The 72089-nt window shown below is 40.6% G+C and overlaps 1 protein-coding gene and 1 long non-coding RNA gene across 2 annotated transcripts; one reads left to right on the top strand and one right to left on the bottom strand.

Moving 5' to 3' along the window:
- Positions 1-11689: 11689 nt before the first annotated feature.
- Positions 11690-53655, bottom strand: LRRN1 (leucine rich repeat neuronal 1). The gene is made up of 2 exons (XM_004483106.4): positions 53182-53655; positions 11690-15486 (listed from the first exon to the last, which is right to left on the bottom strand). Exon 2 carries the CDS (start codon positions 15201-15203, stop codon positions 13053-13055), a length of 2151 nt encoding a protein of 716 aa, XP_004483163.1. The 5' UTR covers positions 15204-15486; positions 53182-53655; the 3' UTR covers positions 11690-13052.
- LOC131276093 (uncharacterized) lies at positions 52117-66182 on the top strand. The gene is made up of 3 exons (XR_009183577.2): positions 52117-52499; positions 64998-65164; positions 65861-66182. It is a non-coding gene; the product is annotated as an uncharacterized lncRNA (long non-coding RNA).
- The last annotated feature ends 5907 nt before the right edge of the window (positions 66183-72089 follow it).

Raw genomic sequence — 72089 nt, 5'->3', positions numbered from 1 at the left:
GAAAAAACAATGAAACCCATCTCTTGGGGTTGTTTGTAGATGAAATGAAATTATGCCTGTAAAGGGCTCACCGTTGTGCCTAGCACAATTGTGAAGGCTGAATAAAAGATGGCTGTTGTTTTTGCCAGCTCTCTCTCATGATCAAACAACTGAACTGTTGCAAATACTACTGTAACCTCCCTAATTTACATTTTCTCTCACACTCTTTCAGATCATGCTCTTCCTCACTCTTTTCCCCACTTTTCAAAGTTCAAATGCCCCCCATCCTTAAAGGCCCTGTGGTAGCATGAATTAGTTTTCAATTGCTGCCCTAACAAAGTACTGTAATCTGGGTGACTTCAAACCACAGAAATTTATTCTCTCGTAGTTCTGGAAGCCACAAGTCTTAAATCATGGTGTCAGCAAGGCCATGGCCTCTCCAAAGGCCAAAGGGGAGAACACTTCCTTGCCTCTTCCAGCGTCTGATGGCCCCAGGCTTTCCTTGGCTTGTAAGAGCACAGCTCCCTATGGCCACCTTCCCTTGGTGTGCCTCCATCTTCACGTGGCTTTCTCTCTGTGCCTGGGTGTCTGCATCTCTTCTCCTTATCTTTTTGGAACACAACTCATGTGTTCCACCCTAATTCAGTATGATCTTATCTCAACGTGATTATACCTGCAAAGACCCTCTTTCCAAACAAGGTCACATTTATAGGTCTGGGGGTTAAGACTTCAACATAGATTTTTGGGGAACCCATTTCAATCCATAACACAGTTATCTCCTCTATTAATCCTTCCAAAAAAAGGAATTCCTCCTTTGTTGTTCTCCCCCTCGCATAGTGCTAAGCAACCTCTTCTTTCTCCAAATTCCTTTGGCAATTTTTCTGAAGTGAAGGGGGCAGCCATTTGAATCAAGTGGTTTCTTCTGGACTCCTCTGAAGTAGCTGGGATCTGGAAGATGTTTATTCCTTTCCCATGAGCCCTTGGGATGAGGCAACATCAACCCCCTCTGTCATGCTTCTTGGCCCTAATGAAGACCACATCCAGCATGTAGTTAATGCTAAATAAATGGTCACTCAGTAAAAGGATCTTTGCTGAGTGAAAGGACCTTCCTGTGTTTGCCATGTATATCACCCCATCAGAAGATCTAGTTTCATTCTAAACTGAAATTCTTCTGGAAGTTTCTGTAGTGAGATTCCAGGAGCCTTTGAGCACTGGGCCTGGGGAGGATTTGGAGACGTGTGAGATACATTATTTGATTCATGAATTTGAATTGGTTGTGGGATTCTATATGTGATAACTGAATCTTTATGGATGAACAGCTCTTTCTCCATGACAGTTATCATTTTCACTTGTGGCAGAGCTTAAAAATGGTTGCGTGGGAAGGAGAGTTCTTTGGTATTTGAAAGATTATGGTGAATTATTTCTGTCTTGCCATGTTCTTCCTTCACAAGATGGCAGAAAAATAATGAAGACTGCTATATTTTGAAAAAAAGAATGTCTCTTTTAAAGAAGAATAGAAATGGATTTGGGAGGTGCTTTCCGTGGTTTTGCTCAGCACAATTGATCTAGACAGGTGTTGGGGTGGAAACAGAAAGGAGCCTCTCACACATCAAAAGGGGCTGAAAACGAGGCTTTCATAACCAGAACTATAAACGACTATAGACTATTCTGCCTGACAGTCTAATTAAATAAGACTTAGGCAATTTCCTGATGACATAGAGTAGGCAAATTGAGGTGGGAAATCTTAAATTTTCCCATTTCTGGAATTTAGGAGATCTTAATTCTAGTTTTGGCTTCTCCATGTGTTTGTAAAATCTTGGTTAAGTCATTATCTTTGCTGAGGCCTCAGTTTCTTTACCTGCAAAAGAAGGGTCTTGAAGTAAATGATCTCTAAGTTTCCTCTGTGCACTTAATGAGATATCATTGGGTTGGAGGCACTCATGGTTGAGAGCTTGCTTTGTGTATAACTGTGAAAAGTGTGCCTTCCCTGTAGTTCACAATGACAGCCAGCTGCTTGTATGTATTCACCCCAAGCAAGGATTCTCTGTGCACTATTAGGAAAAGAAAAAATTCTAATAGCCACCTTCTATGAGGAAGGGAGTATTATAGAAAAAAATTGAGGTAAGATGAGATATTTTGCAGGGTTATGCTAAAACTTTGTTTCCAATGTGGCCAGTCCTTGGGGCAGAAGTTGGCCAGACATTCATTATTTGGGGAAAAAAGAAAAGAAAAAAAAATACAAAAAAAAAAAAAAAAAAAGAATTAAGCAGTTACCCTGGGTCAGGTGCTGTCTCAGGTCTGAATGCAGGAGTGAATATGGCAAATATGATCCCTCCCCCTATATCTCCTCATAGTGGATAATGTTATCAACCATGACAATTGCTAAGGAGAGAACCAGCTGATGAGAGAAGGTATAACAGGCTGAACTGAATTAATCTGAGGGGGATTTAGGGAAGTTTTGTCCAAGGAAACTCTGAGAAATGAGTAAGAATTAAGTAGGGGAGGGGAGAGATGTTCTAGGGAGGTATGAAGGTGGAAGGTATGTTCCAAGATCTGAAAAGAAGTTTAGTATGACTACAATGCAGAAAGCAAGGAGCAGGGATGTGCAAATTAAAGCCACTCAATGAGAAAAGATAAGCAGCATAATATTTTTTTTTGTGGGGGAAGAGACCAAGACTAGTATGGGATTGAACCATCCAAACCATTTGGTTGGGACTGCTGACCATTCTAAACCCTATCAACTGTGGAGCAAGTTGCTACACAGTGCATCATGGGAACACAGGTCAGCAAATAACTGCTTTATTACTTACACAGCTCAAAGGGTCCAAAAGAGCTGCAGAAGAGATCCCACCATGACTGGTTGCCCAGGGAAGCCAGCTGCTTGTGTCAGGGTCAGTGGATGGCAGCTCCACACACCCCACTTTGCTTTGGAGAGGAGAGACAAATCTGTTTGAGTAACAAGTATTTACCCCTCCCCTGCCACTGAGAGTTCCTGCTCTGATAAGCATCTTGGGCTGCATGTTCCTAGTTTCTAGGTAAAAGGTATGGTTAGGCCTTTTCATTAGACCTAACATCTCTTTCTGCTGGGCTGTGTAACGGAAACAGACTGAAACATCTGTGCACCACAGAAAAGGAGGCAGCGAGTAGAAGAGGGCTGGGAGATGACCCCTGAGCACGTGTCTGTGACTTCCCCAGCATCAACCATTCTCTGGTCTACAAGATGAATAACCAAGGTATGTTGAAACCCAACCATGTGTGATTTTTTAAAAGTCATGGACTGAGGATCCACTCTGAATTTCTCTTTCCATATTCCCTGGGAAACTGACCAAGACAACTTAAAAACAAACAAACACCTATAGACTAGGACCCTCTCAAGCCAAGGCCCTGCCTCTTCTCTTCTAGGTCCCATTTTAAGTTTGCTTCACTTTCCAGAATTGGCATTGCCTACACAGAAGAAGAGAACCCAAAAGAAAGAGACATTGCAGTAATTGTAGAAATGTCAGATGGCTTTGCTTTGAGAAAGCGAGATGAGGAAAGGAAGGATGGACTGATCTACAAAAGATCAGTTTGAAAGGCTCTTCTTTCAGCAACCAGATTTAGAATTTCTCCACTCCTACCAGGGTCACATGTTCTAGAACTCTTTAAGGAAGGAGGTCGGTGCCTGCCACTCTGTTCCTAAGCAGTGGTTTATGTCTGCACCATACCTACTGTTTGGCCTTTCTACAGTGACTAGAAATTTCTACCCTGGGGTCAATACTCTTCCCCAAATCCCTCTGCCACCTAACCATCAGTAATCCTGGAATGGGAAGGAGATTGTGAGGGAATTCATGGTAGTCATCTTCAAAATGTAATCATTCCTGGGGCAGCGTGGAGAAGGATGGTTGTAGAATTTGGAGAATTGTGAAAGGGTACCTCATTGACATACAAAGAATAGGTAGTTATCTCCATGGGAGTATCTGTAGTTACCAAATCACTGACAGTAGCTATGGGCCCAGAAAATATAAGTTTTAAGGTGTGTTCAGGGGCTGAACACAAATCCAAGCAATCCCCAACCACCATTAGTGTCTCTGCCAAAGTTGATGTTCAGGGTTGTATGATTTCCATAAACTTGGAATGAAGTGAAGGCAGAATTTCCCAGGCCTCAATACTAAGGAAAAAAAATTAAGAAATGCAGCCTGTTCCCCAAATCAACCAAATGCTAGCTTGCTCTCTATAGCAGTCCACCTATCTATTATCAGATGGAACAAAATCTAACTAGGAAGATGAATCTACTTCCAGCAAATAATTTATTATTCACTCCAATTTCAGCAGTGAATGATTTCATTCATTCAACAACCCTTTATTGACTTGGATTGTCCAATGTTTTTCATTGTCTATGAAACTGCTTGTCTCAATTTATATAGCTAATGGAAAACTAACTATAATTTACACTGCCTGTCTGTGGAAATGGATTGGAATTAATATATCTGTAGAAGAGCCATTTGAATCTTTCTCTAGATAGAGACCAGTAATTCAGAGGTTATATTGATAGAATCTGAAAACAGGTTTGGACTAATCTTCCAATGAAAAGACATCATTAAGTATTATGTCTACCAATATATTGTTAAGAGCAGAATTAGGGAAACGAAGCTTTTCTGTCAATCCTTTCCTGCTACGACAAATTTCTGTTCTCAGGAATTAATCCAATTAAGAATCCAAAGGAAATTCTCTAGGAATAGAGCCTAGAGTCAGACATATTCTGCGTTGGGTTGTGCTAAAATGTCTTTGAACTGTTTTACTTTTGGAAACAAAGAGGGTGCAATATGTGAGATGGGGGTTGGATGTATCAAAGAATGAGTTGTTCTTTTCCACTACTCCCAAACCAAGGTCTTGGTTGTTATAGCACTAAAACACTTAGAATTCTGTCTAAGTAAGTAAATCAGAATATTTGTATTTAGTGGGCAAGAGGCAAGTTGAACAGAATATTAATTTGTCTTTAAAACTCCACAGAATCAGTTTCAGTTTTCCAAAGACACCCTTCCTATTTCCTTGTCACCACATACACCAGAAGACATAGGCATTGACTGCAGTCTCTGACTGAAGAAGACCTAAGCAATTAGGGAACTCGCACATCTATCCAATGCTTGTGGCTAACTTCTTGACACAGCTGAAATTCCATGATGAGGCCACAGGACTTGGGAGAGTTTATCAAGCTGCTCTTGCAGCTTACCCTTATCTCATCAGGAAGGCACTCCTCATAGCGATTCCAAGAAACCACTAACAAAAAGTGGGTGCAAAGCTTAGTCTGAGACCCCAGGCTCCTTAAATGACATGACCTCATCTCTTCACAAGAACTTCTATAATGTCCTTCCTACCTCAGCTTCCTGTTTAGTTGCTCTATCATTTTAGTAGGTCCTTTATGGTGATCAGAATGCCTCCAGAATTCCCAACTCCTCTGGGAAGCCTTCTTCCTTGGCCTTGGGGAACTGTGGTCAGCGCGACTTGTCCCCTCTAAGACGTGCTCCTTCTGGGTATTTGCATGTTGAAATCTTATTTCATTTTAAAATTCTGAGCTGGTATTTGAAGTTTGAACTCCCTGAGCAGATTGGGTTCTTCCTCTCCGCACTTTCCTGCACCATCTCATCCTCCTTGTGATAGTTTTCACATCGGATGGTCATTTGTACATATGCCCGTTTTCCTCAGTGACTCCCCTCGGGGTAGAATGGGCAGGGTAGGGTCATCTTTATGTCCCTAGTGCCTGACACGAAGGAGGTAAAAATGTCTAAATGAAGGAATTGTTCAATTACTGCTTATCCATATGATAGATGATTATATAGTCTTTAAAATCATGCATTCCAAGATAATTTCATAATATGGGAAGATGCTTAATTTTTAAGTGAAAGAAAAGTATACAAAGACATGATTATAATTCAATAGTTTTAACAGTGTATATTTTTATAATTATATGTTTCAATACAGATATACAAATAGACATATAGAGGAAGAAATGACTAGGAAGAAGACACCAAAATGTCACTGGGTTATTTTGGAAGCATAGGATTATATGCTATTTTTCCTTAATATACATTTTTCTCCAGATCACCTACAGTGAATATTTATTGCTATTAAAATCAGAAGGAAAAAAAAATCACTTTTAATTAATGGCAGATAGGTACCTTCTTATGATAAAGAGTTTGGGCACTGGGCACACTGAAGCCAGTTAAAAAATAGAATTTGATGAAGTCAAGCATTGTTTAATAAGAGTGAGTGCTGTTCTAACAAGAGAAAAAATAGAGCATTTATTTAGCTCATATTCATAGTGCCCGTCTTTGCATATTTTCATCAATAGAACAGGAGATATTTAAACCACTTGTGTCTTAGGCAGGAAATAATATATTTTTTAAATTAAGGGCTAATGAGATCTTAATGATACCAGACTAGTCATAAAACTTTATACAACAGTTCCCCAAAAGATTTTTTTCAAGTTAAGATTAGATTGTATAAAGCATCATCAAAACAAGTCTTTACTCTGGATTATATGGTATAGCTTTAAAAAATGTATCAGAGAAAAGATTAAAATGTGAGACTAACTTTAAAGGTTAAAAAATAAAGAGCAAGGCAGCATTTTTCCTTACCTAAACCTGTGACATTAATCCCATATTAACAGAGCTTGTTTCCTACCTAAGAATGGGAAGGTCTGTGAGAAAACCTTGAAAGATCCTGAAACCTACCTTTTTCCTTGCTCCCTGCTCTCAGGAAGGAAATAAATCAAACAAATGAAATGACCAGCCCTGTACTCTGGGGGCCTCTTTGGCTAGAAAGCAATTTAGTGGTTAGCCTTGGGTCTTGGAGTCCAACAACCAGGGTTGAAATCTTGACTTCACTGTTTACAGCAGATGAACAGAGCCTGTGTCTACCTGGGAAAAAATGGGGATATGAATACCTACTTGTGAGAAGGTAAAGGTTACAGGAGATAATCCAGTCAATGCTCAATAAATAGTATCTACTCTTCCTTATCCCTTTTAAAATTATTTATTTACTATCATTTCTCCTTCTGTAGCTACAGTGTCTTCCTCTTGCTTGTATGGAGTTGTCACAAATTTGCATAGTTGTTCTCCTTTTACTTTTTCTCCTTCTTGCCTGGTTATTATTTCCTGCCTGGTTATTATTTCTATATACAGCTATCAGGTTTGAGTTTTCTTTCTTTCTTTATTTTTTTAAAAAGATTTATTTATTTCTCTCCCCTCTCCCCCCACCCTGGTTGTCTGTTCTCTGTGTCTATTTGCTGCGTCTTCTTTGTCTGCTTCTGTTGTTGTCAGCGGCACGGGAATCTGTGTTTCTTTTTGTTGCACCATCTTGTTATGTCAGCTCTCCGTGTGTGCGGCACCATTCCTGGGCAGGCTGCACTTTCTTTCACGCTGGGTGGCTCTCCTTATGGGGTGCACTCCTTGAGCTTGGGGCTCCCCTACGCAGAGGACACCCCTACGTGGCAGGGCACTCCTTGCGCGCATCAGCACTGCGCATGGGCAAGCTCCACATGGGTCAAGGAGGCCCAGGGTTTGAACCGTGGACTTCCCATGTGGTAGACAGATGCCCTAAGCACTGGGCCAAGTCTGCCACCTAGATTTGAGTTTTAAATTAGACTCTGTACTGAGTCCTCAATGGTGAGCTTGTCTTCCTTTGCTCCATATTTCCCTCTCTTTCAAGCACCAAATGTGCTTTTGGCCTCTGCATTCTACACTCCGGATCTGGACTTAGCTTATGGATCATTACCGAGTTGAAAAATGGTAAGTTTTAGGCCTCCAGACCTGAGTTTGGGTCCCACTTCTGCCCCTTAGCAGCTGCGAGATTTCAGACCAGTTGCTTGCCTCCCTGAGGCTGAGAGCTCACTACAGTCTGGCTCACTGTAGGGCCCACCGTGGTTCTTACTGCCAAGGCTACCGAGAACCGAGAGGATGAAATGAAAACGACCTACGGGATGTACCTAGCAAAGAGCTAGATGCACAGTAACATCCTCAGCCCTTCTCCCTTCATGTCTGTTGGAAAGTGTAGTCCTGCCTGCTATGGTAATGGGGCTTATTTTCCTAACACCCCGCCATGTCGTTGTCTATCGTAGTGAGGCATGCTGATATGCAGACAGATGCATTAAAACGCCACTTCATTAATGCAGAACTGTCCCTCATGAGGACTGCATGACCATTCTGTCCGGGTCCAGGCTGAACGTTATCTTGTCGGACGAATCTCTTTATAGGAGGACGTGAGAGGCCAGGCTGGAAGAGGGAGGCCTTTGTATCTGGTTGCTCCATTTGTTTCTGAGGATGTCAGGCGCCACCCTTGCAGCTGCCCAATTATACGAACTTTTCCTTTCTCCATTTATGCTTTCGAAGTAAACATTGAGTTTGTCGCCAATTTCATATTACGCCCCCCTTGGTTGCTTACTAAGGAAAGAATAAGCTGGGAATCTCCTCCATAACATTTTCAAAAATTTTAAGAGCCTGTAACAGAGTACAAGGGGAGCTGAAGGATAGATGAAGATTTAGCCTGCTGTGGACATAGTCTGATGTGTATCTTACTAATCCCTAGCACCTAAGATTTCCTAAGGGGAAAGAGAGAACTGCATTGAAAGGTGCAGCATCTTCCCTGCTTTCCATTGGCTCTCCTTTCCATGTTTTACTCAGCCTTTTCTGTGTGTCCAGTGATCACCACCATCTGACCCTGCCTGGGATGGGTACTCCTCTCTTCACCCTAGGGGGGCCTTGTGAGGAGGGAGAAGACCCTGGAGTGGGAGACCTGCCTCACACTCACCCACTTACAGAGGTCTATGATCAGCAAATAACTCCTATGGGCCTTGGTTTTCTTATCTGTAAATCATGAAGAACATACCCAATACACTGCGCTGTTTTGGGGATTAAATGCTTGATTTCTTGGGTTCTAGAGTACAGAATAGTACCTAAGATACACCCATGGTCAGATGACTATAGCAGATAGCATATACTTATATTAGTTAAGTCTCTGAGGTGTTCTGCAATACTAGAAACCGATTTAGTTCCATGAACAACCAGTGCTGGGCAATGCTGAATCCACAAGTATGAAAGGAATTTAGTTCTGTCCCCCATCTCCTTATTCTTTTTTTTTAAGATTTATTTATTTCTCCCCCCCCCCCCCCCCCCCCCGGTTGTCTGTTCTCTGTGTCTATTTGCTGCTGTCTTCTTTGTCCGCTTCTGTTGTCGTCAGCGGCACAGGAATCTTTTCTTTTTGTTGCGTCATCTTGTTGTGTCAGCTCTCCGTGTGTGCGGCACCATTCCTGGGCAGGCAGTACTTTCTTTCGTGCTGGGTGGCTCTCCTTAGGGGGTGCACTTCTTGCACGTGGGGCTCCCGTACGCGGGGGACACCCCTGCATGGCAGGGCACTCCTTGCGCACATCAGCACTGCGCATGGGCCAGCTCCACGCGGGTCAAGGATGCCCGGGGTTTGAACCGCGGACCTCCCATGTGGTAGACGGATGCCCTAACCACTGGGCCAAGTCCGCCGCCCTCCTTATTCTTACTATGTACGACTGACTTAAAGCCAGAGAAGGAGCTGCATGTGGAGAATTTGGGAGAGCAAGGGATCTGTGCCGACGCTAAATCAGATCAGGTCCTGCAGAGCCTCTAGGCCCAAATCATTCTAGAGTTCCAGATGGTGATTCTAAAACTCATCTTTAAAGAAACATTTTCCTCCTTCCACCTAATCCCTTTTGAATTAAAAATTCTATTTGCAAGCAGGGTGAGAGTGAAAGAATTGAGGTGAAGAAAGCATTTTCAGTGGTACTTAAAATGCATCAGAAGTTGTTCCATTCTCCTTTTCAGTGAACACAAAGGCAGAAAAGTATGGTTTTTCTGGCAAAGTGTTGCAGATGTGAATTTTTTTTTTCCAATGGTAAAACAGTAGTAAAGAAAAGAAAATGGCTTGGAAGATGAATAAGAGATAAAAAGTAAACACCAAGTAAAGGATTTACTGTGGTGTCCTTAGCCAATAAATAAGATAACCACTTGAGAGAAAACGTGGATTCTGGTATTGTTTGTTTGCAAAGAATGGAGGTGATTCTTTTGCCGATCACACAGTCAGGTAATCAAACATTGTACTTGTTTTTATATTCATGTCATCAGTATAATTTGTCATTAATTAAGTGGTCAGATTAGGGGTTGCCTGTTTTAAGAAACTGCTCCAAAAATAACCTTGTAAAAACAGGTTAGAGTTACACTATATACCCTGAGGACAGCAGGAAGCAGAAGGGAAAATATGAAATTAGAAAGTGACCTATAACAGTCACTTTACTAGTGAAGGTGCTATAACCTCCATTTTCATTCAGGACCTAGTTTGACATCTAATTGCACTAAATTGATGTCTAACCTATCAATTTAAACTAAGAGCAAATGAGGAGATACTAGGCTAGGGAAGAAAGGACTCTGCATCTTGCTTTCTATCAACTGAAAACCAATCCATTTAACACAGGGCAAGAAGGAACTGCAGTATTTTGCTAGAGGAGGAAAAAAAGATATGGCAAAAGATACTGCTGATGAAAACACCTGGGTTCTCTGGTATGTGCTTTATAGTCAGAATGGCAAACTGGTTGTTTTCGCTCATTGCCACCAACCAATATCTGAGTGCCCACTGCATGCCAGGTTCTAAGCATTGCACAATGGGATAAATGAAGTCTCCTTCCTGCAGCTGCAACCTAATCTGGGCCTAATGCTCCAGTGCCACCCTTCCCCCAAGACAGCCCCTGGATTGAGCAGGGCAATCGTTAGGTGGTCCGCTTCTCTCCGCAGATATCTGAAGACAAGAATCCCTCCCAACAGAAAACCCTCCAAGATTGCATCCAAAGCATTGCTGTTTCTCACATGCACTTGGCAATAACAATAATGTATTAATAGAAACTTTCCAACTCTCTGGTCTGCCCTCGTGCTAAAAATTTATCCTGAGTAAAATGAAATTTCAAGATATACTGCCACTCTGGATGGAGGAGCATCAGAAATTCTTGAGAACGGTCAAAGATAAGCTCTGCTAGAGAATCTGGACAGCTGCTGGACTATGTCATCTGATGAAATGCAGAGTTGTGAGTGAGCAGTGGAGCCTGACCTGGGCAAGTCACAAGCCCTCCCTGGGCCTGGGTTTCCCTGGCCAGCAAATGAAGCCTGCGGGAAAAGATGCTTCCAGCTCAGATAGTCTTTGTGTTGGGGCTCCCAGAGCACATATGTCAGCATTTGTTTTGTTTTGTTTTTCTTTCTTATAAATGGGAAGGTGATGGTCCTTTTTTTCTCGTCAAGTGATTCATGAAACAAGAACTTTTATGAAGAAATAAAGCTTTTAGCTTTCCTCCCTGGACTTTGTTTCTGCTCCCCTTTTTCCTTGCTTTTGCTCATCTGGTACCTGCTTCCTCTTAGGTCCTTTTTGCATCCTCATCGATCATGGGGTGAGAGTTTTTCTATTTGGCAGCAGCTGCCATTTGGAACAGCCTTTCTTTATTTCTCTGCCTTATCAATGCACATTTACAAATGTGTCCCTTTTCCCTCCACCTGTACATTTACATTCTGTCTCCCCAGAACTGGCCTCCAATCTCAACCTAGCTTCTACTGTTCTAAACTTTTATACACACACATTTCCCATGTAATGTGGAAACACTTAGTTCTGCAAACTGTCCAATATATATTATTTGGAATGAAAAATGTGAAACATACAAAAGTTGTTCTGTTTTCTATTAATCATTTACTCATCTCTGCAGATATCTCCACACTGCTATGACTAATATGAGTTTAAGCAAGCACATAGATGGTTTAAAAAGGAATAACATGTAACACATTTTGTAATACTACATAGTTCTATGATTTATACTTTGATAGGGAACATGGATACTACTAAAAAAATCAGGATTTAACAAAAACCCTTACAGAAAAGGAATGTGATATATCCAATGTATTCATATATATATATATTTTAAAAAGTGTATAGTTATGCATGGGATACAGTGATATACCATTTTTTTTCCACATGAACTTCTTCCCCCATCCCCCATTAGGTCTGGTCAGTAATTTTTAAAATATAGAAATCCTGTTCATTAAAATCTATTCATTAAAATAGATATTTCTTTCCCTAGAAAAAGAATTCAAAACTTTTTAGGGCCTAACATTAAAAAACAACATTCTATAGCTTATTTACTTGGGCTGCGGTTTTTATGGATGTGAAAAATATTACCACTGCAACTAGCAAGAACTATAAATGATACATTATTGCAAGTGTTCTAAAAAATCAGAACAAAACTAATTTATTATAGTTCTGTCTTCATTATACACCACGTGTTGGTGAGTTAAACACAACAAAATTATTGTCTTTTCTTTTAAAAGTGTCTACTAAAGATAATAAAAAGAATAAGGTAACAACATGTAGGTTTGTTACATTAAAAAATCTGATATACATATGTCTATTGCCTGTTAGCTTGATCTAAGCCACTTTAACTATTACAAAAGAAAGAAAAGTCATTGTTTAAAGGCAGAACATTCAATTCGGTTGATACAACATTACAGTACAGTCAACTAATCATTCAACAAAAGTAAAACAAGTCTAGCCAGAGCTCCTTGAGTTAAAAGTCTATAGACCAGATTGCTACAAAAGATTGAATGCTGCTTCAAACCGTATGTTAGTGATTCGTAGGACGTGGTACTTTCTACCAATGGCTTCAGAAGAAGGGGTCATGCTACTGGTAAGAGCACGGGGAGACTCCAACCCATCATTAATCATTTTATTGAGCAACGTAGTTAGAACAGCATTAATGAGTTTAGCACAACAACTAAAATAAAATAATAATATAATAATAATATAATCATAATAATGATAAGAATAAAAACCAAACACAAACTGGAAGCCTTGAGAAGCCGCCAGCTGTGTCAAACCCTTGCGATACGCTATACTAAAATAATTTGAAATATCCACCCGTCCTCTCCACTCTGCCACAAACTAGCAAAGTCAAAAATACAAAAGTCTTCATCTTGTTACTTTTGCAGAATAAAGCAAAAATGTCTTTGTGCTCCTTACTACCAGAAGCAGAATATCCAGAGTTACCACATGTAATAGCTTCTCGATGTGTCAACCTGGGTTGGCTTGCTGTCGGCAGAACCATCTTTGTCTTTGTCGCTGTCACCTTCCCAGAGGTTAATGAGTGGTGGATACAGCTCATTTAGTGGGATCGAAGAAGTTTTTTGCATATACTTTTTCAATGAATGGTGGTAGTTTTTTCTCTTAAATCTTTTGGCAATGTATACAGCAATGGACGCCAGGCTAATGACTGCAAACATGGACCCCATGACTGCAGCCAGGGCTGTGCTCGTCTCCTGATCAGAGATGTCTAGTGCGAAAGCAGCATTTTTGGTCGTGACGTTAACACATGATTTTTGAGTCTGCTGATGAATGTTGGACACTGTGAGACACACTTCATAATCGGTGGAAGGCTGCAGGTGTGTCAAGTTGTATTCGTGAACATCAACAGGGACCCTGGCAGTGTACGTTATGTGGGGGTTGTCGATCTTCATGGTGGCAGAGGACCACTTTAAATTGGATGTCATGACATTGGAGTTAACTTTCCACGACACTAAAATGGAATGAGATTCTGCCTGCTTGACATATATTTTCAGCACCTGGGTACCTTCCTGAAGCGTCCCATTGACCTTAATTGTTGCCACTCGAGTGTCTGCCCCCTGCACATTTTGGGCGACACAGGTGTATCTTCCTGAGTCTTCAATGTGTATGTTACATATTTCCAAGGTCCCTTCACTACTTAGCTTGTATTTATCTGAAAGCGTTTCCACAGTTATCTTACTTCCGAGGGGAGTGACCCAGTAAATTTCAGGCTCTGGCTCAGCCATGGCCCGACAGTCGAGGAAAACAGTGGTGCCGATATCCAAGTTTAAATGATTTGGGAATATGTCGTGTGATATCATTGGAAGGCACTGCTCGTTTGAATCCTGGATTAAAACTTCCTTCACCTGCTGCCCTCGATATTCGGGTGGCATGGCACAGAACATGGATAAGGGCTCCATGAAGCGAATGTTTGTCTTGTTGGAGTTAATCCAGTGGATGACACAATCACACCTCAGGGGATTACTGTGGATACTGATCTCCCGCAGATTGGGAAGGGATTCTACTGTCTTTTGGTAAACGGCATTCAAGGCATTGTTGTTTAACATCAAGCTTTCTAGGGCAGGAACGCTTCGAAAAGCCAAGCGGTGAATGTAAGATAGTTTGGGGTTATTGGTGGCTTCCAGCTTTGTGAGTTCAGGCAAGTTATCCAGGGCATAGCGATCCACTGAAATGAGCTCCCCCATATTGTTGATTCCCAGTTCTTTTAGCCGAAGCATGTTTTTGAAATCCCCTTCTTGGATTTTATGGATGGGGTTTTTGTTGAGGTCTAAGAATTTCAAATTTGGAACTTTTTGCAGGGCAAGTTGAGGGACTTTGACCAATTTGTTGTCATAAAAAGACAAGCTCTCGAGGCTATCCAAGCCCACCAAGGCATTTCCAGGGATTTCCGTGAGATACATTCCTGCCAGAACCAAGCTTCTCAGGTTTGAGAGTGGTCTGAAGTTCATATCCAGGATTCCAATCACAGGGTTTTCCCCAATCATGAGAATTTCCAGGTTGGGTGTAGAATCAAACCAGCGGCTGTCAATAACTTTCAATTTGTTGGAATTCAGGTGCAGCCTTAAAAGATTTTTTAAGCCTGAAAAAGCATTAGCAGAAATTGTGCTAATCTGGTTATGGTTGATGTAGAGTTCTTGAAGGTTGCTGAGGTCTTGCAGACAGTAATCAGTCATCTCTGCAATCTGATTTTCCTCCAAATGTAGAGTCGTGAGCTGGGTCAGGTTGGCCAGCCCTACCTCCTTAATATTTGTAAAGTTGTTTTGAGAGAAGTCTAGTTCTGTCAAGTTGAAAAGCTGCTGAAGCTCATCCACAGTCTTTGCAATGTTATTGCTCTGCAACAGAAGCACTTGGGTGTCACTGGAAAGGTTGCTGGGGATCCTTGTCAGGCGCAGGTCATTGCAATCAACCGTGGTGGCTTCTCTGTATGTGGATTGTGGGGTAAACCAGGGCCGAATTTCACAAACACAAAGTTGTGGACACTCACTATTCTGCATGGAAGACTCTGTTACTGAAGCCATCAGCAATCCCAGCAGCATTCGGCAAGCTGTTAGAGAAAATCGAACCTGAGCCATGCTGGCTTGCCAAGCAAGTTCAACCTCTGATGCTCGTAGGTTTTAACCAAAAATGAATGCTATAGAGTGATATGTAGGACAGCAAGCAGGAAATGTAAATGCTCATTCAAGCAAAGTCTAGGTTGAACTGTGCAGAATTCCGGAGACTGAAGGAGTGGTTGTCCAGAGTCTCCAAAAGGCAGGAAGCAATTTGGAGTCTTTTAACCGTGTCCCTTGATTCCAGCATGTGCACAGAACTCTGCGGCATGAGCTACTTCAGCCAAATCGCTGTCTGGAGATGTGCCTGAAAATTAGATTAGGACAGATGTTACGTTTATTCCACATCCTTCCCACATTATAGCCTTTCTTTCTTTCTTAAAAGGCATAATCAAATCCAAATCTAATAAAAGAATGTTCAAAGTCCATTCAGAATAACTAAACAAGCTTCTAAATTGCAGGACACACTTACTCTAACCCAGTTAGTACACCAAGACTTGTTTTAGAGTTCCTTCATTTCTACAGTTACATCGAGATTGCTTGTACTACTGGAAAAGGCATTTCTCTCTCTCTCTCTCATTAGGAACACTCAGAAAAGCCTGTAGTTGCTGTTTTCTTTAAAAGCAAAGATGATTTTAGAAACCCCATACATTAAATATTCTTTTATGGCTCAAAAAAACCTCAAAAGGCCACATTCCTGATAAAAAGCAAAACATGAAATTCTATTTTTTTACACATGTATAATGCATTTTTGTGTGACATATATATGATTCACACACATGATTCCATTAATCTAATGGGACTGCCCCTAGCCACTTACTAGCTATGGACCACATACACATTATTTAACCTCTTGGGGCCTTAGTTTCTTTAACTATAAAATAGAGTTGGTCATCATAGTACTTCCCCCATAGGATGACTGAGAGTGTTAAGAAAATCTGTGTGAGACATCCAGAAACTAAGCAGGGCAGAGAGCTCAGGAATTCAGCACCCTGCCAGTGGTTCTTACTTTGGAATTTATACTCCTCCATATAACAGAGTTATTTGCATTTATAGTTTCTCTACACATGGCTCTTCTGCCCCTTTTATTTGAACCTATAATTAGCACTATACTTGATAAATATGGCCCAGAAACTTAAATCTTTGGTCCATCCATGTGCCAATTGAGCCCTGAATCTCAGCAGAGTTGCAGCACCTACTCCCCAGTTCATTGGGCACACCGAAGACAACTAGCAAGGAGATGATGATGGAAAACACCCATCCCAAGGATCAGAGAGTATCTGCAACTGCAAGCAAGATAGCTTCATCCATCTGCCCCATGGGAGCTAAGCCCCTTCTCAATTAGAATCAGAGTGGACATCACTATCCCCAAATCCTCAAGACTGGGGAATGAACAATGGACTAAAGTGACTTATTATTATTCTACTATAGATTTATTATTATTCTAGTAATGGAAGAAATCTTACCATATATATAAAGGCAGTGGGCACCAGAGGTTCTCAGGATGGGAGAGGTAAGATTAGGTTTAATATGGGGGCATTTTTGGGACATTGGATTTGTCCTGCATGACACTGCAGTGACAGATACAGGCCATTGTATATTTTATTATAACCTACAAAAGTGTGCAGGACAGAGTGTAACCTATAATGTAAACTATAACCCATAGTTTGTAGCAATGCTTCAATATGTGTTCATCAATTTTAACAAATGTACCACATGAATGTGTGGGAGGAGGAGGATGGAAGGTATATGGGAATCCTATATTTTTTATGTAACACTTATGTAATCTAAAGCTTCTTTAAAAATTTTTTAAAAATTAAAAAAAAAAGCAAAAAGGAAAATCTATGTAAAGCTCTTAGGTGTAACAACTGGCACATACTACATGCTCATAAATTATGAAATAGTTATCATAATTTTAGTTTTTATGAAATACTAGTTGAGGGCAAAAAGGAATGCTGAGGAAATTTGATTTTATTTAGCTATCATTTGTTGGTTTTAATAAGGTCCTCCGAGGTCCGATAGCTACAGCTTGTAAATAATGTATATATTAGTGGTAAATGGTTCTAGTTTTCTGGCTGCTGCATTTCAATCATGTGTAAAGAATCATTATGGATCCAGTGTTTGTCTTACTCTCTCAAGACCGGGCCAGCCACTTGCTAAGGAATTACAAGTAGAGTTACATGTGTTCTTACATTGGTCTTGCTATGATGCACTTCAGCTTTGAGTATTAAAGGAACTTCAGTGACTAGTGTTTTCTTAACCCTTCATAGGATTATTTCAAGGATTCAAAACAAGAGAGCATTAACGTGCTTAAGCCTAGGGCTTGACTCATAGTGAGCGCTCAATTCGGGTTGGCTCCTGTTAGTATCCTTTCTCACTTTTTAAAACATAGCCATACTTGTACCAGGCCAAGGCACGTAACAGCACAAACGGCCAGTGCTAAAGGTTATGTATTTACAACATGTTAGTAGAAAGAAAGAAAAGCCCTACACATCTTTTTTTTTGTTTTACAAAGTATGACTATGGGTCTGACAAGGACTATGGGTCTGACAAGATGGAATTTTAAAAATCATCAAATCCAGATTCTGAGACGTCTGGGACAGATGGAAGTGAATGTGTTGCTAACCTTTGTGGGGAGGAAATGCACGTGCCATCTTCCCCCTCCTCCCCACCTGGTTACTTGACTAATTACTATGATTCACAACCCTTTTCAATATTACAAAACTACCCGATTCTGACTTTTATCAGACCATTCCTCAAAATGAGACCATACTTCAGAGAATAATATTTTTCAAATCTTGCTAACTTCACAAATTTATTACACTCTTGTTTCTGTTTAGAGTAATCCTAAACCAAGGGCAACAGTCACAATAAGTACTCAGTTAAGAAAAACTTCTGCCACAGGTTATTCCTCAATCTTACTTCAAAGTAGAAAAACCAAATAATAAATCTACCTTTCATAATTGTGAAGGGCAATTTCAACTAATTTTTGGTTTGACTGAATTTAGGAAAACATGGCAAGAAAAATACATATTACGGTTGTACGAGAGACTCCCAAACCCATCCACTAACATTTAAAAACACCTTTTGTAGGACTATACCTTGAATATTGTCATGAATAATGTGCTCATTTTAGTTTAGATTATGTGATTTGAGATAATTAATTTCAGTAGTCAGATTTATCTTTGACACATACATATCCCTTGAGAACAACAACAACAACAAAAAACAAGCAAACCCATCATATCAACCCAGAATATCAGATATCATTAAAACATAGGAGACATTTTCTTCTCCCAAGCTGGCATTTGGCTCCTTTAGGAGCAGAGTTTCATTTTCTAATGAAACTCCATTAACCCAAAGGAGGTGTTTCAAATGTTTCTATTCTGAATTTTCTTCAGCACATTTCACCAGCCTAATTCTTGAATAGCACATTATCCATAGAACATAAGAGTCCTTAAATCATTTTAAATGTTAAAAACATGGGATATGTCTCAGCAACTGTTCCCCAACAGTGTTTAAAGACAAATCCATTTTCTTTCTGGTCAACTTTATCACATACATAGAAATCAATTATCTTAACTTCTGTAAAAAATAGAAAATGGTTGGCATAGATAAAAGAAAAAAACAACAAAATTGCTTTGTTCTATGGCTCACTGGACTAAATCTGTCACCTGTGAGAAGGAAGTGTCCTACTAATTACCAGAAAGATGCTCCACATACACAAGTCTGACAGTTTAAAGAAACAATTCCATAAATAACAAACTATGGCTTAAAAGGCCCAGAATTGGCCAGGGTCGTACTTTAATGAGGCCCACAAACGATTATACAATTACATTTGATGCTTCCTTTTTACCAGCAAGTTATGTTTGGGACATTCTCTTCTGAATATAAAATTCCAAAGGAAATGGAGTACATGAGTACCACCATCACTGTACTTGGCATTGACACGGTTTTCCCTGTGGAATCATGTTAGAAGAGAGGTTAGTTGAAGACTACCACAATTTTTGGTAGAACTTGGGGCTAACATCCATATGCATTAAGTTTTTATGGAGTTGGGTGAAAGAAATAAGCACTTATAATAACATGATGGTTAGGTAAATTCTAGTTAGTCTAAAAAGTAGGTAGCTCTCATGCTTTAAAAAGAATCCCATCCTGGGAGTCAAGCAAACTGTATTGAAATCCTGATTTCTCCACTTACTAGACATGATACGTTGTGAAAACAACTTAAATCCTGTCTGTTTCACTAGATTAAGGCTAATTATACAATTTCTATGAAGAAAATTATAACTAAATAAAATAGCCTATATTAAAGTATTCAACCTAGAACCTGGAAAAGAGTTCAGCAGATAATATACCCTCAGACAATTTTCACCCTGCAGGGCTTATGGGAGACACTGAATGAGCAAATCTCTTTAAGGTCCTTGGGGCATGGCAGTTGCTTGGTAAAGAGTCATTATTATTATTATTATTTATCATTTTTACCACTTCTATTTTCCATTGGTATTATTGGAATAGTGTTAGAAATCCATAGACCAATATTGCATACGAGGACTAAATTATTAGAAATCCACAGACCAATATTGCATACGAGGGCTAAATTATAAACTTAATGCTGACAAGCAAATTACAAAACACGAACCACCCACATGGAAAATAAGATCACCTCATGGGCACTGACATAGAAATGAGGGACTAAAATTTTCTGATTCCAAAAAAGAGGAAGAAAATTACCTTCTTTGGATGATAGGTGCTTTTATGCTTACTCTCTTTGGTGGCCAAATTCACAGTAGGTAGATCAGAAAAAAGCATCCTTTTAGTTCTCTTGGTCCCCAAATAGATCAGGCCTAATGCAGCATCCAACTTTACTTATCTTATTTGGGGAATGGCTTGAATAATGGGAAAATGGAATCCTTTGTTCAAACAAAGTTTCCTTCTGGCTCTACAGGCTTAAAAACGTATTGCCTCAGAACAAATTCTCCTGATCCCCAAACACAGGGAAGGCAAAAAGTAAGACAAGATTCCACTGCAGGATGCCCCTCTGGGCCCAGAAGGCCAGGCTGACTTCTTTTTTTAAAAATACATTTATTTATTTATTACAGAAGTTGGGTACTTACAAAACAATCATGCACAATGTGCAGAATTCCAATATATCACCCCTCCACCAACACATTACATTGTTGTAGAACATTTGTTACAGATTATGAGAGAACATACTCAGACTATAACCACTAATGGTCTATAGGATACATTAGGTATATTTTTTAGATACCCTCCTATTATAAGCACAGTACCTTCTTTGACATTGATGCAAGAATATTACAATAATGCTATTAACTGTAGTCCATGAGTTACATTACTTATTTTTCCCACACATCTCCATATTCTTACCACCTAGTAATAATGATGTACATTTGTTTTAGTTCATAGAATATTCTTATATTTGTACTATAATCACAATCCTCTAGGGTTTAGTCCCTAGATTATTCTGTTTCTTTCAATTGACATTTATATCCCTTAACTGCCCCTTCCAGCCACATTACCCTTTATAAACCAGCTATGTTAGTTATACTCACTAAATGTGTTACCATCAACTCTATCCATTTCCACACTTTCACAGTCAAGCCAATTAAAAATTCTGCATACATTAAGCATCAATACTCCTTTTCATCCCTCATCCTATCTCCTACTATCCTATACTCTAGGTAGTAACTCCAGGTGTTTATTCTTCATATTTAGATCACATTTGTGAGACCATACAATATTTGTCTTTTTGTGTCTGGCTTACTTTACCCAGGATGATGTCTTCAAGATTCATCCATTTTATCATATGTGTCCCAATTTCATTTCTTCTTACAGTAGCATAGTATTCCATTGTATGCATATACCACATATTGTTTATCTATTCATCGGTTGATAGACACTTGGATTGTTTCCATTCTTTGGCAATTGTTTATAATGCTGCTACAAACATCAGTGTGCAAATATCTGTCCTCGTCGCTGTCTTCAGTTCTTCTGGATATATTCCTAATAGATGGATTGCTGGAGAAATGGCAGTTCTATATTTAGCTTCCTGAAGAACTGCCCAACTGTCTTCTACAGAGGCTGCACCATTTTACATTGCCACCAGCAGTGAAGGAGTGTTCCTATTTCTCCACATACACTCCAGCACTTTTAGTTTTCTGTTTTTTTACTAATGGCCATTCAGTGAGGTGTGAGATGATGTTTCATTGTTGTTTTGATTTGCATTTCCCTAATAGCTAGTGATATTGAACATTTTTTTCATGTGACTTATTTTCCATTTGAATTTCCTCCTTGGAGAAATGTCTTAAGTATTTTGCTCATTTTTAACTGGATTGCTTGCTCATTTATTGTTGAGTAGTGTGACCTTTTTATATAGCATTGAAATCAAACCCTTATCAGACATGTGGTTTCTAATTCTTCTTCCTTTGAGTGGCCCACTTTTTTATTTCTTGACGAAGTCCTTTGTATCACAAAAGTGTTTAAGTTTGAGGAGGTCCCATTTATTCATCTTCTCTTTCCTTGCTTGTGCTTTTGGTGTAAGGTTTAAGAATCCACCACCTACCACCAGGTTTTGCAGATGTTTCCCTACATTTTCTTCCAGGACTTTTATGCTTCTGGCTTCTACATTTAGGTCTTTGATCTATTTGGAGTCAATTTTTTGTATGAGGTATGAGATAGGGGTCCTCTTTCTTTCCTTAGGATATGGATATCCAGTTTTCCCAGCACCATTTGTTGAACAGACTGTTTGCCTGAGCAGGGTGTGCTTGACAGCCTTGTCAAAAATCACATTATCATAGATGTAAGGATCTGTTTCTGAACCAGCGATTGGGTTCCATTGGTCTATATGCCAGTACTATATTGCTTTTACCACTGTAGCTACGTAATATGATTTAAAGCCTGGGAGTGAGAGTACTCCAACTTCATTCTTCCTTTTTAAAATATTTGAAATTTTTATAGGGATTGCATTGAATCTGTATACCAATTTGGGTAGAATTGACATCATAACGATATTTTGTCTTCCACAATATTTAGTGTTCCATGACAAAATGTTCTGCCATTTATTTAGGTCTTCTTTGATTTCTTTCAGCAATGCATTCTAGTTTTTTTCTGGACACAAGTGTTTTATGTACTTGGTTAAGTTTATTCCTAAATATTTGATTCTCTTAGGCACTATTGCACATGGAATTATTTTCCCAACTTCCTCCTCAGATTGCTCATTACTAACGTATAGAAAAACTACTGATTTTTGCATGTTAATCTTGTATACCACCACTCTGCTGAATTCATTTGTTAGCTCTAGTAGCTTTATTGTAGTTTTTCAGGACTCTCTAGGTATAGTATCATATCATCTGCAAATAGAGAACATTTTAATTCTTCCTTTCCAATTTGGGTACCTTTTATTTCTTTTTCCAGTGAGAATGCCCTAGCTAGCAACTCTAGCACTGTATTGAACAATAGCTGTGACAGTGGACATTCTTATCTTGCTCCCAATCTCAACAAGAAAGGTTTCAGCCTTTCACCATTGAGTACGATGTTAGCTGTGGGTTTTTTTATATATGCCCTTTATCATGTTGAGGAAGTTTCCTTCATTTACTATCATTTGGAGTATTTTTATAAAGAAAGGATGCTGTATTTTGTCAAATGTCTTTTCTGTGTCAATCAAGATGATCACGTGATTTTTCTTCTTTGACTTATTAATGTGTTGTATTACACTGATTGATTTTCTTGTGTTGAACCATCTTTGCATGCCTGGGATAAAACCCACTTGATCATGATGAATAATTCTTTTAATGTATTGTTGGATTCGATTAGCAAGTATTTTGTTGAGGATTTTTGCATCTGTATTCATTAGGGATATGGATCTGTAATTTTCTTTTTTCATAATAGTTTCATCTAGCTTAGGTATAAGGGTAATGTTGGCTTCATAGAATAAGTTTGGTAGCATTCCTTCTTGTTTAATTTTTTGGAATAGTTTGAGTAAAATTGGTATTAAATCTTCTATAAATGCTTGGTAGAATTCACCTGTGAAGCCATCTAGTTCTGGGCTTTTCATTTTGAGGAGCTGTTTGATGACTGTTTCAATATCTGATTGGTTTTTGTTGAGGTCTTCTATTTCTTCTAGGGTCTGTGTAGGAGGTTGTCTCTATGTTCCTAGAAATTACTTCATTTCATCTACATTGTCTAGTTTGTTGGCATATAGTTGTTCATAGTATTCTCTTTTGATCTCTTTTATTTCTGTGGAGTCAGTAGTAATGTCCCCATTTTCATTTCTGACTGCGTTGCCTCTTCTCTCTTTTTTTTCTTTGTCAGTCTAGTTAAGGGTTTGTCAATTTTGTTGATCTTCTCAAACTTTTGGTTTTGTTAATTCCTAATTTTTTGTTCTCAATTTCATTTACTTCTGCTCTGATCTTTTTTATTTCATTCATCCTGCTTGCTTTGGGAAAAGTTTGCTTTTATTCATCTAGTTTCTTCAGCTGTGTAATTAGGTCATTGATTTTAGCTCTTCTTTTTTAATATAAGAATTGAGGGCTATACATTTCCCTCTCAGCACTGCCTTTGCTTCCTTCCATAAGTTCTGATATATTGTGTTCTCATTTTTATTTATCTTGAGATATTTACATATTTGTTTCACAATTTCTTCCTTGACCCATGGATTGTTTAAGAGTGTGTTGTTTAATCTCCATATATTTGTGAACTTTCCCTTTTTCTGCCTGTTGTTGATTTCCAACTATTCCATTATGATCAGAATAAGTGCTTTGTATAATTTTGATCTTGTTAAATTAATTGTAGTCTGCTTTGTGATCCAACATATGGTCAATACTGGAGAAAGATTCATGACCCCTTGAGAAGAATGTATATCTTACTCTTTGGGGATACATTGCTCTGCATATGTCTATTAGGTTTATTCCACTTAATCATATATCCAAGCTTTCTATTTTTTTATTGACCCTCCGTCCAGATATTTTATCCAATGAGAGTAGTGTATTGAAGTCTCCAACTATTATTGTAGAGACGTCTATTTCTCTCTTCAAATTTGTCAGAGTTTGCCTTATGTAATTTGGGGCCTCCTGGTTAGGTGCATATATATTTATGATTGTTATTTCTTTCTAGTGAATTGCCCCATTTATTAATATATAATGTTTTCCTTGTCTCTAATAACAGCTTTGCTTTATTATTTTTTTAACAGCTTTGCTTTTATAGCCTACTTCATTCAATATAAGTATAGCTACTCCAGCTTTTTTTTTGGTTATTGCATGCATGGAATAACTTTTTCCAGGCTTTCACTTTCAATCTATCTGTATCCTTGGGTTTAATGTGAGTGTCTTGTAGACAGCATACAGATGGCTCGTATTTTCTTATCCATTCCACCAGTCTGTGTTTCTTGATTGGTGAGTTTAATCCATTAACATTCAATGTTATTACTGTAAAGGCAGTTCTCAACTCACCCATTTTGACATTTTAGTTTTAACTATCATATCTTATTTTCACCACTCCTTTTACACTTTTAGTTACTTTTACTGATATAATCTTCATTTATAGACTCTTTTCCAAGTCTCTCTCTCCTGTCTCTTGAGGCTGTTGCACTCCTTTTAGTGTTTCCTGGTCTCTTCGTTAAAAACTTTCTCAGTTTCTGTTTCTCTGTGATTATTCTAAACTTGTCCTCATTTTTGAAGGACAATCTCATTGGATATAAGTTTCTTGACTCGCAGATTTTCTCTTTTAGTATCTTAAGTATATCATAACACTGCCTTCTTGCCTCCCTGGTTTCTGATGAAAAATCTGCACTTAATATTATTGGGCATCCCTAGTATTTCGTGCGTCATTTTTCTTTTGCTGCTCTCAGGATTCTCCCCTTATCTTTGGCATTTGACATTCTGATTAGTATGTGTCTCAGAGTAGATCTACAGGCTGAATTCTGCAGCAGGTACTTACAACTGACTGTTATATGCTCAAGGGCTTTTAGCTTTTTGAAACAGAAGAGAATATGAGTGTGCCTTCTGGGGTAAGCTCGACCCAGGTTCCAATTCAAATTTCACCTACTGGCTCTGTGACCTTGGACAAGTAAGTGAAGTTCCCCAAGCCTCAGTTTTCTATTTTAGAAACTGGAGGCAATGAAACCTACTTTGCAAGGATAGTAAGAAAATTACAATGTTAAATGTAAAGCCTTTGGCAGAGGGCCTAGCACATAGCAAATGCCCCCAAAATGTTAGCTATTATTATTTGCAGCTTTGATGTTTCATATTGAATTCATCTTTGATGGGCATTGAGGATGAGGGAAGAAATGAGTAGTTGAAATCTGTAGAAGGTGACTTTTGCAACTGTAAGTTCTAAAAAGAGCCAGACAGAAGTTCTTTCAACAATGTAGAAGTCCTGGTAGAGCCAAAGGGAGAAATTACAGCAAATTTTTTATGGAGAATATATTTTCTCTCCCTTGGGAAAGAATGAGGGCCTTGCAATGCACTCTGAATGCTGAGTCTGCATGGCCCATTATTAAAGACATTCGTTTCTTGGACTTTTGTCTGGACTCTGTCCTTTTCTGACTCTCACATTTCATTCCCAAAAATTATGTTCCTTGTCCACACATTATCCAACATCAAACACCCAGCAGTGTGTTTTACTGATCACAGATGGTGGGTCTGTATGGCAGGAGAGCTGAAATAGTCTCCATTATGTATTAAGGAAAAAATAAGTGTATCCCCTTGCAAGAACATAATGGAACTTGCTGAGGCTCTTTTACATAAAGAACTATTCCTAAGAGCCCACATTATTCATCAGCAAACAGTTCAGTGCGTATGCGTGATCCAAGCAACACAATGGGGATGCTAGGGAAGGGATTCTTAATTTTGGCTTCACCAGTAACTTTCTGGGTGACCTTGAGTAAGTCAGGTAATGGTAGTCCTGTTTTGTTTATCTTACATAATTGTGTTTAGAGGAAAAGAATTCACAGTCTCCCTGGCCAAAAGGATCCTCAGGCAGTCATCTTATCAGCCCATTCCCCTGGTGTCGTGAAGATCTAGACTTCCAAGACTAGTAGCCTTCCCTCCCTCCCTCTCTTTCTTCCTTCTTCCCTTCCATCTCTCCCTTCTAGCCTTCCCTCCCTTTCCTTCCCCCCTCCTTTCCTTCCTTCCCTCCCTCTCTTCCTTCCTTCTCCATTTTCCTCTTCTGTTATTAGCCTGTTATGGAGGCATTGAGTTTGATGATGCCAAGGATCTCAAACTCAAATGTCTTCAGAGGCCAGCAAGTGAAGGCAATTGAGACCAACACAACGGGAAGTAGTAACCACTTATTTAAAAAAATGGTAGCATGCTTGCACTCTAAAAGGCATGCAAAAATGTTTTTAAACTGTGAAAGTCAGCTAAAACACCTTTACTTTCTGAGGTCTTTTATGGCTTGCGGCCAGTTTGTAACTTCTAGGTTATAGAAGTATAACAATAATATTACCTGTAATGCTGAGCCAATGGGAATATTTGATAACTAACTGATTTGATATAAATTTAAAAATATCCTGTATGTGCAAATTTAGGATTTTAAATCCAGTGTATTAGGGTGTCAATCTTTTCTTTGCAGAAAACATCTTTAGAGTTTTTAAAAAGAGCGTTACATTTGCAACTCACTTTATAGTCCTTTCTTTCAGAAGACCACCTGGTGAAGACACAGAGAACCTAAGAGATCCCTTAGGTGGTTCAAGATGAACCAGTTAATTGGCAGAGGAACAAACCGAAACCCAAGTGCCTTGATCCCTAGTTCACTACTTCCTACCCAGACCTGGAGGCCACTTTTAAATTTCTGTGTTGGCTTTTCTTGTTCTCAGAGAAAATGCTGATTGTCTTTTCTCTAATTTTATTTTCTGTTTTCTTTTCCTCCTCCTTTTTGTTATTATTATTATTAATTAATGAAGACTCAAAAAGTCTCTGGTGTCCTTGGGTGGTATAAATGCATTGCTGTGCAAAGAAGAGGATATGCACAGAGATCTTCTGATTCGCCCTCGCTTTCCTTCCTCTTTTGTGCCAGGGAAATTCCATCAGGCTGAAGGTGGAGTCGTGGCCAGCATCTCTGGGAAAAGCCCCAAGGTGCAGCTGCTTTCCAAGCTGAGCATGAAAGCTGGTGTCACAATTCATTCAGCTCCTGAAAGGAGCTGCACGTGGGCACGGGGGATGGCCCTTTTCAGAGGGGTGGCCAGGCACGCTAAACAGGGCAGGGCTAGACTGCACCGGCTCTAGACATACAAAAGAAAATTTTAAAAGCAAAAGGAAAATTAAAAACCAAAACCCCAGAGTCAGCTGGCATGAAGTCACATCCAGGTAGGCGGCTCGGTGTGGCCAGGAAGCATGCTTGAGGGAAACTCCTGGGGAGCAAAATCTACCGCAGATTGGACTTGGCCTCAGAGCAGGTTTGCCTCTGTTTTAGTTTGCTAAGGGCTGCCAAGACAATATACCAGAAATGGGTTGGCATTTATAGTAGGGATTTATTAACTTATAAGCTTACAGTTCTGAGGCTGTGGGAAGTGTCCAAACCAAGGGATCAGGTGATGCTTTCCTTCCCCAGGGCTGGCTGGGGGGGTCCTGGAGTCCTCTCTCATGGCCCGCGGCAGCACCCGTTCCCTCCCCTTGCCTCCAGGCTGCACTGCTTTCAGCTTCTGGCTGCTCTCGCTGTGGCTTCTCTCTCAGCCTCTGTGGGTTCCTCTGTGCCTCTGCGCACCACTGATTCCAGTCACCCGCCTTTGGGACCCTCTCTCTCAGCCCCTGACGGTTTCTGTCTGTGTCTGTGGCCTTTCCCTTTATATTTATCCTGTTTATAAAGGACTCCAGCAAGAGGATTAAAGCCTCTCCCTTACTAAAGATAAGCTCATTAAATGGCCCTGAATGGACCTAGTCTACTCAAAGGGTCCTACCTACAGTGGGTTCACACCCAGCAATGGGCCAATTTAAGAATACAATTTTCTGGGGTCCACAAAAGACTCAAGCTACCACAGCCTCCCTGTGAAATACCCAGAGGCACAAACTGTTAAAGCTGGAAAAGGCCTTAGAGACCATCCAGCACGTTTAGAACCACCTCCCGTTTATGGAGGAGGAGACTCAGCCCTCAGAGAGGTGAGGCCACAGAGTTAAAGACCAAGCCTGAACTCCAACCCTCGTCTCCAAATACTGCATCCATTACTCTCTGCAGAACTCCACACTGCTTCGCCTAGTCTAGGGCTAGGTTATTTATTTCCCAAACTTTATATCAAATTCAAAAAATAAAATAACAGACAAAAGGCAGTTAGTAGCCTTTTAGTAGCACAGGAAAATACCATTCTATTTAGGGACAGTGCAGTCATTTGTTTTCTTTAATAACCTCAATCTTGACCTTTGTTTAGTTAGATCAGCTCAATCCATCCTGCTGATGACCAACTTATTCCAAGGAATTAATCAGGTCAACTATATCATGTCTACTGATTTTTTTTTTTCAATCATCCCAGTAACTTGATTCTGTTCTACCTACATACAGCTACATCACAAATTTAATTTATAAAATGCATAAATTAAACTTCTCTTAATTTGGTGATGGATCGTGTGTTGCAAAAAACAAGGGCACAGAATTCAAATGAGGGAAGTGGATTTGGCTCAACTGATAGAGCATCTGCCTACCATATGGGAGGTCCAGGATTCAAACTCAGGGACTCCTGACCCGTGTGGTGAGCTGGCCCACATACAGTGCTGATGTACGAAGGAGTGCCATGCCACACAGGGGTGTCCCCCGCATAGGAGAGCCCCATGTGCAAGGAATGCACTTGGTAAGGAGAGTTGCCCCATGTGAAAAAGTGCAGCCTGCCCAGGAGTGGCACCACACACATGGAGAGCTGATGCAGCAAGATGATGCAACATAAAGAGACACAGATTCCTGGTGCTGCTAACAAGAATGCAAGCAGACACAGAAGGACATACACAGCGAATGGACACAGAGAGCTGACAACGAGGGAGGGAAGAGGAGAGAAATAAATAAAAAATAAATCCTTTAAAAAAAAGAAATGAAAATTAAAGAAGTGCAAGATGGATCGGGAAAATGAGTAGAGGACTGAAAGAGAGCACTCAAGAAAGGAGAAGCCTCATGAATAATGAAATAATTATATTAACACAGCTAACTTTGATAATAGACTTACTTTACTAAAAGGCATATGTATACTAATTGAATGCTTGGCATGTATATGGTAGAGAGCAGGATCATCTCTGTTTTGCAGAGAGAGGTCAAGTCAATTTTTCCAGGTCTCAGTAGATTTAGAAGGTTGTGGACATGGGGCCCATGCCCTGATATTAGTTAGCTCCGAATTTTATTTAGTTCTCAGGCGGTTCTAGAGGCAGAGTGTACACAGACTAGAGTGATAGACAAAGGACCAGGAGACTTACAATTTAAAGCAGGCTGGCCACCTTCCCTGTCTATAAGTGATGAGGTTGGCTTTTTTGTTAAAGGTAGATGCTGTCAAAGGGCCCCTCTACCTCCAGGATATCTGATGCTTCTTATGTGGCTTCCTACCCTTAAAAACACCCAGGTAAGCAGCACTCCTTAGAATGGGGACTGTAGCAGTTTAATATTATTAATGAATTCCAAAAAGAAATACTGGATTATGTTTGTAAACTAATCTTTTCGTCTGGGCATATTAGATTATATTTTGCCAGTAGGGCATTGAGTCCCCACCCCTTGGTGCATAGGGACTCACAGATAAAAGACATGGCAAAGGACAGAGCTGAGGGTTTTGGATATTGGAGTTTGATGCTGAAGTCTTAAGCTAGAGCCCTGGGAAGTAAGCTCACAGAGGAAAGAGAAGTGAGCACCCAGGAAGAGAGGAACCCTAAGCCCAGGAAAAAGAAGACCCCAGAAAGGAGGAACCCAGGAAGCCTGAACCCTTGCAGATGTCGGCAGCCATCTTGCTCTAACATGTGAAAATAGACTTTGGTGAGGGAAGTAATCTATGCTTTATGGCCTGGTATCTGTAAGGTCCTACCCGAAATAAACACCCTTTATAAAAACCAATCAATTTCTGGTATTTTGCATCAGCACCCCTTTGGCTTACTAATACAGGGAGTAAACACTTGAACCCGGCTTTTAAAGAGAAACAGTATGTGTGTGTGTGTATGTTTGTGCACACACGTCTGCATGTGTATGTTTAAAATGGCACAGTCTTGAGAGGTAGGCAGAGAAGGGTTCACATGCTGACACTACCTGTGTCACTTGGGATAAATTATTCCATCTCTGGACTTGGTTTCCTCATCTGTTAAAAGGGGCGAGTTCTATCTACCTCATATGGGCATTGTGAGGATTAAAGGAGAGAAAAGATCTTGAACAGTGACTGGTACATAGTAGAACTTCAACAAACATAAATTTCCTTTAGAGTTCCCAACTTTAAAAATTAAACCCAGGTACTGAAAACCTACTTTAATATCGACTCTTCCAATACAGAAATGAATGCAGGTTTCCTGAAAATTATCTTTCTTTTTTCTTTTAAACCCATTACTTATTTACTGTTTAATTTTCTCCCTCACAACATCTCTGGGAGGTCAATGCTCTGGTTGTCCCCATTTAACCCTGTGGAAACTGGTGCCTAGAGATATTAATTCACTTGTCCCAAGACACACAACCAGAGGGTAATAGAGGCAGGAGTCAAACTGAGACAGTCTGGCTCCAAAGCTTATGCTTTAAACACACCACCTCCCACATGTCACCTCCACATGAATGGGACCGTTAACGAAGTATCAAAAGTAGAGTTCAGCTGCCTGGGAGCACTAATACCTCTTGAAGGTGACACAGATGATTTGAGCTCAACAAATTGCAGTGAAGACCTAGGGATGGTTCATCTCTTTGCCAAATGCTTTGGTAATCACAGAGCGCTCCTCTATCCCTCAGGTAAAGATAAAGTTCTAGAAAGCTAGAAAGATTTTAAAGCAAAGGCACAGGATTATTTCTACAGTTTCGTTTGCACTGACCCTTAACAGAGAATTTGGCATGTTCCAGGATTTTTAAAATATTTTAATATGATATACGAGTACACAGGCAGGTCCTCCTCCCCCAGACCAAACAACGGACAGGACTCTGAGAAGTCTCAGCCTACCAACTCCCTTGTAATCAATCACATGGCTACTTTCAATGTTCAGTTACTCCTCCTTCTCAGCTCTTTTCCAGAATGTATTTGAAAATGTTGATTTTGAAAGTAAGCAAAAAGTCACCCATTTATTTTATTGAGGTAATGCCAATTAAATTAGGCATTCTAGTTACTGAGGATTTCAATTCTGCAATTTAATGGTAAGCTTCTTTAAAGGATTCTCCTTGCAAGTACTACGTCAAAAAGTACACACGTATCCCCTCTATGCCAAGAGATACTGAATGCTACTCAAAGCATTTACTAATTGTCTTGGAAAGAAGTGTTCCAGTTAAACCCTTCACGAAACAAAGAAACGAAATAGAAAATAAGAGATGGACATTTACAAAACATTAATGTCAATCATAGTTATTCTGGGTGCAAAGAGGTAAACAATAAGCTCAGAGAATTAAAACAAACTGTTAGCCCAAGAAAGGCAGGAAGTACGCTTTCCAAATAAAGACATATTTTCTAGCTTTGTAGATACTTCCCACTTTTTACATCCTAATGTTCATCACACGACAGTTCTGGGTGAGTAGTCATAATAGTAACAAGGGTAAAAGTATTTAGCATGTATTAAGCTCTTACTATGCAACATGCACTGTGGTAGGTGTGTTCCATAAATTATTTCATTTAATGCTCACAGCCGTGTAAGGTGGGACCATGATTTTAACTACTTATACAGATGTAGAAATGGAGGCTCAGAAGAATGAACTAACTGGCCAAGGTCTCAGGGCCCGCAGAGTGGAGGAGGTTCTAGTGAATCCAGGCATCTGACCTATATCCTAGCATGTATGGGCAGGGGGCGTCCTTGACAATAGTGCAGTTGGCCAGTACTTGGAGTGTGAGCCTCACAGGCAGGGTCCCTGATCACAAGGAGTCTTCTCCGGGACAGGCACTGGTAGGCACCCAATAAATAAATGAAATAACTGACAGAGTCCATTAAAATGTTCTTTCTGGGTAGGCAACTAGGACAATTTTAAGCTTGCATTTTAAATATTCACAGTATTCACAGCTGGGTCTCCTCTACTTTGGGGCTGATCCAAACCTTATGCTTTTAAAAGACTCACTCTTCAAGAACAAAAGCTCGCAAGTTAACACAAATCTGCCCACCTCCCATCCTAACGATGGTGATTTAGGGAAAACCTGCTCTCCCATCGATCCCTTTCTCCATCTAGATGCTGGAGGAACCTGGATTCATTGTCTAGATGTGAAAGAGATAATGTAAACTGCAGCCTCATTCAGTACTTAAATTACACAAATACTCATGAGGCTGAAGTCCAGACCCTGCTCTTAAAAAGCTTATAATCTCACAGGGAGAGAATAAGACAAGAACACAAGTGACCCTGTAAAAGAAGATATTTGTTAAGTACAATAGCCACACATATACGGATCCTTGGGAAGGAGAGATGAGGGTTGCCCACCCGTGGTTGCTCAGACAGTGCTGTCCAATAGACCTTTCTGCAGTTGATGGAAATGTTTTGTACCTGCACTGTCCAGTACAATAGCCACAAGTCACATGTATCAGTTGAGCCAATTAATTTAAATTGAATTTAAATACTCAGATGTGACTAGTGCTTATCATTATTGGGCAGTGTATCTCTAGATCCCCAAATGTGGCTGTTCAGTAACCTGGGGAGCATTGTAAGAATGCAGGTTCCCATGCCTCTTGGAGATTTTGATGAAGTAGGATGAGGATGGGGTCTGGGAATAAAGTATTTTTTAAAATTTCCACTCAGGACTCTAATGCAGACCAAGTTTAAATACTCCAGTTTTGGGCCATCCTGGCTTGGCACTGCCCTGCCACCATTCACAGGTCCAGTTCTGTGGTGAAACTTTCCTTTGCTGTAAGCCACTCTCTCTTTCTTTCTTCCACCCACTCACCTTTATGTTTTTAGAGATGACCCCAAATCCAAGCTCACATATGATAACTGAGACCCAAAGTCATTTTTCATTCATCTTGGAAGGACCTGGCTTGCATAACACAGTGCCTGGCTTGCAAGTGTCAAATGAATGTCGGCTGAAACGGAGGTATGTCACAAGGCACATTTTCAACAGCCTCTCCCCTTCTGTCTATTGGGCCCGCTGCACCGGAGAGAACAAAGACTATCTGAAATGGGTATATGGACAATGGGAGTGTAAAAAAGCAAGGACAGGAAAGCCAGTCCTACATGTCCACAATTTGAATCCAGAAAGAAATTCATAAAGAAGGAATTCTTTAGTCCAGGATCTCAGGATAAGGCAAACAAAGGTTTTCATCAGAATATAGCTGCTGTTTTCAAGTCAAGTATCCAGTGCAACATTGCTGTCATTTCTGTATTTGAAATCACCAGCAAAGATTAATGCTTTGTACGGGAAATAACCCAAAATAAAATGTCATGACTCTTCCCATATTTCCTAAAGGAAAGACTGATTATCTGAAACATTTTAGAAATTGGTTGATTATTGCAAAAGATGTGGGAGAAAAGTTGTTCTAAATACTAGCAGGGCAATATTATTATGGGAAAGGTAGAAATGGTTTTGGAGAACTCAGGAAATTATCTTCTGGTCTACCAAAATAAGAAAAGGGGGTGAGATCAACTTAACACACAGGGGAAGGCAGTTCTGGCAGCTACATGCACTTCAGAACACTAGAGAAAGCACAGGCTCTGGGGCAGGCAGGGTGAAAGTAAAATCCAGTTCCTGGTGCACATCACTTGATTCTTCTAGTCTCAGTGTTTTCATTAAGAGTGGTGTCACCATCCTCTCCTCATGGGATTGTTAAGAGGATTAAATGAGATAATAGATGTAAAATGCTTACAACTCTTATGAGTCCCCTGTTCTGGAACCAAGAAGGTGGCATATGCAAAATAACTGCTTTCTAAGTTATTTTATGTGAATGCTTATTTTATTGAATACTTAGGCTTCCTGCTCTCCCCACAACCCCTCTTCTCACTGCACACTTAGTACCGAGGAACCAGTTATGAAGGGAGGCTGTTTTCTCCCCCTGCCTGTGAACCTTAGGAAGATGGAGGTATTTTTAAATTCATTATTTTAAAAGCTGTGGTAAACTCGATGATCTTTGCAGCTTCTTCTACAAACTAATAGAACTAGGAGGTCTCACTAATATTTATTCATGAACTCAGTTCTCAGCCAAAATCATATTTCCTCCAGTGATTTGAAAGTCACACACCAGAAACAGTTTGAAGAAGCCTTGAATCTATGGTCATTAAAATCCCTTTTAAACCTGAGATTCTACGACAGGCAAAGGAAGTAGAACAGGAAAAAAATTCATTTTTCTGTTCCAATCACTTGTAGGATCAAAAAAGGTTTTTTCCCTCCCTTCCTTTGTAAGAAATGGGCTATTTGCATAGCTGGAATCATAAAGTAGCAATTTAAAATTATTGAATTGAGAAGCTGACAAGGCTAAATACAACAAAACATGAACCAACAACCAGACCATTTTTATTGCTCCTTTTTATTACCAGCAAGTGCAGTAATATAAAAACTACCATGAAATCAATTAATTTTAGTCTTTTACAAATTATTTTAACTCTCATCCCCTAATATGTCTATATGAAATAATTACTTTCTAATTAGAGGCATGATTAAATGTTAAATAAATGCTAAATCTTTAGTTTGGCAACTTTAATCTGCCTAGAAGGTCTAGTTTCATTACTTCTTTTTAAGTACTTCACAGTATATTGCTTAGTATTTGTACTTCAGGCATAGATTTTGCCATGCTGTGTTATTGAATGTTGTTACATAAATAAGCAGGTGGCTGCTACAATGGCTCTTGACTGAACCCTCAAAACTAGATAGACCAGTGAAAAAACAGACTCATCGTGGTTCAATATGTAGGCTGTTAATACCAAGTCATAGAGTTTGGACGCTAACCAAGCCAAGTGATTCCATTAGACAGTATCAGATTTTCTTTGGCTCCCAGACTGAATTAAAGTTTAGTTGGTACAGTGAAAATAACTCTTCTCATCAAGAAAATGGCAAACATTTTCACATCCCATTTATTGCACGTTTACTTGCATGAACAGAGTTCTCTACCATCTTCTGCTATATTTTTAAAATCCATTAGTAATCTTTACCAATTATTTGACATTTTAACATTTCATATTTTAAAAATGATGTCCTACATTCTTAAAACGGGAGCCTCTTCTTTTAGCTCTGATCTAGGATTATTTCTCTAAAGAGTCTGACTGCTTAGAATTCGCCAATGGGAAGACTAAGCGATTGTTTAAACTTTAGGCTGAGAATATGTGGGGACCTGTCCCACTCCACCTTACAATGTTCCTTTAAAATTTGGACACAGCTATAAGAAGTGTAAATATCTTTAGCACAAAAGTTCCTGCTAGTCAAGGTTAAAGGCAGGGGTGTGAGGGCAAATGACAGTGTTTGTCCTTTCTCTTCATAGAGCTCAAACACATGGTATTTCTAAAGAATGCTGCCTTTTTAAAAGAAGTGAATTGAAACCATCTGTCCCTGAACTCTTAAAATAAACTTGGTTTCCAGTTTCTTTCCAAACTATTTTTATGCCTCTTTATTCTAATAAGGACTTAAGGATCTTGATTCTCTTCAGCACTGGGAGAGAATGAAGATAATAAAGGAATACTTAGTCTCCTGGACGAGAGTAAGCAAAAGGTACACCTGCCTGCCCCAAGCTTCCCTCTGAAGAACTGAGGAGGGCTCTCTAAGGAACAGAGTGTCGCGATGGCCAAAGCAGGGCAATAGGGCGCATGATTCAAAACAGAAGGGGGCAGCACCGTGGGCGGCAGCTTTACCTCTGTTCTCTGCTGAGTTCTCACAAACGCTCCATGGAGGTAGATAGTATTCTCATTTTACAAATGACCTTGGAGTTCAGAGATGAAGACGACTCTGAGGATCCTCACATCTAATCAGTGGAAGGGCTGGGATGAAACCAAGTTTGTTGGATTCTGGAGTCAGGGCCTTTTTTGGGAAACCACCTGCCTCAATCATCTTGTTGGACATTGGGTGTCTATCTGAGTGCACTGCAGCATTCTCTAAGGAACACACCAGAAAACTGACTCAGAGAACAACCATGGTTATCCAGAAGGTTAGGTGTAGGGGATTTAGAAATTTAATTTTCTTGTTAGCTGAAAGTTTCCTAGAAAGCTTTTAGTTTTAAATTTTAATATGCACTTTCTGGTCTTTGATAAGGGCAAAGTTACATGATTTTTAAAAAGACACATACTCTTCAAGGCCCTGATAATGAACTCAGCTTGGATATCTTTTAGTGTTTTATTTTTTAAAAAAATTAAAGCTCTGGTTATTAACTTATTTTCTTCCAATTTTCCCTTTTCTCCTCACAGTGAGGGGGGTGGAGATTCTAGTTAATTAGAATTTCTGGTAATCAGGTTTTTAAATGGTTTTTGGTAAATTAAAATCAGGTGAAAACGACCTCCCTGAATTTGAAACAGTTTCTTTATTTTATAGCTTCTCCTGGAGGCCAGTGTGCTCCCCTACGTTAGCACACACTTGAAAGTAATGGTCCAGTACTCACAGTGCTCAGATCAGCGGCGATCTGGACCCATAAATCCGCCGGTGTGCATTAGCAGGAGAGTCCTTAATTACACAGTTTGGGCCTCATGTAATCAAATGATGCAAAGGAACAGCTGAGAACATTAAAATGCCAGCAGGCACTATAAATCATAGTGCATTCTTGAGCCTCTTTTCAATTCATGTGTTCCATTAAATTAAAAGTAAAATGTATAATTTTAGTTGAATGTCCATATTATTATTCACGACCATTAAAATATAAAATAAACCAAAGCCACTAGGCCTTATTAGTTTACCTCCTAATTTTCTAATATAAATTGTAGTTACCATTTGAACTTTAAATATAGGAATCATTTTTAATGAAGCAACATTAAAGGCTAATTCAACAAAGGGTTATTTCTTAAGACACTACATCTTAGAATAAATTGCAGTAGATTCTTATATATCCAGGCTAACTAACATGCACCTTATAAAGTTTTCTGTAGATTTTTAGACTCAAGGGAACACAATTTAAACTATGGAATGCTCAAATGGTTATAAGAGTGAGGAAATATATATATATATATATATATATATATATACACATACACATGTTTTGTTTTGTTTTGTTTTTCCTTCTTAGGAGGTATTGGGTATTGAAACTGGGACCCCATACACATGAAGCGCATGCTCAAACACTGAACTACACCCACTCTGTGAGGAATTAATGATGGTTTATTATTACTCCAAATTCTATTTAAATGAGGAAAATGAACACATAATTTGTAAGCAAAACCAGAGTGACAGTTATTTTCTTGGAGACTTAAGCAACTTTAAGTAGTCACTTTCAGCAACTTAGCATAAAATATCAACAGGTAGCTCATTTTGCCTTCAGGGTTTTTAAATCTCAAAAATCCAACTGACATCCATGTTAGCAACTCACCAGAAAATTCTGAGTTGAGAAGTATTACCATCAACATGTGCCTGGTAATTATGTTTGTTTACCATTTCAAATGCCCTTTGGAGTGGTAGAAATGAATTAGAATAGTTTATTGAGTAACTCTTCTGTGTAAGCTGGAGGCCAGGGGTCAACAGAGGTGATTCAAAGATTAATCAGACACTGAGTTTCTTCCAAGGACCATAGGTTTGACTGGCGGAGATGTGATAACATATGCATAGACCACCCCTATAAAGTAGAAACTGATGAAGTGCAAGAAGGAAGTGAAGATAAAGTACTATGAATGCTCAAAGGGTTGACATCTGACCAAATAAAGGAGGGTGGTTTTAAAGGCTGTGGAGAAGCTGGCAATGGGATTGGGCACGCAGATATTCTGGGAAGGAGGGGAAGTTGTGTGCAAAGCATGGAGGTCCTGGAGCCAGCTTGCTCTGAGACAGTTGTCCACATTTTTTTCTAAAGCATGATGTTCAGAGACCTCAAGCTGGCAGCTTAAAACTGGCCACGGTGGGAGTTTTTACATCAGAGAAGGAGCAAGCACTACAAATCAGGGCTTATCTTTCTGGAGAGCCAACTTTTAAGCATTCACCGGCACACCACTGGTATAAAGATACCAAAGCAGCAGATACAGAGTCAGTACCTGGAATAGGAATTAGTTCCCTTGGCATGGGATTTAAGTTATGGAAATCAAGACAGGAAGATAGGAAGGTGCTTAACTAATGGAGGGCCTTCAAGGCTTTGCTAAGGAGTTTTCACTCATTTATTATTCTTGTCTTGCCTAACAGAAAACAGATGGTATGCCCAAAGGGGAGTGAATAAAGAAAGTTTTAAAAAGAAACCATTTACAAGGCATGGGCAAGGTTAAGGTGAACTCCCAAAGATGGTCACGCAGCCCTGAGCTAGCTACCACAGGAAGCCAAACCCAACCAGAAGCCAGAGGGCAAAGGGACCCTTGAAACAGCCCATAGGCGCCTGATTCCTAGGGTATAAAGCCAAGTGGAGAAGGGCAGAGAGGGATTCAGGGGCATGAGGACTATCCAGTGTAATCCTGTAGCTAGAGGGAAATTGCTAAATGCCTTTGTACAGGGGAATTATCGGATCATTTCTATAATTCAGCTGTAAAACTGGATAGGGAACATAATGGAAACACTGTTAAGAAGCACTTACAGTAAACTAGAAAGAGGGAATGAGAGCTGGAAACGGGCTTGTGGGTGGAACAGAGGGGAATGGCCGTATTTAAGAGACATTAGAGAACTAGAATGAGAGAAGCATCTAGTACAGACCCCAGCTGACTAGATATGGAAAAATGGGAGAAGGAAGAGTGAAAAACAATGGCCAGGTATTGAGCCTGGGTGCCTATGATGATAGTTGCTCTCAAAACAAGAGCTCATGCTGGAATAGGGCTGATGAGCTTCCACTTGAGTGATTAGAGAGTAGGGAAGAAAGAAAGGTTAGAGTACTTCTCTCTCTGGTTGGCTCCCTGCTGGATCACTGTTTTGCAGTGGCTTTGTATGTACCTTTGCTTTCTCTAGTACAGCAACACCTCCTCTCAAATCCTGGAAACCACTGCCTCCTTTTGTCCCTTCAGGCATTTTCAGGGTGAAAATATCCACCAGTCATTTGGAAATGTGGGACTGGAGTTTGAAAGTAAGGTTATGGCTACAGAGAAACCTGGGAGTCTTTCTCCTAAAGTTCTAATGGAAGACTTAAGAGCTCAAGAGACATGGTGAGAAAGGCAGATTAGCCATAAAAGGGTGGGGGAGAGTCAAGAGATTTGTTGCTATAAAGCATAGTAAAAGTATGAAGGATAACCCTGCACCTCGCTAAAAAGTAACTGACTCTAACCCCACAGTCTCTTTGATAACTGCCTGGTGATAGTATCTGAATTTAGTTATATGTCAATACAGAGATGGACTGCAAACAAATTACAGGGGAAAAATGCTAACTCAGTGTTGAAATAATCTCTGTATTATGAACCATATTAATTGAGATCAGGCAGCAAAGTAGATCTCTCCACTGAGGACAAATCAATAACAACTAAGTTTTATGGTCGTTAGAGCCCTAATGAAATTACTCACCATCTAAATCTCTTGGAGGATCTTGCACATTGAACATCAGTCACCTCTTTCATATTAACACCAGCCAGATGTGGCTAGGGGCAATTTACATAATGGAGATCAGGAACAAGAATAATACTCCACACAAGAAGCCTTTGCATATCAAACCAACAGTATAAAAAATCTTCATCTTGGGACAACAGAGTTGATTGGTTCTCAGTCAGTGTCTTATTCAGGGATTCATCTACAATACAAGGAAAATGTATTCCAGGAGGGGAAAAAGGGATAGGAAAACAAAAAATAAAGTAAAATAAAATAAATAACTTACTAGGTACTAACTATGTACCACTTTCACATACATTATATCTTTGCATCCTCACAATCCAGTGATTTATTATTATTTCTTTTACGACCCAGACTCAAAGAGTTTAAGCCGTACACCCAAGATCATGCAGGAATGAAAGCGTGACTTTCTCCCTCATGTGCCCTTCAGATCCTGGAGCTCAACACCAGGGAGGCCAAATATGCCAGCCTCTGGCATGCCTCTCACCCCTCCAAGGCCCTGAGCCCTTGCTCTGGTGATTCCCCTCTTCAGGAATTCAAACCCCCTTGTTGTCTTCCCTCTTCCATAACTAGATTCTACGTAGCCCTTCTCTGACTCAAACTCTCCTTTTGCAGAATGGGCACTAGTTTTGCTTCCTTGGAACTCTGAATGTACTTCTGAGGAAAGGGGAGAGGAAGATGTGGAATCAGTGCTCCCCGTTCTTTCTCTGCTAAGACCCACTGGCCTTTCTCTCTGCTCCTCAAGCTCCTTTCCATCTCTGGGCCTTATCAAATGCTGTTCTTTGGCTTGCAAAGCTCTTCCCTCTCCCCTCCCTTTGCCTGGCCAGCTCTCACTTATCCCTGAGATGACAGTTTAAATGTCGGTTCCAGGGAGGTTTTTTCTTAGAAGCCTCCATATATTCTCTCCTGACCTCGTGTACTTCTCTTTCACTGGCCTCAGCTATCATTTCCCATTTACTTGTGTGATACTGGATTGATGCTTTTATCCCCCATTAGACAGCCAGCTACAAGTGGGAAGGGACCACGCAGCCTCTGTTTTGTGTGCTCCAGCAAAAGGTCTGAGCAGGGGGAGTGCTCAATCAATAATTGCTAATGACTGAAGTCAATGACTGTCATGTTCTGAGCATTGTGCCAAGAGCTTTGCCCTGGATCCTTATAGCAACACTGAGGGTAGATATTATTCCCCCATTTTACAGAGAGAGCTTGGGGTCAATGTCATGGAGTCTTTTAATCAAGACCATACAGTTAGTATGTGGTGGAGTGGAGATTTAAACCCACAACTATCTGGTCTAAGGCCCTGGTTTCTCTGCTGTGGAATTTCCACAGGTGACCACTGTTTTAGTTTCCTGGCTCCTAAAACAAATACCATATAAGGATCGGCTTAAACAATGGGAATTTACTGTCTCACAGTTTTCAGGCAAGAAATCTAAAATCGAGGCACTGGCAAGGCAATGATGCTTTCTCCCCCAAACTGTGGTGAACCAAGTCTGGCTGTCAGTGAGCCTTGGTCTGTGGCTTTTCTGTCACCTGGCAATGTATGTGGCAATGTCTTCTCCTTTTTCTCCCAGGTTCCTTTGACTTCCGACGTCTTGCTTTACCTGTGGCTTTTTCTCCCTGGCCTTCTCTATGAGGTTTCCAGTAATAGGATTAAGGCCCATCCTGATTCAGTTGGTCACACCTTAACTGACAATAACCTCATCAAAAGGGCCTGTTTGTAATGGGTTCACACTCATAGGAATGAATTAAGATTAAGAACATGTTCTGGGGTACATAACTGCAAGCCAAAACAATCAATTAATTTCTTTTGTACCTCTATGTAGTCTATCTCCCCAATGAGTCTGCAAGCTCATTTGGAATGAAAATAACACCATGTGTGACTTCTTCACCCTCTTCCTCACCCTTCTAATAGCACTTAATACTCTACAAGCATTTAATTAATATTTTTTACTTAGTATTACTTCCTTGGCATGAATATTGTAAAAGCATCCCCAAATACGTTCAAATTTCTATAACTTCTAAAATAGTTATGCTCAAACATTGCTGAGTATAATATATGTATATAAGCTATTCATTTCTACTAAACTATATAGCAAATACTTTTGCAAAAATTAATAAAATGAGCAGTATTGTGAAATGACATGGAAATTCCTTTCTTCTTCTATTCCATATTTGTTAGGTGCAGTTTCCATGTGTTAAGTGCTCTGCTATGTTCTGGGAACCCAGGTTGAGGAAATCACAGTCTTATCCCTTAAGGTGCTGTTTGGCAGTTGTGGTGTGACAGCTATGTAAATAAATAATCCTAAATCAACAGTTGAGAGTAGCTGTTCCTATATGGTCACGAGTTGTAAGATCTTGGGTGAGTTTCATGCCTCAGGTTTTTTCCTCATCTTTAAAATGAGGTCATGCCTTCCAGGGTTACGATGTGCTCATCTCAACCACCGAGAAAATTCTATTTATGGCCCCACAAGGGCAGTTGGAGGTGACCAGCTGCGTGGTACTAGCTGTCCCCAAGGGCTAAGAGTGTCACTATCTTTACCTCTAAGTGTGGCTACCTCCCAATTTAGAAGCTCTGATCATGGGGCTTGCATGAGACAATGGTTATGAAATTCCCTATAAAAATTTAGTTATTACTTCTATCTCACAAAGAATTTTTAAAACATGAGGCTCTTAAGTCACAGTAATCTCAAATCTCCCCTTTGTATGTACATGAAAATCTGCAGACCGAATCAGGACAGGGCTTTCGCATCTTAGCAACCTGCCCCTGCATCAGTCCACCATGGGTCCCCTGAGGGGACATCCCTGATTTGGCTTGATGGTGACTTCCTTTTGCTTTGTTACTGGCCCAGCTCTCGGGGGTCTCTTGGTTATACTGCACAGGTGAGCTAATCTGGTCCCAACCTGGAGGTTTGCAGATTGGTCAAGAAGGAAAATGATGCTGATGTTTTGTGAAGAGGATGATACTTAAAAGTAATAATAACAGTGGTAACAGTATTATGTATTGAACACTTCCAAATGCTAGGCATTGTTCTAAGATTTTTACATGACCCAACAACCTTATGAGGAAGATACTATATTAAAACCACGGAGGGAGGTGACTGTGGCTCAATCAGTTGGGCCCATGTACCATATGGGAGGCCTTGGGTTCACGTCCTCCAGCCTCCTTGCGAAGGCAGGCTCGCCTGCACACTGCACAGCCGCTGGCCTGCAAGCACCACAGGGTGCCACTGGCCCACAAGCGCGGAGAGCCAACTCAGCAAGGTGATGCAACAAAAAGGGAGACAAGTAAAAACACAGAAGAGCACGCAGCAAATGCACACAGAGAGAAGACAACAAGCAAGCCGCAAGGGGGGTGGGGAGAAATAAATAAAAATAAATATAGACACACAGAAGAATGCACAGTGAATGGACACAGAGAGCAGACACCAAGCAAGCTGCAGGGGGCAGGGGGAGGAGAATAAACAAACAAACAAACAAATCCATAGATCTCAGAGAGTTAAGGCTTTGGGGTCTGCTAGTTCTCACAGTATCTTCAGTTAGCTACCCTTTGTGGTCATGGTAGCTCTGAATCCCACCTATCCTCTATGGTTAGAAAATGTGATTTTATGAATTACAGTCTAGGGACATTAAAATATTTTCAGAGATGGAAGACAGAACAGAATCTAGATGCAAACCAATTTAAAAAAAGGCTTTAATGATCTGTTTGGCGGTTTGTTCAAAACACATTAGCTCACTCAAGATTTCCTGTATTTCTGGGAAAATAAAAGGCTGTCTTAGGTGTCTATCACAAAAGGTGACAACCGAGTGAACTACTGAATTCATAAGCAGCTAGTCTGAGTCATCTTTTTTTTTTTTTAAAGCCCCTCTACTTGCCTTGGAATTAGCATCCTAAGAATGCAGGGGCAGAAAGGTCACAATGTCACACTTCAGCATAAGCATACCACTTCTACCCATTGCTGCTGTTTACTTAGTATACACCAGGAACTGTGCTGCGGGCTTTTCGTGCGTGATCTCATTGAAGAATTCCACCGATCCCATAAGGAAGGTTCTATGACCATGCCTATCGTACAGATAAGGATACTGAGGCTCTACCCCACAGAGCTAAGAACAGTTTTGAAATGAATTCTTCCCAACTCTAAGACCTCCCTTGTTACCCACTCTCTTCCCATCTTGGGCTCTGCATCCTGCAACACTATGGCAGTGACTTTGATATTTTTCTAAGTCCATCACTGCTATCAGAAAGATGGCTTAAAGCAAAAGAATCTTTAGAAGCAAATCTCATGTAGTTTTTATTATTATCAGGAGTTTCAAACTCTAGTAAAAAAAAAAAATCATTCAAGACCTTCCTTAAGTTTCAACAAGCTACTAATCTCTACAAATATCGGACAGTATTTTTTTCCCAAAATTAATCATTTTCCTTCTGTCTTTTCCCTGTATATCAAAAAGATGCTCTTCATTTTTAGAAACTGTCTAAATTTGGCCAATGATGAAAAAACTTAATATGCAGTGTGATGATACTGGTTAGGGGAACGCAATCTTTATGCATTTTCATCCATTTAAAATTACCTTAAATATGGTTTAAAAACATCTTCTATTAAATAATTCTAAAGGATAATTTGATGATTGGTTAAATTAAAATACTATGCTAAATTTGAAAATTGAAAGTAGTAACAGAATACCTTGTTTGATTTTAATAATGGGATTATAAACCTTGTTTTAATAATAGGATTACAGACTTTTTAGAATTGGATGGGCTATGAGAGTGAGTCTAGTCCAGCCCATTCGTTTTATAGCTGCAATTAAAGATGAAGAATTATAGCCGTGCTCTAACTGTTCAGAGTCAGAGTTAAAACCAAGTTCACATCCCTACTCTGCTACTTACCAACTCTTAGACTTTACCTATTATCAACAGTCACAGAGCCAGTCTGCAAAGTGCCTGCCTAGAGGCAGGATTACTATGAAATGAGAATTCTAATAAGGTATCCTTCCTCTAAAACAGAAGTATATTCATTCATTCATTCGACAAATTTTTTAGTACATATGAGTTGTATGACCTCAGGAAAGTTACTTCATTGCTTTGTGCCTTAGTTTCTCAGGTTGTATAATGGATATCATATTTCTAGAGATGTTGCAAAGATTAAGTGAGTTAATGCATAAAAAGTGCTTGGGCACACTGAATGGGCACAATAATATGGGATGTTATTATTATCATCATTATCATTTTCCTACTACTACTACTACCGTTCTGTAAGGTAATATGCTGGGCCCTGAGGCTCTAAAGGGAAGCCCTGTGTAATATTTTCTTCCCTATTACTAAAGAATCGCGTTTGCACAGAGCTAATCTCTCACTCCATCACTGAATCCTGGGAGTGTAACCCTTTGGAAATCTCTTCACTAGAGTTCTATGTGGATGATGCTATCCTTTCATGCATGAAGAGTGGAAAAAAAACACTACATTTTTCCCACATGACTTTTATTTTTTCTGACTTTCAAGTGACCCAAGATTTCCATCTGGTCCCTCAGGTGTAAAATGATGTGATTGTGTGTATATGAGTAAATTTACCTGGGGTTCCAGATACTGGCTGTCCCCATAGAACAGAGCAATGCTAACTGGTCCTTTGGGGAGTAAAACTTTACATATAGCATTCACTGCATGGATCCGTAATTAGCTTGAATAACAAGCCAGAGAAATCCAGCTAATTACCACTCCAGTGACCTCACTGGTTCGATGATAGGCCGGTGAGTTAATACGGATTCCATCAGTGTCCTGGAAACCCTTAGAACATGGCTGAAGTCCTGTGTAACTCTCACTCAGGATATTGGAAATCACAAAATTATGAGGATGAAAAGAACCTTGAGAGGTCAAGCAAGCAGCCACTCGGCTGTACTTCTCCCTAGAAAACATTACACCATTCCAGAAAAGCAAGAAGTTCTTACAGCTTTAAGACCTGGAGGTTGAACTGTTTCTAAAACTCATTTTGATGTGGTAATCTTATTATTAAAAGGCAAAAAACATAAACTTCTCAGTATGGAATCCTACATGTCTCTTCTGGTGTATGTGTGTGTGTGCGTAGATCCTAGTCATTATTCTCTGGGAGGAAAATTGAAATACTCCTGCAAGAGAAAAAAGCAAAAAAACAAATAAAAACAAAACCATGCCATTTCTGCATCTTTTACTTTTCCAGACAGAACATCCTCAATTCTTTCCACATGTTCTTTTTTTTTTCTTTCTTTTTAACCCTACCACCATCTTTGCTATTCTACTATGAACCTTTCTTCCCAGGTTGTCATCACTTTTTTTTTTAAGCTTCTAGGGTCCACTTAAGATATTGGAAAGAGGGGAAACCTTAGTGCCTGGGAAACCCAACTTAAGTTTTCCTGCATGATACACTTTCATCGATCCATCCCTGCCCTTGCTTTCTTTGGTAACCCAAGAGCTAGGATGCTGAGTCACTGCCATCTTGTTACCTGCTCTGACTGCACGGTCCAGGAAGTAGCCACACTCTAGAAAGGGCACTAAGACCGAGAGGGGCAGGGAATCTGGAGTCTCATCTTACCTTCAGTCTTTCACTAGATGTGTGCCCTGAGAGAAATGCAACCTGGAACACAAGGCTTGCAACCACTCTTCTTTTACAAATATGGCTTATTTTGTAAAGTTGACTTGTCCAAGTTCGCATGGAGCCTCTCCATGGCTCTGGTCTCTTAGTTATTGTTAAAAAAAAAAAAAAAGGAAGAGGCATGATACACTTAGTCGAGTAGGATAACTACTTACGGACTCAGCAAAGTTTTAAGTTCTAAAACATGAAACATTATTATCTGTCTTTGACAGCTCAGCCTCATCTTCTCTTTGTATAGATTCTTTACTGCTCCTCTTCTCTTTACTCAAGACATACTGAGTTGTGACCCACTCCTAAAATGAATTAACGCCATCCCTAGTTTAGAGTTCTGGAAAAACTTATGGAGTCTTGTGTTCCATGAGACTAAATTTAAAATTGTCTCCTGCTGACCACTTGTATTTGAGGTGTCAGATAATCTAGGCCTAGCAATTTTCTGTGAATTAACCAGCATGTTTCTTAAAGCCTTTGCTGATAGCCGAAGTCTGAATTAAGCTCCTTCTTCTGTACTTCTGTAGCACATACTTTCTCCATCACAGCACACTTTATTGCACTTGCCAGTTTCCCTTATGTAATCCCTGCTCCGCTTAAGCACATTGAGGGGAGAGCCAATGTCTGGTAGCGCAGGGTGTCTCAACCTCATCACTACAGACTTTTTTGGGTTGGATAATTCTTTGTTGTGGGAGAATGTCTTGTGCATTGTAGGATGGTGGGTAGCATCTCTGGCCTCTATTCACTAGATGCTAATAGTGCCCCCCTCAACTGTAATGATCAAAAATGTCTCCAGATAGTGCCAAATGTACCCTGGGGGGTGGGGATGGGGCAAAATTGCCCCTGGTTGAGAATCTCTGTGTTAGATCTAGCAGAGCATTTTGTTCCTACTGCACTCAATAAATATTGTATAACAACAGATGGATTGACGGATACAAAATGCCAACAATGTATTTAATGCACAGGCTACAGCAAGATCAAGCTACCTTCTCTTGGTATTAGTGCCTCCTGTAACGCCTGGCACACAGCTGGTGCTCAATAAACATTTCCTGCATCAATAAATGTTCCCTATCATAAATACCATCCCATATTGCAGGCACATTCAGACAGTGTATCCTTTTCCTCAAGAGGTCCCAGGTGAGGTGGTGAGGAACCATCATAATGGGGGAGAAAAATTTTAAAAGAACAAAAACCTCTTAGCCACGGAATTAGGAACCAGAAAAAGTCTCATGGCTGTGTGCCCCCGACCTTCAGCTCTCATATAATCATGGCATTTTTTGCAGAAATCAAATTCTTTGCAGTAGTAATACTAGAAACGTTGACCAGCTTTCATGAATCCTTTAAAGCATACTCTGGTGGGGCCCTGAAGCATCGGGAGGGGGTCAGGACATCTGGAAGGTCACACATTTAGTCATTAGTGTCAGAGCTGGGAATTGAGCCTGCACCTTCCTGACTCCCTGTACAGTACTTGATTACAGTGATTATTACGGATGCAAATTAAGACTTATTACTATTGTGAAATAACAATGCAGGTTAATGACATTCTTTATTGCCATGCTAACATTTTTTCTAGAGGGGAAAATTATAGGCATGAAACCAATTAAGCAACCTTTCTTTCTTTGTGAAGCTTTTTTAGTTTTCCTAAATGAAGATGCTCTCTTTATGCTTCCTGCTTAATAGCGCAAACTGATTTTCTGTCTCCTAGGTCTTGCTGAGGTGGATGCTAATGTTGGTGCTGTCCATTTTCTTGGATGAATTGAAAATGACTATGCTAATGCATCACCTCACAAAGGGCAGTCATAAAGAGGAACAGTGAATATTGTGAAATGCAGATTTAATGGACATTCTCCTGTAGAGGTTAGCCATTGTTGGAAATGCTTCCCTAGGAAATCTTTTTTAGCCAGTGGTTTGTGAGTACCCTTTCTGGGCGCCACACCTCAGGACAGCGCTCCTTCTGTGACTGAAACAGTGGCTCCAAAAAACAATGGCAGACTCATGTACATGTTTCCCAAACTTTAAATAGTTGCTCTTTAGTCCCAGGTCTACAAAATATCTGCCACAGAAACCTTTCTTGGAGAAGGATGTCCTGTCACAGGCATAGTGTTAATGTAACTATGGTAACCAAAAAATGCCACCGGTGTGTCCATTTCATACACAAATGAGGGGACAGCTGTGGCGTCCACATGCCTGCCAGTGGTATAACAGATGTGAGCTGGGATGGCCTGGGTCCGAGTACCACAACTCATTTATGTTAAGCAGAGCTTTTGAATAACATGCCAATCTCTGCAGGCAATAAGCCACTATAAAAGCAGTTTTGCTCCACAACTTTCAAATCTAAATGTCTAAGCAGGTGCGGCAGCATCTTTTACTCTGAAGTCAGAGTTGACAGGATGTTTGGTGTGTATCATTGCAAGGTGAAGATTAGACTCCTCCGTGCATTAGGGGGGATTTTCAGTGGTATTGAGGACAAGGTTCCACCGAAGTTAATTTAAATGCGTATGTTAGCTATGGAACTGAAGGCACAGTTTCCCTAAATCTTTTAGCAATCTCATTGATTATGGTAGTTAGTCCTTGCAGCCCTGTTTGTTCAACCATGTCGTGTACAAAATAAAATTAAGACTGGCGGGATTAAGAAACTGATCCCAAGATCACCTAGTTATAACTGGATAATAACTTGCTTTCCAACCAAATAACTAATAAAATGGCTAGTTCCTAGACCTTTTGAAAATATGAAACCATAAAAAGAATGAAAGCATATTGTTTCTTTTTAAAAACACTATAATATAAAATGGTACAGTTATTAATTATGAATAATATGCTTAATAGTTCTATAGGTGACCATAAAATCTTAAAATATAGACTATTGTTTTATCACATATTATGATGTAATGTCAATAAACTATGAATTATGCATTTGTCTGTTTCAAGACTTGAAGGTCACACCCTGTAATATATCCACAAAGTAGGCTAATGGTAACCTACTTTAACAAGAAATTTAAAAAGTAAACTTTACGTTAAGAAGACTTTTGGAACCAATGGTTCCCTTGGTCATGAAAGTATTGAATTTTGCACATAGAATTTGATTTTGTCCCTGTTCTGTACTTTGAGCTCAAACAAGAGTGAATACATGTTTTCTTGACTTCATCTGTACAATTATAAATTCGTCCTGAATAAAATAGTAACCAAAGCTCTATTATGAGTTAAAGATATTTCCATTGTTCTGGGAAACAAAAATATGATTCTACAGTGGAATTTCCTTTATCTCCAGATTGGCTTAACCCAAAATAGATGTTCAGCATAATGAGTTTTAAAAATTAAATCCAATATTTTGAGCAACCTTACATTAGTGCTCAAATGAATCATTTGGAGAACTATTATTTTGTAGCTTAAAAATAAATTTTAAGAAAGCATTATGAGAGTCTGGCAAAAATGACTTTCATGTCCTATAATTTATTGTATTTTAATTTATGGCTTGCAGCTTATTTATGGTAGCATAAAAACCCCATGGCCCTGATTATTTATAGTTATTACCCAACTGTTTTGGGAAGTAGCAATATAGTTCTGTAGAGGCAGATTTTCTTTAGTATCAGCTGTATTCCAAGAAGGTTACTGCTTCATACCATGTGGTAAATGGTTTATCAGCTCAGGTCAAGAAGCCACCCTTGGCAGGAACTATGCTTAGAAAGATCTATGGTTGAGTTTTTCCTTGTATCTTCGGAATCCCAGACACTAACCGGAATTGTCTATGGGTAATTTTCAGAACCAAAGCCTGCAGTATGATCTGGTCTAAGATTCTCTTAACTGAGTGAATGGTTTCTAACAATAAGTACTTTGCTACCTTTATTTACCAAGGAGTAAAAGCTCTGGCCTTCCCTTCCATTTGACTTGTTGAATAAAGATTTCACAAAGGGCAGGATGACAGCCAAAGATCAATCAGGTCTTACCTATGTGAGGCATGTTGGTCATTTTTAAGTCCCCAGGTTTAAAAAATATCTAGATGATAGCTTTCCAAAAAAAAATGGTTTATAGTCTAGAAGTGCCAAGTTTATTTTATAGTTATCTTTTAACTCTACAAGGAAGACAGAATCTCAGGCTTTAAGAGTCACATAAGAATTTATTACAATGATTTATTACTTTCTGATTTCTATATAGCTCTAAGACAGAAAATGCAATCTTGGCTAACATTTTCTTACTTAAATTTGACTCAATTCATTTTCCCCCTCCTGGGAAAATACTGCCTGGTATGTGTCAAAGGCACTGAACCAGCAAAAATAAATTAAGGAAATATGTAAAATAACAGACTAACATCTGTTGTCCTCCACCACCCCCACTCCCAACACTGATCCCTCATATGCAATGTTGTGTTCTGTTTACTTTGTTTGTTTGTTTTTATATTTTAATGTCCCTTTTAGTGAATATATAGACTACAGAGGGAAACGCTGTTCAGTAATAGGTCCTCTTCCCTTCTACAGTGTTTGAGGCTGACAAAAGAGGCCACTGGTGTTGGCTTGTCAGGAGATCCAATCGCGGGCCTCACTTGCGACCCACACTGCCTGCCTTTTGTTCAGCAGTTGCAAAATGCCAGCAAGTGAACAATGGGGTGTGGGCTCCCAGCTACTGCTAGACTAGGCAGAAAGGTCTTTCCCCTCAGGTGACTAGGAATGCAAGGTTTCATCACCTGCAGTGCCACAAGTTTGGTGCCTTAAGAACGGAAATGATTTTGACTGGACAAGTGAACAGTTCCATGGGATCTTAATGTTCCTCAACTACAATCATCCTCTCTGTATCATGCATCTCTGAGGATGGAGAGCAAATGTGAGCAGGAGGCAGAATTATTCCAAGAAAACTAAAAGAAACTCTCAAAGTTGCGGGATCAATTCAATCACTTCACATCATCAGAAGTGGATGAAAGTTTCCGCCTGCTCCACATACACACTTTCCTCATCGGCCTGGAACATCCAGTTTGAACACTGCACAATCACCCACAGCCAGGTAAAGAGCAAGCAGTACTTTGAGATTTCAGCTCAATAGCTCTCAAAGAATTTGGCTCCTGAATAAAGGTGTCAGCAAACCATGGAATTCCCCAACAGAAAAACTCACACTGTGCCTTTATTGCATTTTCTTAAGGCCTATTGTTAACTGAAGACTCCTTGTCTTTTCAAATTCCATCATGTGAATGGATGAGGCCAGACATCTGCCAGGATCCGCTCACATTTGCATGCAAATCAGAGACTTCGGGACACACATGGCCCTGGAGCCAACAACACTACTTTTACTCTAGATTTATACCAATCAAAGTACCTTCCCGAACTTTCCTCTAGACTTAAAATGAAACTCTTAATAATGGGCATTATTATTTCAAGTAACATCAATTATTTAGACTGGTGGCAAAGCAAATCGCAAAGCAAAACAAAACATACTGTCTTTCAGAAAATCCTACAAACAAAAACCCAAGTCAACAGTGCCTGCTCGCTCACAGAATATCATTTTCCTTTTATCTTCTACTCTGGAAATTAAAATGATAATGGAGGATGGATGTAGAGAAAGGGTCCGTTTTCTATATGGTTCAAGTGCCTCAAAACCATTCACATCCGGGCATTCATTCATTCATCAGGCTCCAGGCACTGTTCTAGGCGCTGCCGCTCCAGCGATGGACACTGCAGACAGTGCCGCTCTCCTGGAACAAGCACCTCCACCTAATCTCCCAGTCGGCTTATCCAAACCCGCTGCCTTGGAAACGTCCCGGGACGGGACAGACTTTCCCACCTCGGGTGTGGGTGTGCGCAGCGCGCCTCCCGGACGGCGGGCTGGACCTTTCCACCATCCCGGACTCCCTCGGCAGGCGGCGGCCGCGGCGGCCACCTCGCAAGCGCCGGGTGCACGGCTGCCCACACGCTTCCCCACGCAGCACAAAGGACACTGGCAAACTTTCCCTCGCTCCCGACCCCGGCCGAGCCGGGAACCCCAGCGTGGGCTCGGTTCCGAGGGACTTGAGACTTCCCCGACCTTTCAGCATCCCGGGTAAGCCTCCTTGGGGGCTGCCACCCCTTCTGGGCTCAAAACGTAAAGGTTGAGGCTTATCCCCCCGCCTAGCTGAGTAGATTCTTCGGAATCTTCTGACTTGGATACGCTCAATGCTTTGCTAACTACGCCTCTTGTCCCTTTCTTTTACCGACAAGGCCACTGTCAAGACCTCCTTCCTCTTTTCTCTCCCCACCACCTGCCACCCTCCATTGCCTTCCCTTGGCCCTCTTTCCAACTCCCAGGGCTCCCTCCCTTCTGCGCTTTTCCCGGCCAGGGTTCCCCTTCCCAGTTCACGTCCCAGCAGCCCTTCTTCCTCCCTGTCCTCGGCCACCACACCCTCCTCCCTCTTCGGTCCCCGAAATCCCGGAGGCTCGGCTCCTGCTCCTGCCTTCTGCCCTCTTCCGTCTGGCCCTCTTTCGAAACTATTGCTTTCCCCATTGTTTTTTTTCTTGGGGGGGAGGGGGGAGGACGAGGGATTCCCGTTTCCTGGTTTCCTCTACTTCGACCTTTTCTCCAGTCGCGTGAGCCGCGCCCCCCTAGTCGCCCACAGGCCCAGGATCTCATCCGGCGATTCCCCAGACCCTCTCCAGCCTGCCACGTCGCCAAGTTTGCCTCGACTTCCCCTTGCTATTACAGCCCACGTTCCCCCGCCGCGGCCCGGCTCGGCAAGTGCACTTACCCCGGAGGCCGGGCTGGCGGGGGTGTCCGGGTGCGCACCCACCGGGCACCCGCGGCGGTGGCAGCAGCAGCAGGAGGAGGGTCGACAGAGCGGAGCCTCCCTCCTAGACCGCAGCGCGCACTCGCTCCTTGGGGGACCCCAGCAGGACACTAAAGAGGGGAGGCGAGGCAGCTACACGAGCAACAGCTGCTGCGCGGGGTTGGGCTCCAGCCGGCTCTCGGGGCCCGGGAACAGCCGGCAGTTTGGGGGAGAAGGTTAGGAGAAGTGGGGTGCAAAGGGCGGGGCAGCAAGCGGCCAGATCCCGAGGAAGCGCCCCGGGCGTCAAGGGACGCCGCCCGGAGGATGCCGCTATCTGAGCTGGCGCCGCCGGACCCTCTCCCAGCCCCGCGGGCGCTGCAGCCGCGGGCGCTCGGGCCTCGCCTCGCTCCCCCGCTCGCTGCCGGCGCCCTCCGCGCGCCCCGCTTTGTGCTCCCCGCAGCCGGCGTGCACCTGGTGTAAGCAAAAGCGGTCAGCTGATGGGCTGCGCGCCGATTGGCTGCTCCCGGATTTCTTCCCCGCCCGCCCGGACCCCCTTCGCGGCCTCCCCCTCCCGACCTCCAGTCCCCCCACACCCGCTCTTGGCCCAGCCGGGTGCTGGGGCACCATCTGTAGCCCGCCCAACAAAGGCGCAGCGCCACGGGTCTCGGGTGGCCCGGCAGTCCTGCGCCGCCGCCGCCGTCGCTGCTGCTGCTGCAGAGAGCAGCGGGCTGCCGCTCTTCGTCTGGAGGACGACGAGCTGCGGCTGGGTTAGGAAGGCGAGGCACACTGCCGTTTCATTGCAAAAGATAAACCAAAAAGAGAGAGCCCGTGCTAGGAGGCAGCCAGGCACAATGGGGCCAGATCTCTGCGCAGTGTAGAGCTCGGCTCCGAGGTTGAGAAACAGACGGATTCAAGCCCGGAGAGAGCCAAGCCTCAGTATGAAATCTGCCCCTTCGTCTTAAAAGACATCATGATTCTTTGAACTGTGTGTGTACGCCAGGGTGTGCTTCCACGCGTGGCTGGAAACCGGTCCGCGCCCTTGCCACGGGATGTCTATTCAGACGCTTAAATGAATGGCGAAGCCACGTCCGATTTAAGGAGGCGTTCGGAAAGCGTTTCTGAAACTTTGTAATTACAACTTTCTGATTTGTTAGCTGTGAAAGTTGTTTTCAGATATGCGGGGGATTGGAAGTGCAGTCTGTTTGAAATGCAGGGCTCTAAGAGCGAGGGTGGGAGGAGGAGGAGGTGGAAACCGGCCTTTGCGAACAGCACGTGAACCGGAGGAGAGCCTCAACCTCCAAAGCGGCCCGCCTACTGGACTCAAGAGAAGCCCCTGTTACTTGTTATGGGGGGATCGGTTTTAAGATGAGTGCTAGTACACCATTAGCCCTTCAGCACAGAACAAATTCCGGCAAGAGACTGTGGTAACATTTTGTCATGACGCCCAAGCTTAGAACTTCTGGGGAATTTGGAAGGATGCATTTTACGGAATCAGCTTTTAAAATTCCTTGAAGACACAGGTTAAATTTAATAACAATGTGTATTCTTGATTCCTATAGCATTTCTTGGTGTCTTTCATAGGTGTCTCATAAAATAGTTGACCTTCCTACTGTCTACTTAAATGTTATCCTGAAACCATCATGTAGATAGCAGTGGGTTGCAGTATGACTTGGAAGGCTCAAAAGAAAGAAAATACTAGGATTCAGGGTAGGAGGAGGTGGAGACTAGAGGGATAGCAGTACAAGAAGGCCTTGGGGTGGTGAGGTGGTGATGGGTACTGCCTACACATGAATAAAAAATTTAAGAACTTTCAAATGAAGTTGAGTCTAGAACCTTTCCCAAGATTCACTGCATGCCTCTGCCTCTTTCTTTTGCTGATTGTATGTAGCAGGCAATTTGTCAGAAAGATGGTGGGCCTCTGGGGGAAAACCGGAATTCAAATGATCAGAGAAAAATAGAACACAGGTTTCTTAGCGTCTCCTCCTTTAGGTTTTCCAGTCTGTCTCTCTAGGAACAGAAGGAAAATGATGCAGGATACTACACATTGGGACTTTGCAGAGATAGGTCCTGGAAGGTGGGGTGGCAGTTGAGGCAATCAATGGTAATGGGGAATTCATCCTCCCAGGAGGTAAGATCTATGACAGCCTCAAGGTTCTCAGAGAAACTTCGTAAGAACCGTGTGATGTCCAAATAAGCAGAAGTTGCCAGGCACCATTGTATTATTGAAAGAGTATGAGCTTTGAAACCAGGCAGACACTGCTTTAAATCCCAGCACTGCAATTTCCGAGCTGTGTCCCTGTGGGCAAGTCAGTTTACATCTATAAGCCTTAGTTTCCTTGGCCATATAGTGAAATTGATAACAGTATCTCTCTCTCTAAGGGTTGTGCTGGTTAAGTGAGAGTGAGCATGCAAAATGCTTAGAACAGTGCTTGGCACATAGTGAGCGTTGAGCAAATGTAAAGACCAGATACTGAAGACTAAAGCGAGACATCAGGTCAGTCAGGTGGGATGACTATTCCAGAGAACTGATAGCTGTGGCAGAATATCTCACAGGCACCAGCTGCAACCGTGAGGGAAATAGACTCTATCTCCCTGCTGTTCAATTCATTTTTTTTTAAGTCAGCATATCATTTACTTAAACTAATTTGCCTCTTCCCCAAAGCAAAAGTGAGAATCGTGGCTCTGCCTCTTTCTACTTGACCATTGCATTTATTTGTCTCCAGACGGAAGTATTCTCGTTAGGAAGAAATGTGGTTTTCTTTTCAGGGATGGGAAAGGGGATTTGGGAGGAAGGCAGGGATTGCTGTGTTGGAAAGAGTGCTGTGATGCAGAAGAGAATAAATGCAGGCATAACAATTACAAAGGAGACTGAAATTGGTGCAGTTATTGGAAATCTGATGAATTGCCTAAGTGATTAATTTGTCTAAATTTTGAGAATTGCCATTTTATAACTCTGCAAGGGGGTTTGGGATTCTTTTATCAGCCAATACTGAAAAGCTCCCTATACCTGGGGTGAATGAAGAGGAAATACTCAGTCAATGAATGGATCACCATCATTAAACCAAATTCACTTTTTTCTTGCTTAGGATCCTTAGTCCTCAAATCCATCTGGATTATTTCCAGTAGGCTCACCCCATCCTGGGTTCCTGGACATATTAGCTCATAAATAAAGAGGACCTTATTTTAATATTTATTCATTTAGGGCATTACAGAAGACCTTGGAGGTTTTGTGGGAGAATGGAAGTGGAAAGAAGAGCCCAACAGTTTCCAGGAGAGCCAGGACTTACTGTTGATGTAGAGAGGAGTTCCCACCCCTAGAGTTGGCTGAGTTGAGACACTACAAACCTGTCTGGGTTCTCCCACATTCCCCTTGAGGTTCTTTAGCTTCAGTTTGAAGAAACACTGGAAGTGGTATTAACCTAATTGTACTGATCTATGTGGTAAAGGAAGGAATAAAAGAAAGAAGAAACTTTAGAGAGTCATGATATTTAAATACTCTTTAAAAGAACATCTGTATTTTAAGAACAAAATTGCAATGTGCCCTTTAAAACCACAATTTTAAAAGTTGAAAATATGTCTAACTGAAATAATAGACTGCTGGTAGTCAGTGTTCTTTCCAATCTCTGAATTAATATTGTGGTTTTAAAACCACCACCACCAAGCTCTTATGGTTGAAGATAAACAGCTTATAATTATGTGACAGTTGTGATCATTGTTAACTTTCATACCAAATAGGGTTGTTCTCTAAAAATCTTCGACAATTGAGTGGGCTTACCGCACATGCACATTTCTTTTTCTTCCGGCTTTGTACTGCATATGAAATTATTCCAGCATAAGAGAACATGCATTAATTGAGGTTTCTGTAATTAAAATTAAGTTTAGCATTTTAGTATAACAATTCAGCTTGGAACTAAGATGGTTGGTCCCTCTGTATGGAACTAACATTAGTGGGTTCATGGAACTGTCACAATTTTAGCTGAGCTACAGATATGCCAGATGCAGGCTACTTCCATATGCCTGATGGGATGGTGGATCCTATTTCTATTTGTAGAATTTAATTGCTGTGGAGAATCTTGATAATTATCTAATCTGACCTCCTTATTTTATGGATAAGTATACCAAGCCATAGGAGGGGTGTCTATCAGTCCATTAAGAAAGTCTAGACCGAAAAAGCTAGACCATGAGCTCTTTGAGGGCAGAGATCATATCACTAGCTCCTAGCACAGTGCCTAGCACTTAACTGGTACTTGGTAAACATTTGTGAAGGGATGAATTGAATAAATTAATAAGTGAATGTTTTTATGTAATTGGATCACATTTTATCATGACCATTTTCTTCATATTATTAGACTTTGAAACTCTAATGCCTAATGGCTATATAATTCTGTTAACCTATTGATGAGAAATAAGGTTTTTATAGATTATATGCTATAACATATTATAATAGCATATTTGATTAGAATTACCCATTTTGGTTATTGAACTATAGATAAATAAACCACTGTTTGTATTACCAATTTGCCATATTCAACTTTTTCTATTTTCATTACTATATATCTTTCGACAGCTAGGCATTACTGAAAAATGTAAGTTAATTTGGGTTACTTTGCTATTATATTGTAAAGATTTTAGTTGATAAGGGGATTTTAGAATCATGTTAACTTTGATTTCAACTACATACTCTGTTCTGATTTCACTTTAATCTGTATAATAATAGCTAACATTAGTAAAGTACTTACTTTTTGCCTGGTACTACACTTAAAAATGTTTCAGGTATTGAGAGAGGCAGTGCAGTATAATGGTTAAAGCCAAGGATCTTGATTTGCCTGGATTTATATTCCAGCTCAAGTTAGCTGTGTGAATTTGAGCAAACTACATAAAGTTTCTGTGTCTGTAATAGTATATTGGAGTTTTTGTGAGGATTCAAGAGATGTGTATGTGCCTAACATATAGCAAACATTCAATAAATATTAAGGCATTTAATATTTATGTTAATATAATGCCAGCTGCTGAAACAAATAGACTAAAGGATCTTAGTTGCTTATCATAAGGCGTGTTTAGTTTGCACCCATATTAACGGAGTGTATTCCTGGCGGGGCAGTCTTAGGCTGGTTCTTCAGGGCCCTGGCTCCTTCCACCTTAAGCAACTTGTCCTTCATGTCCACGAACTCCTTTCCTTTTAGACCGTGAATGGGGAGAGAGAGAATGGAAGATGAAATGGAGAAAAATTTGGGGTTAGGCCAAGACATGGCTTAATCATCTTCACCTATGTTCAGTTGGTGAGACCTCAGTTACATAGCTACATCTAATAATAGCAAGGGAGGCTGGAGAATGTAGACCGAGTATATATCCAAAGGGTAGAGGAAAACATTTTGCAACACATAGCAATCTGTTTTAGGAATAAAGCAACATATAATAGAAATGTAATCATTTCTCCTTTTCTTGGCTATTATCTTACAAACAGCTCTGGTAAGGTAGGAGAGATGAAATGGCTGGATTCAGGATGACGTAGCAAGAGGCCATTATTATAGCAAACAAAACATGTATAAGGGCTTTCGACATCTTGTTTTCTTTTAAAACTGTTCTTGGTTGGTCACTAACCTGATTGCCATCGCCACATTACCTTCCCAGAGTTCTCAGGAATTTCTAGGAGGGAGAGAAGGACTGTCAACTGCTCCCATCAGCAGCTGGAACTCTTAACATCCTCCTCCTTTTGATAATCATAAAACTTTAAGGAAGTTCAGAATAGTCCCTCCTAAGGAAATAGAGACTGCTGCAATGGAATTCAGTGCCCCCATTATCATAAATTTTAATATCCACACTTACTTTTAGGCCTTGGGGCCTCCCAGGGTACGAAAGAAAGATTAGCAGATAGGGTAGGCAAAACTGTTTTATACACATTTTACAGAGGCACTGAAACTCGCAATTTCTTTTTCCTGCATTACATCTAACAACTTTCTCTGTCAGAGTTTTCTTCATTTTGCCTGTACTTGATTTTATTTTTATAATGGTGACTCTCATACTTTTTATCACTGAGCATGTTAACAGTCCTTTATGAGCAAAACATTGCCCATATGCCATTTTCATGGCTAAGTACTCACCTACTAGACCACCCATCTGTGGAAATCCTCCTTCTCTTAAATTCCATTTACACTGTACCCTTGAATCTGTATCCCTATTCAAACCTTGCACTGCATTCAAGCTGTCTTTTGGAAGAGGGACTTAAATTTTGAGTATTGTGACTTGGGGGAAAGAAAAGCTGCAGATATATATGTGACACATAAATGGTGACTTATGCTAGTTACTAAGAATCAAGGTATTATTGCAATTCAATTCAGCAATGACCATAGGATTTTAGAGCTGAAAAGAACCTTAGAGATAATCTGGTTCAACGTTTCATTTTACGGATGAATGAACTAGAGTCTCAAGAAGGCTAACACTTCCATGTACTTCAGAGCATGTGTGAAATTTGACTGGATTTAAGCCCTTACCCAAGGTCACGTCACTGGCTAATGGGAGAGCTAGGCCTAAAATTTGGTGCTCTTGATTTTCAGATGAGGGATCTTTCTCTTACAATATTATAACAATAGCTGGGATCCCCACATCTTCCAGGGGTTTGTAAAAGTACTCTTCAGGGTCTGCTAGGTAGCTAAAAGAAATATGCATTTGTTTTAATTTCAGTACTAACCTGAAAATTTAATATAAGCATGTGCAGGATCGTTTGCATTTCTTTCTTATAACTGGCTACAGGTTAATGAGCACTGGTGCTCAAGTCTATGTTTGTGTTTATGATCATGCTGATACCAAAGAATGCCACTTACATTATTTGGAGCCTGTGAGAGAAAACACAGGGTACTTTTAATGTGTAAATGGTGTCTTCTTGTCAGGCGAAGGCAAATATATCTTAGCACATTCTAAAAAGGAAAGTTTCACAGAAATTTCATTAGTAAAAGGTAGTGGGAGGGAAAAAAGTGATGAGAGAATGGAGCCACCCCATAATACAGCATAATCTAAGCCTGCTAAAACCAGAAGAGATTGGGTATCAGTAGCTTATTTATGTTTCAAGACGTGACTTAATTTTAGGGAACTAAAGGGGAAAACTTGTCATCCATTTCATAAAATTGATGGCTGAATTTGAGGCTAGTTTTGTAGTTTCAGGTGTTTTTCTGAATAGTTGTGTTTTGGTGTAATTGTCATACAATAAAATGCACATATTTAAAGTGCACAATTTAATCAATTTTGGCCTCCCTATATGCCTGTGAAACCATCACTGTAATCAAAATAATGAGCATATTCATCACCCCAAAAGGTCTTCGTGCCCATTTGTAATCTTTCCTTCCTACTCTTCATGCCCCCATCCCTAAACTCAGTCAACTCATTTGCTTCCTGTCACAAATTATAGATTAATTTGCATTTTCTAGACTTTCTTTCACTGGGTAGAATTATTTTGAGAGTCACTAATGCTGTTCTGTGTATTAATAGCCCATTTCCTTTTATTGCTGAGTAGAACCCCACTGAATGGCTATTTCACAATTTGTCTATCCATTCACCTGTTCATGAATACTTGGAGTGTTTCCAGTTTTTGCCTGTTACATATAAAGCTGCTTGAAAATCTGTGTACACATCTCTGGATACATTTCATTTCTCTTGGGGCTATATCTGTGTGTGAAATGGTTGGATCATATGGTAAATGCATGTTTAATTTTTTAAGAAACTGCCAAACTGTTTTCCCAAATGGTGATGCCATTTTACATTCTCAATAACAGTATGAGCATACCATGGCTGGCACATCAAAAACTCTTGAAGATGGGTGCCTTTAGACATATGGGAACTTCTAGGTGATTTAGTCCCCACCCTACTACTGCCTTACACCAGACTTGAATCACCCCCTTCAGTTACCACCCATATGAATGAAGGTGTGGTTATGCATGAGCTCAGCATTGGCTATCCAAATATATCAGTCACACATTGTATGAGTGTACAGATCTCACATGAAGTCAGTCAGAAGAATGAGAGTGCCATTGACCAGCCACGCCTGTACGTCTTGGAATCCTTCACTGTCTCTCAGCTGTAACACGCTCCCTGAAAATGCAGAGTCAAGACTTCTGCCTACTGGCCTCCTCACACAGTTGCTTTCTGGATCAAATCAAAGTGTTCAGGGAAGCACTTTGCAAACTATGGGATGTGTAGACGCTTTTGTCACCGTGCCTGGACAGAGGAAGTCTCTCTGAAAGGTGGGCTTCCAGAATGAGGTTCCACAGACTGAGGCAGCCTGCACAGTGTGGACGGGGTCTAACATCAAGACATGGGCCTAGCACACCTTCTCCTTTCCCCTCAGTTCCTGGGCAGAGTACAAGGTCTGACGGACCTCGGGGCAATTGATTCAATGCCCTCTAGGACTGCTCCTGAAGTCTGCGAAGAGTCTGGGACTGGAATTTTCTGTGGCATGTTTCCATGGAATTTAATGTTTGTTTTAATAATAATAGCAATAGCAGTCATTAAACATGGTCTAGGTACATGGTGACATTTTTGCATGAATTCCATGTAATTCTTACAAAAATCCCATGAGATACATAGGTATTATTATCACTCTTGTTTTTGCAGATGAGGTTTTACCTTGAGACCTCCAGGAGATTAGATAACTTGCCCAGCACACCTGTCTGATTCTCAAGCTCATTCCCCTAACTCTGACATAATCTCTCATCTCTGATCCTTGCTATGCCATAATACTATAACCTGAAAGATATACTGTAAAGAAAAAAAAAAAAAAAAAAAACCAACAGATTGGAATAGTGGTTAAAAATTGTCATCTGTTACAATTTCTCAGTTCTTTCTGAAAGCAGGAATACTGCTCACATTTTATTAGAATGACAATGGCATTCACAAAATAATAATATTTGAAAGTCAACAGCTGGGTATTTGAAAACTTTTGAAATTTAAAAGGTAATGCAATTTCCATTTAGAGCACTGGAGCATTTTGCCAGGTACACACTAAGTGGCAGCCATGGGCCCCCTGGTTAAATCCTAAGGGCTGAGCAGTCACATGGAATATGGTTTACCAAGGATGGATATTGATCACTTCCTGCAAGGTGTTCTGATGAGACTAGTGAGAACTGGATTCTAGGCTCAACTTTGCCACTAATCCAGCTTCACTTCTCTGAATCTCAAGTTCTTTATGTGTAAAACAAGGCAGCTGATAGAATGTGGGGTATACACACTTTTTCTTTTCAGATCTTCTTTGGTTAAATGAAATCATAAGGAAGCACCGCATCAAGACATAAAGACAGAGTTGTCCAGGTTCTTGCTTGTGACAACCAAATCTACTCAAGCTGGTTCAGGCAGGAGGAAGTTTACTAAAAGCTCTTCGTGAGGTTCCAGGCTCCCCAGAAGGACTGGAGATCTTGGCATGGATGTTGCCCAGCCAGGAGAAAGCAGCTAGGGGGACCACCCTGCCACACTGTGAGACTGTTCTGTTCGAAGCGCCACTGTCACTGTTGCCCATCACTTGGTATGTACTGTGCTAAGGACTGAAAACCCAAAGCACTATGTATTCCTCCCAAATGACCCAGCATTGACCTTGCCAGGAGATCTGAGCCCCTGGCCTGCATTGCCCTATCATGTAGCACACCGTGTTGCTTGACAGAACCTAGTCACTGTGCAAAGAAATGAGTCGGCTAGTAAGGGGTGCAGTGGGTGCTGGGGAGCCTGTTCACGATATCCACCATGTGTACTCACTGAAGATGGCTGCAGCAGGAGCACCTGGTCGACTTTGCCCATCACTCTTCCTTGGTGATGGTGGGGACTTGTTGGCTAATCACCCTCTGCGCCCTGCTCTGTAGATTAGAGTTAGAAAACCACCAAACTAGATTGCCCTTAAGGTTCTTTCGAGTTCTAAAATTCCTTGATTCTAGGCATCTCCAAGTTTGAATTAAAATAGCAGTGTTCCAAGGAGTATTTTCCTATAGGACTTTGCTAGTTCCAATATATTCTCTGTAATTATCAGTAGTTGAGATTATACCCAAGGAGTATGACTTCATCTGCATTTACATTTTGTTTGAATTCCTCAGGTATATCAGAACACGAACATTCAATTCGCACAAAAGGAAAGGAACAGGAGGGTAAGGGAAAAAAGGAGGGAGAACATTTGACAAAGAGGCTATATGGGATTTCTTTTCAGAAGGGTATATTTTGGCCCTTTCAAGGGAAGCATTTTTAAGTTAAGAGCACTTGCAGATACAGTTATAGAAAAATGCTTACACTGTTTGGTACAGATTAAGATGTAAAAATACCAAGTACAAACCTCCAAAAAACAAAAGAAAAGAGCAAGGCAAACTTAAGCTACCCTAAATTCTATAGAGATTTGTACATATTTTTTGCTCTCCATTGTCTCTCAGTTATCAGAAAGTAACTATTCAAGCTATCATCAAAGCACCCCAAAGACATCAGAAATCAGCGAGGTCCTATATAATTAGACATGCTTATCCATGCTAACTTGGGGTGCAGTATGTCATTGTGCTATGAGCTTGACTCTGTTCGATCCCAGCTTGATCTCCTACTGGTTCTGAGATCTTGAGCAAATCCCTTGGCTTTTAGAAGCTTTAGTTAACTTATCTATAAGATGGGTGTACTATTAGTAACTTCATTGTTGTAAGGATTATATTGGCTAATGTATGTTAAATTACCAGCACAGTATCTGGGACATATAAATGTTGTCTAGTACAATCATTGGGGCACCTACCCTGACCTTGGGTCCTTGGGGAACCAAACCGTGTTGGCAGCTGAGCAGCGATTTGGGGAGACTGCTGATGAGGAAATAAAAGTGGCTCCAACACTCATATGAATCATAAACTAGATACATAAAGGAGAGAGATGTGATAGTCATAAACCTGCAACCAACTCTCAGTTCTCCATCCTAACCGAGGCATGGAGATGGATTGCCCCTCTCCCTTTGACTTTTCTTTAACTCTTTAAGATCATCCTTGTTGTTTTTATGGACTGATTTCATCTAGGTCCAATTCAGTAAACATTAGCAAGCATCTCCTACATTTACATCCTTGGCATGTGTAAATCCACTGACTTTAGCAAGCACGCTGGCCCATGAAGCAGGAGCCTAGACAAACATGGACATTAATTCAGCAAATATTTGTAGAGTTTCTATTACATTCCAGGGATTGCTTTGGGCTCTGAGCTTTAGCTGGGCCCTTGAGGATCTATGTGGGTTGTGGTAGAGATATAAGGGAATGATGTTAATGAAGCAGGTATTAGGATTGACTATGGCCTTGTACATGGGAGAAACCACGAATAGGAGGATCAGCTGTCCAAGTCTGGGACTTTTGTTGCCAAAATGGAGAAGGCTCTGGTTAAACTGGGATGCCTTGGTCACACTCACAGACCTTACTTACATCTCCTTTCGGAGCAGCCTCTGCACTGTTAAGGAATGTTGGGTCCTGCATTTGAAATGAAAAGCACCAAGCTGGAATGCAGCCGTGATGTGCTAAGAGGTCTGGACTGGGATCCAAGAGAGTAGCTCAGACTATTGCTATTGGGATGACTCTTGCCAAATTGATTACCTTTCTGAACCTGGATTTCTCCTCAGTAGAAGCAGGAATACCTATTCCCTGGTAATTGAAACAGGTTAAATGAGATAGTAGGTGTACAAGGGCCTGGGATACAGAGAAAGTGCAATCATCTTTTAAGTCTCTCTTTTTGAATAATAAAACAAACTACCCTGGCTTTGAAACAAGAAGTTTCATATGCATATGCTTGCATTAACCTATCAATTATGTTTTTTTTTCAAGGAGGTACCAAGAAAAACAACCATGGAACCTTGTATATGTGAAGCAGGCACTCAACCACTGAGCTACATGCACTCCCCCATTAGTGCTTTTTGAAAGTAAATAATAATAGCCCTGGAAATGCTGTTTAAGTGCTTCAATTGGGAGTGTTCCAAGCTATTAATCAAACGGTGAGCTCCACAAGCACAGGGGTGATCTTTTATGTCTTGAGTATCTCCTAGAGACTTCTAGAATTTAGCACTATCAGACTTGGGAGACACAAACGGCTGGGATGGGTTTTTGTAGTGCCCTGGCAATCAAACAATAAAACATGGCAAATATTTAGTTTATTTTTTGTATGCACTTTAAGCCAGAGAATTTTATTATCTCCATGCAAGTTACTCTGATACAGAAAAAAAGGGCCAGCCCAGATCACATCATTTTGAAACCCCATTACCTAAATTATTGCATTTTAATCCTTTTATCTCTGTAGTTTCCTTGGAATGTGTAAATCCAATGACAGTGAAAGATGGCAGAGACAAGGACAGATGTACATCTTGCCGTGCTAAGTAGTCAGAAATTCTTCTGTGCCCAAGAGCCTGAGAAAACACAGTTGAAGTGTCAAAGCCGACAGTGTGGGCCCTGGAGTTTATAAGCAGAAGCAAGCCAACCACCTAGAGCCCATGTCGTCCAAAGGGAGAGAAACTGCTCTGTTATTTCTAATTCTCTCTTGAGATAATAGGTTGGTCAGTGCTCATTCACGAAACTGATAGGCTTTCTTTATAAATATATCAGGAGAGAAAATGTCACCCTTAGCAGCTCGCTTGCCTTTCCCTGTATTATTTCCCTAACTCTCCTTTTCCTGCCTCCCTCCACCTTCTCCACAGCCAGAAGTTTCTGCCACTATCTTGAAGCTCACCACTCAGCCTGCCTCCTTGACAGATGTTGTCCTGCAATGACTGCGTTAGTCTCCGTGTTAGGTCTCTTGTCCTGGCCATTGAATCAGCTGAGCCAGGTGCTCTTACTGCTAAAGGCACAAGAGATTCCAAGAGATGGTTCCTTACCTGCCGATTCCTTACCGGCTGATTGCCCTCCTCCCCCAAAGAAGGCTGGAGGGAGCTACTGAAACCACACAACTAGAACCAGCCCCTTCCGATGCTTGGAGGATGTTTCTGAGTTTGTGCCATGGATTATAAGAGGTTATTCCAGGTATTTTATTTTTAGGGTGGGGGAAGGGGGATCCACTGAATGTTTACAATTGCTGAAGCAGCTCATGTGACATCAAGCCACATTAAAAGAGGTATTGTGTTTGAAACAAAGGAGGAGAAGTTTTAGGGGAGCATAAATTAAATAATTTGTTATTCAATAAGTGGCACCTATTCTGTGAAGGCACTGTGCTATGAGAGATACAAATTTAATAAGTAGCACACCAAGACAGATGTAAATATTAAGTGAGAGTTCTCTAAGGAGGCTGCTGCTCTTCTGGTTTGGTTCAGGGTTCAGCCAGAATCTTTATTCTGATACAGGATGTCTGCAGGGGGCAGGCAGGTGAGTAAAGTGGCCCCGTGGGGACAGCACCAATTGGAGATTGTGTGCCCTGTTTAAAGTAGGCAGCTACTATTCAGTTCTATTAGATTATTTTCTTGCGAGAATGTGCATCTAGTTTTATCAGGTCTTCTGATATTTCAAGAGAAGCTGGGAATTCAGAATTTAATGCAAAAAATTCCATTTTAAAATGTTACGATTGTAATTAATTCAAATATTTTAAAAAGTGCTATATAACAACTCTTACATGTCTTTGAGTTATATCCTGCTCATGGGCTGCCAATTTGTAAATTCTGCTCTACTAAGCAGGGCTCACTCAATTTAGGTGTATTTACTGATATGTAGGGGGTTTCCGTAACTTGAGACTTCAGGTAAAAGAACTATTGGTATAGATTGCAAGAATCTGTAACCAGAATGGCTCAGCTTACTTACTGTAACTGATAGATGAAGACACATGAGTTACAAATGTCTAATGCATATGATTTTGGTGAGGGGCTTTGGTTCTCAATGCACAGTGGAAAGTTTTAGTATATTCAGCTACACGTGACCTGGGACAGGTAAGGAGAATAAAACCTCCTGGGCTGCATTGCTAATTTAAGGTGACTAAAGCTATTTCTCTGGGAGTTTCTCAGAATGAGTTTAGAGTGGTCTCTGTTGATGCTTTGAACTTAGATCCAGTGCATCATTTCCATGTCATAGAAACTTCCCTTCTCTGTGTCCTGGCAAGAGAAATGCATGTGCTCAATTACTGGATTGGTGGCTCCTGAGTAACTTTTGGAATTATCTAGATGGAGCCTCTATTCCTCATGGACTCAGCAAAATGCCACCTCTTTACCTGCTGCCTGTATCAAGCCAACATGGTAACCCCAGAACAAGTAGAAATGTCATGACTAAACCATGTACAGGAACTAGCCCTATTAACAAATGAAACAATGGGCCATTTTCTCATCAGTTATTAATTATGTACATGAAATCTGTAATATTTACACATAAAAACTGGAAATGGTTTCCACTCTATTCCTTAGGGTGGAATAGGGGAAGTACATGATGTATACTTCAGGTGTATTTTTTTAAAGTGAAATGAATGGAGCAATTGATTCCGCTCTAGTTGTGATGAAGTGAAGATGCTGCTAGTAAATTTGTTCAGATTTGCCTTTCCTACAGTTGGGAAAGCTAGAATTCAGGCAGAACCTGTGACCCACACAGAAACGGAGGTTAACTAATTTACCTTTGATTCACCTGGATGAGACCACCTTATTAGCAGGGCACCCCACATTAGCATAGGCAGAACATGATTTGTATGTTTGGGTGGGGGTTGGGGGAGGGAAGAACAGAGTTGGCTTGCCACAAGATGAGCAACTGTTGAGCTCTTAATCTTTGTTTTTGTTCTCTTAACGGAAAAAGTTTTACATTTTTTTCCTAATAAATAGAATAGTAAGTTACGTTTTTCAACTGCTGGTAGGTGAGCTAAGGTACTTTGACAAGTCTGACACATTTTCAACATTTTAAATTTTTTCCCAAAGTTTGTGTGCCCTCTTTATCAATGTTTATGCAAAACGTGTTTTTTAAAAAGACTTATTTATTTACTTTATATATTTATTACTTACCCCCTGCCCTCCCCCAGAGGGTTCTCTTGTCCGTTAGCTTGCCTTCTTCAGGAGGCACTGGGAACTGAACCTGGAACCTCCCACGTGGGAAGCAAATGCTCAACAGCCTGAGCCACTTCCGCTTCCCATGGGCTGCAGCATCTGTGGGCTGGTGACAACTGTTTGTTTCGGTGTCTGCTCATTGGGGCAGGTGAGGCATCTAACTTGTTGCAGCAGGTGTCGTGTCTGTTGTCTTCTTAATAAGCACTGGGACCTGAACCCAGGACCTCCTATGTGGTAGGCAGGCACCCAACTGATTGAGCCACATCTGCTTCCCAAAATGTGTTTTTCAAAGCTCTGTTTTGCATATGCCATGTGCCAAAGACTTTACAAAAATCAACTTATTATTCATCCCTCAAATCTCATGAGGCAGATATTGTTATCCTGCTTTACTTTACAAGAGCTGAGGCTTAGAGGAATAAAGCAACTTGCCCAAAGTCTTGCAGTTAATAACTTAGTCAGGATTTGAACCCAGTTCTGCCTTATTCTCATAGCAGCTTAATTATCAACTAAGAAATATCCATGTAGTCTGTTAAAGTCTTAGAGAATTAATATTATTTTCAGTTTTCCCCAGAACATAGTTAACATGAATCCAGGTATTTTATCATATACATTGAAATTGAAGAGTTAACATTTAAAAAGTAAAGAGATGGTACTAAAATCTAGGTTTCCATTTAAATTTAGAATTGAACAGGAATATATGTGATGACCTGTGTTTTTAGGCAATTTAATTGCAATAGCAAAGTTGAACTACCCTTTTCCTTGTGGAAGTATGTTTGTTGGAATTTATGCTCAGACTTTCCAAGGCCTGGATTGAAGCTTGAGGAAGGAACCCACCCAGGTGCCTGGGATCATGGAATTTCTAAGCTAGTCATTTAGATCTGACTTCAGCAAAATGGCTATGTCAAAACGTACATAACCCAAATAAAAGCTGGTACTCCATATAGACCAGTCCTTGCTCAGTGTTGCTTTAAAAGAAATAAATATAGTCCAGCAATCAAGAGTAATTTAGACAGTTCCCATCTTTATTGGAATCTCTTGAATAATGTCAAGACAAATATAACCTGAAACTCCTATCAACGGTTATTAAAATCGTCTTTCCCTAGTTCTCTCTCACATTTGCAATATCTCCTATACCAATAGCTGCCCTTAAAGTTTTCTCTCTTCTTGCTATTAACACTCCCTCCAATTTTTTTTCTATCACTTAAGCAATTCCTCACTTTCAGTCCCTTCTCCCCTTTTATTCCATCATCGTTTCTTCTCCTTCATGGAAAAAAAATCACTTTTTTTTTAAACTACCTCTCTCTAACCCCTGGCCAGAGTCTCCATTACAAAATCCCAGGAACCAGCTATCAAAGACAGAATTCTCATTAGAGAACTGAGGAAGATCAGGTGGGAATAATTGTACGTAAAGTATTTTTTCTCTGTCACATGTAAAAATCCTATATTTAATTACTAAGAATTGCACATATCAGATATGCCTGAACATGCGCTATCCCTGAGCTCACTTGCACCCTTTCCCTGGGCCACACTGGCCAACAGCATGAGGCTCAGAGACAGTATAAGATTCAAGGCAGGTGACAGGTTCAAGTGTGTGGGATGAGATGCATCGGGCTCAGGGATGGACTGAGTACCAGCTATGGGTTGAAACTCAGTTTTGGGGTGCACATGACAGTATGGATTTTCGCATGTGGTTTTCATAAGGATTGATGACTTGGGTTTTAGGCAGCATCAAACCAGCCCATGCTGGAATAACTGTTTCAGAATGTCACTTGCTCTGCCTTTAATGCACCCCTGTATTTCTGCCTCTCTCTTTTCCACTTCTTTTGGCCTTTCCCAAATTTCATCCCTGGACTGCTTTTTAAAAAATGCAAATGCCTGCTTTCCATCCCTCACAGGTTCTTATTCATTAGTTTGGTGTGGGGCTCCATAATCTGCATTTAAAAACTAACTACTTTCCGGGTGCTTTTGTTAGCCATTCCGGTTTGGGCAGACATGGTCAACTTTACCCTCTTCCCATCCCAGCCAGTGCTTGAATTCCCTCTAACAGCAGTCTAGGTGGTCAGCCTTGGGAGGGTGCTGGTGATGAAGAAAACTCCAGTGTACGAGAGCTCACTAATTGTTAGGCACTGCGTTAAAAGCTTTACCTAATTTAACACATTTAATCCATATTATAATCTCAGGAGATGAGTAAGATTACTATACACATTTTCCCTAAATCTTTGAATTTGTTGTAAACTCACTCTGTCTAGGTTTTGCTTGGTTATTGTTTGTTCTATGAAACATTCCCTGTCTAATCCACAGGCTGCTTACATGCTTCTCCTGAGACATCTGTGCTTACTTCTATTTTTCCATATTCTATTGGGAAGACACTATAGTTTGACAGGTAAGAGTGTGATTCTGGAGCCAGACTGCCTGGATTGAAATCCTAGCTCTAGTATTTAACAACTGGCTGTGTTGCTTTAGGCTAATTTACCTCTCTGTGCCTCAGTTTCTTCATCTTTATAATGGAGATTTAAAATAGCACCTCCCTCATAGGGCTGATGTGAGGATCAATGCATTAATGCATGTTACACCCTTAGAATAAAGCCAGGAATGGAATAAATGCCCAGTGCACTGTTACCTGTTATTATCTTATCACATCAATTTACTTATCTTTACTTATCTTTCTCACCTACTAGGCAATGAGCAACCTGAAGGCAGAGATAGATTGTTCCATCTTCTATCAAGATTTAGAAAATTATAAATGTTCTATAACTGGCCATTCTTATTATAATTCAACTCTGCCAAATTCCTTCTCAAAGAGCATTCAGAATAAAACATAAAGACCTCCAGCCCACACACTGAGTTCTCTGCATATTTACAACACTTCCAAATTATATCACTCCACTGACAATTAATACTATACTGTTATTCATTTATGTGATTGTTATTTAACCAGGGCCTTGAAAACTGACCTACAGTTTTGTCTGTCAGACAAATCTGGGTCGGAATCCCGGCTCCTTCACTTGCTTTCTACGTGGCTTTGGGTAAGCCACAGTACCTTTTGGATTCTCATTTTTTTCTCATCTGGTAAGCTGAGATAAAAATCTTCCTTGGAGTGTGGCCTAAGAATTGGCATTGTTGTTCAGAAAAACTGGGCTGGAGTAGACGCTCAGGAAGAGGCAGGCATGCTTGTTTTTGCATAGAAGGCGTTCAACATGATTGGTTGTTGATTTGATCTTGGCCTCTATCCTGTATTCCCCCTTTACATAGCCTGCTGTCTTTAAGTACTATGTTAACCTTAATAACCATGGCTTCCCAAACTGACTCTTGAAAAAGGGAACATTTGCGCTTACTCATAAAAGTGAGCAATTTGAGGTGTGCTATAGGCACTTGGAATTTTCCATTCTAAAAGCTATTATAACTGTAGAACAACTGATAGACTTCCAAGGGAAAGAGAGAGAAACAAACCCTTGATCTTTGATCTATCTCACTCCTCAGAGGTTTTGTTTTTTTTCCTTCCCTGAACTTCAAACCTTTTTGCACAGAACTTTGGTTCCCTGGAGTACCAGAAAGCTTTCAGTTGTACATATTCAGAAAGGTAAGAAAATCCTGTTTGCATTTACTATTTATGAGCTGTGGCTTCATACTGTCATGTGACCACGTGATGCTCTGCTTTTAAGAAACTGCAAATGAGAAGATTTTCATTATTTTTTAATGTAAAGAGGATAATGGCAAACTCTGCAGTGTAATATACAACCAAGCTGTCACCCTAGCCCTTGAATTTATATTATCATGGTTCACTTAAGAAATGAGTAAACTACACTACATGCCATATTTACAAATATAACATTTGACATAAAAGCAATATTTGTTGGAAATAGCTTTTAAGGGTTAAATTGCAGTACATGATTCATGGGAAAATGTTCAACTCTGTGAGTGA

This window comes from Dasypus novemcinctus, chromosome 26 (genome assembly GCF_030445035.2).
Source record: "Dasypus novemcinctus isolate mDasNov1 chromosome 26, mDasNov1.1.hap2, whole genome shotgun sequence".
NCBI classification, from domain to species: Eukaryota; Metazoa; Chordata; class Mammalia; order Cingulata; family Dasypodidae; genus Dasypus; species Dasypus novemcinctus.
The sequence above is the reverse complement of the archived record's forward strand: the minus strand, read 5'-3'. Positions and strand labels throughout refer to the sequence as shown.

Bases quoted from the DNA above. Each gene is read 5' to 3' on its own strand.
- LRRN1 (XM_004483106.4), bottom strand. From the start codon at position 15,203: ATGGCTCAGGTTCGATTTTCTCTAACAGCTTGCCGAATGCTGCTGGGA.